Raw genomic sequence first — 72,089 nt, 5'->3', positions numbered from 1 at the left:
ATATTTTGTGCCTTGGGAACAGCGTGAACACTTTAATAATTACTATTGTCAAACATCTCTCTGATCTAATGTCAGCATATAGCATGTAGCAAAATGTGTGATATTGGTCCATACATCTGCAAAAATTATTAGAATGAGACGGTTTCTCAGGTCTCTTTTGTTATTTGTGACTAATTAAAATGATCAGCTAATGAGGGATTATAGAACAGTCTATGCCGCTATTATTCAGAGCTATGAGAATAATGAGTTCTCCGTTACAGTACCAGTGACCGGTGTCATCACTGGTTCACTACAGCCTACAATAGGGAAAGGGGAATTATGATTGAATCGTGTCGCTGTGACTCACAGTGAAAGTAGAAACAGCTGTAGTGATGTTCCACTATTGTAGTAAGACTAGTCACATTGTAACACTCTGCACTAATATATTGTCAAAGAGAAGCCTTATCTGCCGTCGGTGGTTAAAGATAAATAGTGACATTTCAAATGCAAATATATCTGATTTTAGATTCTTGAGAATTATTTCTAAAAGTGGGATGTTACAGTAGTATTATGTATTATTGGAAGTAAATTCCCAATAACATTGTGGATTCTTCTTCCTCACAGCTCCTAGATATATCATCAGTTCAGATCACCAGTTGCAGATGGAGAGGTCACTGAATTTTGAAGCTCTTGTGCACTCACTTTCGGCCTGATTTGGAGTTATTAAAATTTGCACCTTGGCAAAGCCATGTTGCATTGGAGGGGTTGGTAAATTTAAAATGTGGGGACAGATTTATAGTTGGGATACGGCATGTCATAGATCAATTTTAATTTCAGTGTTAAAATAAAGCTATTTTCCTTGCATGCAAAAAAATAAGTCAATTTGTACCCCTTGAATTGTAACATGGTTTGTTCAGGTGCAAAGTTGCTCCTTTTCTTTGCTTTGCACCTAACTCAACATCAGGCCCTTTGGATGCTTCTGACACTACTGAGATTCGCCGTTTCTAATTTCCATCCTTTCTGTTGTGTTGATTCCAGGTACATAGAGAAATGTTGAAAATTTATGAAGAGATTACCCCTTCATCTGTGTGCAGCCTTCAGTTCCCTGTACTGTGCGCACTGATTGCCTTTTACGTCTGTAAGTGGCTCCAGCTCTGGATCTTATTCAGCTTGTTAGGAGAGCATCACCCACCTGGTCCTTTTCCATGGCTCCTAATTGGGAATGCTATGCAAATAGGTAGCTCTCCTCATCTGGCTTTCGTATCCTTGCCCAAAAAGAATGGAGAGAGTCAGATAGATGTGATGCTGAATGGAGACAGGATCAAGTCCAGACCGGGGAGTGAAATGCAGGAACAATATTATGAATTGAATGGGGATAATAGTTCCTATACTACCATGAGAGATTATTAGCTGTCAGTTTCGAATGCAACTTCTTTGTTATACTACTGTGATAGGATACCTACTGACAGCCGTGCATATAACCGTCTTTGTTAACATTTTTAAAATCTATCGTAACAGCTGCACAAACAAATTAATAAGGGTAATTAATATAATAAAAAATACTTCTGGCTCCTAGTGTGTTCTTTCCACCACATATACATTTACAGTGACATTCTCTAAAGACTACACTGCTCTTGGACCAGATGATGAGCACAGATCTGAAGGTAAATCCAGTAGATTGTGTACACATGAATCGGCATGCTGATCGGGACTATTGTTTCACCTGTCCTTGATAAATTACTAATAGAATTTTCCTGTAGTGTGTACCTAGCCTAATGCCATCTCAGGATGGTGTTTCTGGTCTTTTTAATTGGGATCCACCTGAAGCCCATGCGCATAGCACTCTCTCCATTCGCTGCAGTGTTAGGCTACCAGTGAATAGGGGAAATACGAAGGGGGCCCAGGCATACTAAATTGCAGCGCTGCTTCATTATGTACAGCTGTGATTTGCAGGGATAAATATTGATGGCTACAGTGCTGTAGTCATATATAAACCCCTTGGTAACTAAGCAGCTTCATATTGATCGTCATATCATTATTGATTCAGATCTATCAGTTTTATTTATCTTGCAGGCAATTACATAAAAATGATAGACCTAGTTGAGTGTTTAGCTAGCTTAGGAATCATCTGACAATTATTAGCTTTAGAAACCTAAATACTTTTGCAACAGCAGAAGGGAATATGTGAATTATATGTGGTTGTGAATTCAGATTAGGAAGCTGTGTACCTCAAAGCTGACAAAGAAAATTTCCATATCAAGATAAGATAACATTTATTATGCATACAAAGCATCACATTATATAGGTATTAATAAAAAAATAAATCTAAAATTGTAGCAATAGGATCCACAACCGCTTGGATATAAAAAAATTTTTTTTCACAACAACAGCATCTCCATATAATGTTGAAAAATACATATAATAACATTATCCCTGTGGCCATCATAATTATTAGACTGCAACTGCTCTGTGCTTTTCACTATCCTCATGACACTTACCTGTGAACCTTTAGAAGACACAGGAGCTGAATTATTATTATTATTATTATTATTAATAATATTGTTTATTTGTAGGGCGCCACAAGGTTTCCGCAGCGCTGCACACAGTACAAACACTAGACTATACAGTAGACTAAACAGGGTAGAACAGTACAGAACAATAAACACAAAGTACCAGTACTTCAGAAACGCCGGACGGGCAAATACAGTAGAGATGGAGCAGAAGAATAGGTATGGAGACTGGAGGGAAGAGGGCCCTGCTCATTCGAGCTTACATCCTAAGGGAGGGTAAGTCAGGCACAAAAGGGAGCCAGTGAAGCAAAGGGGAGAGAAAAGAGGGGTCAGAGGAGGATAGCAGAAGAGATGAGAGGTTAAGTGGATGGTTGGTAGGCCTTAAGGAACAGGTGAGTTTTAAGTGCCCATTTGAAGGAGCACAGATTGGGAGGGAGACGGATGGAGCGATGGAGGTCATTCCAGTGAAGGGGGGCAGCACGGGAGAAGTCTTGGATTCGAAAGTGGGGAGAGGTGATTAGTGTGGAGGAGAGGCGGCGGTCATTGGCCGAGCGCAGGGAGTGGGCAGGAGTGTGAATGGAAAGGAGGTTAGAGATATAAGGGGCAGTGGACTGGGAGAGAGCCTTGTAAGTGGTGGTAAGGAGTTTAAAAAGGATTCTGTAGGGGAAGGGGAGCCAGTGTAAGCTGAGACAGAGAGTTGAGGCGGAGGAGGAGCGGCGTGAGAGGAAGATAAGTCTTGCAGCCGCATTGAGTATAGAGGGTAGGGGGGCAAGGTGGGAGTGGGGAAGGCCAGTAAGGAGAAGGTTGCAGTAATCGAGGCGGGAGATGATGAGAGCATGGATGATAGTTTTGATGGCATCTTGAGATAGGAAGGGACGGATGCGAGCAATGTTACGGAGTTGGAAGCGACAGGCTTCGGCGAGGGATTGAATGTGGGGGGCAAAAGAGAGAGAGGAGTCAAGAGTGACACCCAGGCAGCGGAGTTGGTTGACAGAGGAGATAGTGGAGTTATTAACAACGATAGAGAGGTCGTGGTGGGATGGGAGTCTGGGTGGGGGAAAATCAAGGAGTTCAGTTTTTGAGATGTTAATTTTAAGAAAGCGTGAGGACATCCAAGAGGAGATGGCTAAGAGGCAGTCAGTTACATGAGAGAGGAGGGAGGAGGAAAGATCAGAAGAGGAGATGTAGAGTTGAATATCATCAGCATAAAGGTGATACTGAAGATCGAATGAGGAGATGAGAGCACCAAGGGAGGAAGTATAGAGCGAGAAGAGTAGAGGGCTGAGAACAGAGCCCTGAGGGACTCCTACAGAGAGAGGGGAGGGAGTAGAGGAAGAACCAGACGTGGATACAGAGAAGGAGCGGTTAGCAAGGTATATGGTGAACTAGGCATGGACAGAACCAGAGAGGCCAAGAGAGAGAAGAGTTTGCAGCAGGAGGGGGAGGTCCACAGAGTTGAAGGCCGTGGAGAGGTCGAGGAGGATGAATATGGAGAAGTGACCTTTAGATTTGGCTGAAAGGAGGTCATTAGTGACTTTAGCCAGGGCAGTTTCGGTGGAGTGGAGGGGGCGGTAGCCAGATTGGAGAGGGTCAAGGAGGGAGTTGTCAGAGAGGTGACTGGTGAGGCTGCTGCAGACAATCTGCTCAAGGAGTTTGGAGGCATAGAAGAGAAGAGAGATAGGGCGGTAGTTCGCAAGAGAGGTGGGGTCAAGATTGGGTTTCTTGAGGATAGGGGAGATAAGAGCGTGCTTGAATGAGGATGGGACTATGCCAGAGGAGAGTGATAGGTTAAAGAGGTGTGCGAGGTAAAAGCAGGCAGTAGGAGAGAGAGAGAGCGAAGGAGGTGAGAGGGGATGGGATCAAGAGGACAGGTAGAGGGTGGAGAGGAAAGAATAAGGGAGCGAACTTCTTCACCTGATGTAGGGGTGAAGGAGCACCACAGCTGGTTAATGGAGGGAGGTGAAGCAATGAGGGTGGCGGGAGAGGGATAGGAGGAGAAGATGTTCCATCTAATGGCTTCAATTTTGGAAGAGAAAAAGGTGGCGAAGTCAGAAGCAGAGAGGGAAGGCGGAACAGTGGGAGGGGGGGGAGAGGAGGGAGTTGAATGTGGCAAAGAGGCGGTGGGGATTGGAGGACTGAGAAGAGATAAGGGACTTAAAGAAGGATTGTTTAGCGAGGGACAGGGCAGAGCAGAAAGAGGAGAGGATAAATTTAAAGTGATGGAAGTCCGCCAGGGAACAAGATTTCCTCCAGAGGCGTTTGGCTGTGCGAGAGCACTTTTGGAGGGAACGGGTAAGTTTGGAGTGCCAGGGTTGGGGAATAAGGCGACAACGGAGAATAGAAGAGGCCGGGGCAACAGTGTCCAGGGCAGTAGTGAGGGACTGGTTGTAGAGAGAGGACGCTTGATCAGGGCAAGCCAGAGAGGGAAGGGGTAATAGGAGAGTTTCAAGAGAGGAGGAGAAGGAGATGGGGTCGATGGCATCAAAGTTGCACCTGGTGAGGGTGGCTTTAGGCGAGGAGGGAGAGGGAATAAGCTTATAGCTCTATGGGGCCGATTCAATTCGGCCCCGTTAGTTTTAGGAATAACGAGGCATTAGTACTATTACCTTTAATACGGTAATTTTAACCCAAATTTTTACTCTCAACCCTGAGAAGTGCAAGCAAAAATCAGTGTTAAAATGACTGTACTAACGGTAATACTGCGCACTTTTACCATACTAACGGTGTTGATTCCTACTGTCAAATTGATGGCCTATTGGCATTGAGGTGTGCTTGTGAGCTCCTGACTTCCATACCGTTGTTTGCTGTCTAACCTCCTGGAGATCCTTCCTGGGAGAGTCCCCTGGCTGTTGGGCCTAGTCCAGGCCTACTCACAGAAACACCAGTGAGTACCAGCAGCCAGGGAGTAAGGCCTGGAGAGGAACCTGATCCTGGTAGGAAAAAGGGAGCTGAAAGTGCTTCAGGGATTTCCAAGAAGCCCCCCAAATCTGGGGAGGTAAAACCTGGAGGAAGAACTCAGCCTGTGCAAACAAAGAAAAAGGGGGTTAAGGCCCCAGAAGATTTTGCGGTTGCTAAAGGTACTGATGTAATAATGGGGGAGACAGTGTAGTGTAAAGAAAAAGATAACATCACAACAGAGTCCACAATTTCAGCAGAGGATGCCTCTGTAATGGATACTGACTATGAAAATAATAAGTAGAAGAATGGTGCTTCTGGTGACTGGGGTGATACCATGGAATTGGAAGAAGTGAAAAGTAAACTAGAAGTAGCCAAAAGTGAGGTGGAGAAGTTAAAGGAGCATATTCTCTTGCTTAAAAAGAAAAGAAACAAAGCATTTAGCTCAAATAGAGCAGTTTTTTCACAAGAAATAAAAGAACTGGAGAGTGTGCAAAAAGATAAAGAAGCAACAGTGCGTTTACTAAGTGCTTGGATAAATGCAGAGGAAGCTGAATCTACAAGTGCAGAGGAAGAATCAGTGACAAGCATGCAAAGCTCTCAGAGTACACAGAGATCACAAATTCCACCTAATTTGCCTGTTCATTCAGACTATGTACAAAATACAGACAATGTGACTTTAGAACAAATTCATTTATTGGAAAACAGTATACAAACAGTTATGCAGTCAGGGTTAGCTGTGGAAGATTCTGGCAGCATGAAAACTGGATCTGGCAACATGGATACAGCAGGAAGAGCAGTTCTAGGACGTGACCTCATCCTGTCTGGGACTGAGCCTAGCAGTGTGTCAGCATGTGATTCACAGAACATCCAGCAGAGGGAGAGAGAGAAAATCCCTGCAGTAATTTCATCCCAAGAAGTCTCAGAGACCATAGTAAAGCTGCCATTGAATAAAGGGATTCCCAGGCTGATAACATCCACAGAGAAATCTTCAAGGGGCGATCTGCAGCCGCAGTACAGAAATATTCAGGGGGTGTCTGCAGAAATGTCGCTGGCTGTGGTAGACTTTCCTGCAGCTGTTACAAAAATATGTGAGAAGGTTGGCATCTCCCTTCCTGGACATGACAGAGATGAGGCAGATGCACTAGGCATAGATGTGCAAGCAGCAGGGGACTCAGACAGTCTTGTGCAAATGGAGACTGCTTCAGATGAGAATGTTACAAAAAGTGATATCATGCCTGTTGCAAGTGATGCTAATTTGTCTAAGCTCAGTTTAAGAAGTAATTTAATTTGTATGGTGACCAAGGACTGCCTAGCAGCCAGAGACAAGTTAAAAGCAGACTGGGATGTGCCAATGAGAGTAAAGAAAGTGACTGATAGCCTGTTGGAAATGGGAGTTTCTGTTATGGAATCTGAAATTACTTATTGGCTTTTTTCTTTAGAAAACGAGCAGGAAACAAAGGCTAGGGAGGGGAATAGGAGTATGAGTAGAGAAGTGAGGAGTGAAGGGGTTAACGGTTTGGTAGGCGGAGGTCAGGAAAAACAGCCATACATTTCATATGCCAGAATTCTCGGGGAGCAAAAATCAGCCCCAGCACAGCCAAATTTGGAAAGATCACCAAAGAGAAGGAATGTAGTCCAACTGAAATGGAAAGGGGAGGGTTCCCCACCAGATAGGGGTACTTTTGGGATTGGGATTTGTGGCCAAGGATCTCTTTGCCTGTATTCACTCAGTGGGGACAGCTGAGTATGGCCTATGGCCTCCAGAATTTCTGGGCACGGTGGAGGAGTGTCAAGAATGTGTCCCCCTGGGTGGATTATGAGGCTTCAGCCATCACCAAGCAGAATAACATCAGAATGACTATATTGGTACGCAACAAATCCTTAATAGTGGAAGACCTTTCCTATTGGGTAAAACAGTATGCAGTAATGGAATCCCCTTTAGTTAAAGTTCCGGAGATAACGGTGGACGAGGTCAGGAGGGCGATTGATAGTTTATCAAATAAGAAACCCCCTGGCCCGGATGTATAACCTCCGAGTTTTATAAAGCCTTTGTGGACCTCCTGGCCCAAAACCTAGTGGCGGTGTTTAACGAGAGCTTGGGTAGAGGGTTACTCCCTCCCTCTATGAGACAGTCCGCCCTTATTTTGCTATCCAAGGGGAAAGACCCATCCAGGATTGAGAATTGGTGCCCCATCGCTCTTCTCAATTCAGATAGAAATATTCTGGCAAAGGTCATTTTTTTAATAGGATTATGGAAGTATCAGGCCTGTTGCTTTCCACTTCTCAGCACTGTACGGTGAAGGGTCAAAGCATCTTTAATGCTGTCCTTGGCGTCCGGGAGGCCGTGGAGCGGTGCAGCGCTGGATCATTCTAAGGCGTTTGGTCGTGTCAATCATGAATATCTGTGGGCACTTCTTCAGAGGTATGGTCTGCCAGTGAGGTTGGTTGATTGGCTACGTACCATTTATAGGCAGGCCGAGAGCTTTCCTCTTGTAAATGGTTGGGTGGGTCCTACTTTTGCGTTGTCATCTGGAGTCAGACAAGGTTGTCCCTTGAGCTCTCTCCTCTATGTATTTGCGATTGATCCTTTTATCAGGAGGATTGAGAACGGTGCAGTGAGGGGAGTGCAGCTGGCTGTGGATGTTCCCTTGAAGGTAGCGGCCTACGCTGATGATGTCACAGTCGTCTTGTCAGACATGGCCGAGGCGCCTGGCATTGAAAATCTAATCTGCGACTATTCTGAGGCTTCGGTTTAGAGATAAACCAAGAAAAGAGTGAAGTTCTCTGGTTAGTGGAGGTAGGATGCCAGTTTGTCCTATCGGATGCGCTCCCTCAGGTCAGTCAAGAGGTTAAAATCTTAGGCATTCTATTTGGTTCGGGTGATTATGCCCAGCGAAATTGTGAATTGAAACTGGCAGATGCCGCCTCTAAGGTGGATAACTGGAAGAAGTGGAAGCTGCCCTACAGAGAACGGATTGATTTGATCAAGACTTACTTGATCCCAATTTTTTTGTACGTCAGTTACATATGTCTGTTGCCAGAGTCATTAAGGGTCAAGGTCAGTTCCTTGTTCTTTCAGTTGTTATGGGGGAACAAGTTGAACTTCATCAAGAGGAATGTGACCTACAAACCGAAGGATGAAGGTGGCCTGGGAATGGCAAACCCAGTGCTGTTCTTTAGTACTGCCTTCTTGAAGCTTCATCTCAGGAGTCTCTTTTTGGAGTCTCCCCCTCGGTGGGGAGCTGGCTTTCGTGTTTGGGTGCACCACTTTCTCAATGCATGGTTGGATGGGGGTCCCGTAAAAAGTCTTCGAGTTAAGCATGGATACCTCCCAGCCTATGTGGTTCAGGGTTTAAAGGTGACAAGGAAATGGCAGATTGAGGTGGGTGAGGCAAAAAACTCCTCTAGAAGGGTGTTGGAGAGGAGGATTTTGCGTACTCACTTTGATGTGCCTCTGTTACTATTGGATTGCCCAGGTGATATGAGCTCGAAGGGTCTGTCTTTGGTGAATTCCATGCGGATTCCTCCGAAGTTTGGAGATCTCACTTGGCTTGCATTTCACGGGAGGCTCTTTGCTAAGGAGAACCTGAAGCATAGGGGTGTCGATGATTGTGGTTGTCCATGGGAGGAATGTCACGGGGAGGTGGAGACAATGGACCACTTCTTGCTTCGGTGTCCGTTTAATATAGAAGTTTACAAGGGAGTGTCCCTCGCCTTAGGCCTTCTGTGTCTTTCGGGGCTTAGTTACCCTGAGTGGGTGTATGGAGCGCTCAAAAGGTGTGGGGATTTTGATTTAAGCATTCGTTTTTTAGTTAGCGTAGTTGTTAGGTTTTACACATGGAGCGCATGGTGTTCAGTGTCCATTAGGGACAAAATCCTTCCCTGTAGTGAGGTGGTGGATAGTATTCTGCACGAGGTGGAAAATAAGGGAAATGGAGAGGGGCCGGATGGATGCTGTGAGCTGGGGTAGACTTTGGCGGGGGCTGAGACCTCCCTAAGCGGTAGCTAACACCTGGCAGTCTCTCCATTCTTGGCTATCTATCCTGTTTTATCACTATTAGATTTTGTGGAAACCCTTTTTTTAGTAAGGTTTATATACATCTAAAGTTTGCTTTCATTACCTGACAGTAATGGATGTGTGGGTCGTATTATAGATTGGTGGCGGGGTTGTGGTAATGCTGAGTATTGTGCTAAGGGTTGGCATGTTTCTCTCGTGGAAAGTTTTTGATTTGTGAAGTGGTGCATTAGTTGTTTTGTGGTGGGATTGTAGTAGAATTGGGTGTGTGGAGATTTGTTCATATTGGTCCTTTTTACCCTTTGGATAATGTATATAGTCTATTTTATCTTGGACAAAGAGATATTGGATTTATTTTTGTTGCAATTTTTAATAAAAACATCAGCCCTTGCAAAACTGCAACTACTTATTCAAAATGATAAAATATGGTGCCTTTGCCCACTTTGCCCCCTGATTTCATGTCCAAAACCTTGTTTGGTCAGGCTAAATACTATTGCAGTTTGTATAAGGAACCCTCTTTAGTGTTAATCTGATGTGAAATCAGTGATCCAACCTGATTTTATCATTTAAAACTAAGCTTTTCTGAATAAGAAGCTGGAGCATGAATAAGAAGTGAATAAGAAACTGGCCGAAAAAGAAGCTAACTTCAGCCTCGTATCAGACGATAAGTTGATTGCAACTGATTGCATCACGGTATGGATGTCAGTAGGTAACTATACTAGAGTACAGTGATATTAGGTGTGGCAGAACAGTTTGTTCAGCTCTTCCTAATTTGTAACAATACTATCAGTGCTACTTTCGTTTCGTAGGATCCTTTAATATCAGCAGAGAGAAACAAAAGTAGCATTCATTGCAAGTCAGGGAGAGTTGAACACTAATTTCTTCTGCTGGTGGCTGCTGTCTGATCATCACCCGAAGTATTGCGCTTATAGCGGACACCATGGGTCTCGGTGGCCGGGAGAGACATGGCTGCAAGCGAGTGCTAAGGTTCCTGGATGTTAAAGTTTTACGTTGTTTGGCTAAAACTGTTACATCCAAAAAAATGACCCGTCAAAAAGAAGGTGAGATGCTGAGCTCTGCTCCACAATGATTTCTATATTATACACATTATGTATATACTAACATATACTACACTATCATCAGTATATGCATTTGTCATGGATAACATTAATGATATCTTCTGTACATCTCTTCTTAGTCTAAAGCATTTAGCGGGGACTTAAAAAAAAAGCTAAATTTACTATAGTGCATCATAAAATCATAACTAGTTATACACACAATAATAATAAATTACCTTATGTTGTATTATTTTATATCTAGCACTTATTAAGGCCATATTAAACCACAGTCAGAGCGCTGAAGAACTCTTGAAACGGAGAAAGGTTCATTATCACTGTATTTATAAGTATCTAATCAGTGAGGATCTTCATGTGCCTGAAAGAAGCTCAAAGCCTGATATTATAAAGATAGCCATCAGACACTGGGGAGGAACAGTAAGTAACAGAATGTCTTGACAAGTTGTGTCTGTGTGTTTTAAAATACATTTCAGTTTTTGTATCTGAATATTCTACAGGAGTACAGAGTACATGTCCCTGTGCTCTACTGAACTGAATTCATTTGGAAACCAATAAAGAATTAGTTTATATGATATTTTCTTAAGCTACAGAAATTGTTATCCTCTTTGAATACTACAAGACAAAAAGTCTCTGACACTGATTCCTCTGGGCTACTATCCTTTCATGTTTCTGAATTGTTCATATATAACCCTCAGGAGGATAACAGCAGAGTATGGAGAGTGACAACACTGTCATTTGGTTCCCAGGTGATTCCTAGTTCCAAACTTAAAGATTTCCCCAGTTTGGTCTACACCAGATCTAGAAAGTATTTTTTTTTACTCAATTACAATTTATTGTAACGTTATGTGTGTGTTATTTTTTTTATCCTTTCGGATTAATAAGCAGGGATCTTAGGAACCCCGGTTCATAATACTGGGAAACTTTGGGGGTCACAAGCAGCACTAGCACAGACCAGACTGAGGTTAATTTTCACTATAGCACAGGAACCCCTGCTGTAATGGAAACCAGCTCATGCTATCTAGTGTTGGGGCTGATTAAGGATGCTGTCTTTTTTTTCTCTTCAGCATCTGTCATCTAAACTGGTGTAACTGACACTCATTTGAGTAGTGAGTGTATGCTTGGGGAACCAAAGAGTACAGTACCCCTATCCCGCTCGCTCAATTGTCAGTGGTCCGGCTCACGTGGAGTTTGTGTTTTAATTTTGTTTTACTGGGATATAATCTCCTCCCTTCCAATTCCCTTTTCCTTCTTGATTCTGAAGAATTTTAAGTTAGAGGTCACAACTTGTAATTTGTAATGATTTGAGAGACTACGAGTCTAGACATTTAGTGATATTTTTAAAGTCTTCAGCTAGTCTGATTTTGAATTTGCAGCCAGTCCTGCATACATATTAGAGGTCACATGGAAAATATAGCCATGATGTCACAAGTGATCATTTCCTGTAGGCTGAATGATTCGCTAGTGATGTTGAATTGAAACTGATTTTGTGCCAACATTTGCGAATATTTTGCAGTCCTTACATTTCCTGCAATAATAGAAGCCAGGGCCATGGAATTTGTGACTAGTTGCAATTTGTGGCAGTTCCAGATTTGGCTTATGGGTTAACGCTTTTTATAAATTACCTTCGGTTCAGAGAGGAAGATGTGGAATAGTGTAACATCTTTCAGATGTATGTGCCAATGTGCATGTGATTAATTAAATTTTTTTGTGAGGAATTGTAATACTGGGTTACAAGAACTATTGAATTGTTTAATATGGTGGATTTCCTGGTGTTTTCGCAGGTGAGTAACGCACTCAGTTCACGTAATGACCGGTCTGGACAAATCCCCAGCATTAGCTTGGGAGAAGGGAGCCAAACAGTGGAAAGCAGCCGACAGACTGTGACACTAGAGGTAGCTACATCAAGTCCTACCAAGGTGCTTTCAGTAAATCTGGTTCATCCAGACTTACTGCATACTGTGGTTCATCCCCCACAGTATGCAGGGCCAGCACAAGGAAATCCCAGCCAGGGAGAACAAGGGCTGGGATGGGAAGATAACACAGCCAGCCTGCCACACAGCAGCTTATCAGCGCCCAGAGAGGATCAGCAGTTAGTTAATTGCAGTAGCCCTCCAAGATCTGTGGGGCAGAGCTACACGCAGCGTCTATCCTCTAGCACGCTGAATGACGTCAGGACTGGTGAGTATACCATGAATATATAAATATATATATATATATATAACAATAAAACTGCAAGGCGCCTCATAGTGTATTATTTAAGATATTATGATATATAAAAATGTTATTTGTGCATACCATATATTTGCTTGCCAATAGACGTATCAGGTTATAACTCCTTGTGGCAAAATATTCCTTGTTGCAGAATATTCCGGTCTCACCATATAGAAAACAAAAATATATGTAGGAGAGCCAATATAGTGTAGTAACTCAAATACAAACAGTATCACACCCGGTGACAAAGAGAGAGGGTAGGTGAAACAAGTCAGCTCACAACCACCAAAAACAGTGAAAACAGATTTTTCACAGAGAATTGTGCGTTTCCTATCTCCCAATGGTATTGAGCATACCAAATATGGAAATAAATGAAGCTTATCTGTCACTGTTCCAGAGGTGTTCTCATAAGCACAGTTTCCTCACTTAGCTCAATATTCATGGTTTGAAAAGTCCTTTCTCACAGCAAACAGACAGGGTGTGTCGTGTCAGTGCTTTTTGCACTGACACAGACACACCTACCCTCTCGCTTTGTCACAGTGTGTGATACTGTTTGTATTTGAGTTACTACACTATATTGGCTCTCCTACATATAGTTTTGTTTTCTATATGGTGAGACCGGAATATTCTGCAACAAGGAATATTTTGCCACAAGGAGTTGTAACCTGATACGTCTATTGGCAAGCAAATATATGGTACGCATAAATAACATTTTTATATATCCTAATATCTTAAATAATACACTGTGAGGCACCTTGCTGTTTTGTTGTTATAGATCATCATCCTGTGTTGCACAATTTTGGCTGCCGCTTGGAAATAAGTCTGTGTATTGGACATTTGGGAAGTTTATCCTCTTTTTGTGCTTATATATCATTTCTTTTTTGGAATATATATTTTGTTGTGTTTGTACATCAATTGAACTTGATTGTATAACTAGCGCCAATTGTACTATTTTGCATATATATATATATATATATATATATATATATATATATATATATATATGCTGTTTCAATACTTTTCTCACATTTCTCGACCCCATATGAAAGCAGATGCTAAAAATCAGCTTATCTGGTATCACATATACCTTAGGCAAATTGTCCTTCCCTTTTTGGTATCATGCCTGTACTTTCTTCAGACACCTCTCCACTTTATTCCTGGAGTAGCCTCTTTAAAGGAAGCAAACCATTACTTCTTTAAGATGTGCTTCAGCCAACATTGTATCTGAATTACTGCATGTAAACCACAAGAATGACAGGATTGTTAATCCACCCTTAAGGGTTGACAGGTGATGACTGGACAGATGTAGTGTTGTTTTACAATCTGTTGCTTTACAAAATAGTGTTGTACTCATTCTCCCATCTGTATGGAAAACTGTAACATCAAGAAAGTTCAGCCTGGATGTGTCCACCTGTTATGTATATTGTATGAGGCAGTCCAAGTCACTAAATCCCCCCTCAATCCCTGTCTAATTAGAAATATATTGTCAATAAACATTTTACATGTATTAAGGAACTATGTTCTTACTCTCATACCCATCCATATAGATGTTTGCATAAGATGGGGCACTATGAGATACCATTGCGGTGCCAACAACCTGCTTGTAGTATCCTTCCACATATTGAAAATCGTTACATTCCATTATCAATGCCATGAGTTCTATCAGAAATGCTTCTGGCGGGCCATCATGTGACATTTGGAGAAGTGCATCCCTATCGGCCCAATACACCCTTTATGGGGGATTATAGTATATAATAAACACACGCCCATCATAATAATAATGCATCCTCTGATATCACCACCAGTTTGGTTAAACTATCCAAAAATTTGGTAGTGTCCCTCAAGTAGCTAGGGATCTTCTTTACACAGTGGTTGTAAATAATGATCCAAATATTGGGCTATTGGTTGTCATACTGAGCCACATGCCAAAATGATCGGGCAACCCGGAGGATTTTCTAAGGACTTATGTGTTTTCAGTAAAGTATATAAAATCGGACACATTGGTTTTTTTTTCATAATTGATTCACCTATCCCCTCATTAATTCAACCATTCTGTACAGAAAAATGTATCACTCTATCAACCTTATTTTTAACATTAGTTGTTGGACCAGAATCAACTCTCATAAAATAAATAATAAATAATAAATAATATGGTCTGCTTGTTGTCTATGAATCTCAGCATCAAAGTCTTATAGGACTATTGTTACACCTAAATCAGCAGTGTTTTATTCTCCCTCAGTGTCTTATACTCTTGTCTCTCCTGTTTAGTAATATTATCATACACCAGCTTATTATGTATTACTCCATCCCGTACACCCAAGTCAACCCACCGTAAAAAATGTTATTGTCGGATTTGTGGAGGGGGCATCAAAAGTACCTGTTTTTTAAATCTTTGGACACAGCCTGGGTCAGATTCATTTCTCTTATCATTCACAGAAGAAAACCGAAGAAATGTGAGCTACAATGAAGCACCCCGGCAAAGTAATCGACATACGTGAGTGCAAACCTATTGGAACATATTTATAAATATACATATACATATCTACATACACATATATATATATACACACACACATATGTACACACAAATATATATAGATACACACACGCACACACACACACACACATATATATATATATATATATATATATATATATATATATATATATATATATATAGAGCATAGCAATGTCAATAACAGTAGTGAGGTTGAGGAGAGTTCAGAGCAGATAGTTCCACAGATTCCAAAGGGGTGTTGCAAATAATGAAGGCCAAGAGGAAAGGAAAGGGGGGTAGTGGCCCTAGGGCAGCTAGAATGCAGACTGTGTCCTGTATTAGGGCACATACCTAGACATATTAGGAAAATTGTGGCAAAGGGCAAATTCATTAACATCTGCAAACTAACAGAGGCGGAGTTGAGAGACAAGGATAAGTTGTAGGATGCTCACTGACCCCTGTGTTTTGGTTTTGGTTTTGGATCAGGATTACCGGCGTGTTTTGGTTTTGCCAAACCGCCCTTGTGTGTTTTGGTTTTGGCTTTGGTTTTGTTTGGTTTTGTTTTGCAATTTGTTAATAAAATTACATTTTTTTGGGCTAAGATAACATAATTTAGATATTATTTTGTACCTACATTATTATTAACCTCACTAACACTAATTTCCAGTCATTTCCATTCAATTTTGACCACCTCATAGGTCACAATATGATTTTCATACACCTTCAAAGAAAAATTGCTGCAGTTCTTGCCAGTGATAAGAAAAAGGCCATTGTCATGCCTGGGCATAAGACCAAAAATCCATGTCTTACGTGTGGAATTATTTTTACACAAATCCTGACAACAGCTGTCTAGCCATTTGTAGCATTTTTAAAGCCACACTCAGTAGAGGTAGGGACCTTAACCATCTGGGATCCTCATCCATGTTACATCATTTTTCAGCGAGTTCTTGGAAAGCTGTTGGGAAAATCAGAAACTTAGGTTAAAAAAAATATCAACAAGCATTCCAGCATCATCTGCCTCCCTTCTCTCAGCTAGATCCCAGCACCTGCAATCTATCCCCACCCAACACCTTCATCATCAATATCCCCAGAACCAATAATTTACAGTTAAACAATCCTTTACAATAGGAAGCAAGTATGAAACCTGTCACCTGGTATCAAAGCGGATCACAGACGCCATAAGGACTATGCTAGTATTAGATCTGCGTCCAATGTCCATTATTAATGCAGCTGGTTTTAGACGGTTACCTGAGGTCTTCTGTCCCTATTACCAAATTCCATCACGACACCATCTTACTAGAAAAGCTATTCCTCACCTCTACCAGAAAGTTAATAAAAATGTAATTATTGGGCTACAAAATGCCATTCTACCTCCTGTACACTTAACCACAGATAGGTGGGCAAGTGGAACTGGGCAAAGTATATGGCTATATATATGACTCTGTCAGTCCACTGGGTTGGTCATTCGCCTTCACCAGCAGGGACAGCACCAGCATGTACCCAAGTACGTCACATTTTTCAGAAGTAGGCTACTCTGTGTATCAGCCGCTTCACTAAGAGGCATACAGCTGACAATCTGTTCCAAAAACTAAGGGATGTCATTGAAAGATGGCTAATCCTACTTGGACTCTCCTGAGGATATGTCATTTCTGATTACGATCCCAATATTGTTCAAGCATTACAGCGGGGTTGAATTCCATCACATTTCCTGTTTTGCACACACAATCAACTTGGTGTTACAGAACTTTTTAAAAATGACATGCAGGAGATACTGTTTGTGTCCAGAAAAATGTAGGGTCAATTTCTGGTTTCTGCAACAGCATGTAGGAAAATGCAGCAGCTGCAAGAAGACTAGCATTTGAGGGGAATGTACTTTAGTCCAGCGAAGTAGTCCCCTGTGAAGAGAGTGCAGACTCGGTTAGCTTGAGTCAAGTGATTGCCTTAATAATACATTTTGACAAGGAGCTACAGAAATTTAACGTGTGAAATAAAACAAAGTAAATGTGCTAACTATATTTTAATTGTAGATTAAATACTTAATTTGCTTCGCAAGGATCCAAGAGTTATCAACATCTTGTTTGGACGTCTTCTCCTTCAGTTTCTCTGGCAACTGCTTGTTGTAAAAAAATTGCTTTCCCAAGACACCCAGTGGTGATGCAAATGAGTCCGCACAACATTTTGATATTTGCTCTGCTGTAAAAAAATTGGTCAAAAATCGTGACACATTATCCTCTAATGCCTTACTGTTTTCTTGCAGCTCGGCTTTGACGCGTAACAGTAGTTGTGCACCACTTTTAGACTCCAAATTACTTGGTCTTGCTTGTTCCTAGTGACCGTACAAGAAGAAGGCTTAGTAACATTTTTTGAGAATGCCGAAGGCCTCATTCTTTCTTTGCCACTGCGCATGTAGAATGGCATGTTGGCATTTTTTTTTTATAGGCAGTTAACTTTTCCTCAGTTACACTTCTTTTTCGCTTCAACACGTTCAATTTTTTTTTGGTGTGTGTTTTTTTTCCCTGATTTAAAAAGACTATGTACTTTTACATAGGCTTTACCAGATGATGTATTGGGAACACTACCATCAGGACTGGTGCCAGCACCTGCTTGCTGATTATACTCATATGTGGACTGCTTTGAATCCATTTGAATGAGCCCAAAGCACTTGTAGTGAAAATTATTGTATTAGATAGATACTGCTGACAAATATGACTTTTTGTGACAGCCAGAAAAATTAGTGTTTCACACTGGGGAATATGGGACACCCCAAAGCACTTGTAGTGCAAAATATTGTATTAGATAGATACTGCTGACAAATATGACTTTTTGTGACAGCTGGAAAAATTAGTGTTTCACACTGGGGAATATGGGACACCCAAAGCACTTGTAGTGCAAAATATTGTATTAGATAGATACTGCTGACAAATATGACTTTTTTTGACAGCCAGAAAAATTAGTGTAAAACACTGGGGAATATGGGACTTGTAGTGCACAAAATTTAAAAATAAACCTCCTCTATCCTCCTCTCTTCCTGCTCTAACAATTTCTAATAGAATTTGAATTAATAATAGAATTGAATAGCTTAGAAATGAAAGACTAATACAAAGAATAAGGTGTACAATTATTGCTCTGTCCCTGCTCTAATACAGCCTGTGACCTAACCCTGCTCTCTCCCTCTGTCAAATGGCGATGGATTGCTGTGGAGTCGAGTATTTATGCTTTTCAAATCTCGCGAGAACGGAGCTCAGAAATACAAATACGTCACGATGACGTTTTGCCTCAATTTCGATTCCGAATGGGCGGGAGAGTACCAAGCCTGCTCGGCTCGGTACTCGGATAGGCGAAATTCGGATGGATTCGGATCACGGGGAACCGAGCCCGCCCATCTCTAGTGCACACAGAAGCATACAAAACTTAAAAATTGCTTGTTTGGAATGCTCGTTTACACTGGTTGTTATATACAAGTGCTCCTGAATCAAGGAGTGAGCATGATAAAATGTATGTATTTCACTTATGTCAACCTGTGGTTCGAGGCGCAAAATTGTATAAACACAAATAGGTTCGTTATTTCACAGAGGGGCTTAGCAGGGAGCAGGGCCGGATTAACCATAGGGCTAACTGGGCTACAGCCCAGGGGCCTTTGGCATCCACAGGGGCCTTGAAAGTGCTCAGCAGCAGTATTGATCGGTCGGGGCGCCCCCGGCGTGATCAGTGCTGATGAGCACTTTCACTGTGGTCCTCCTCTGGTGCGCTGTAGTCTCCTTACTGAGGAGATCTCGTGAGTCTCACTCCCATGAGATCTTCTCAGTAAAGAGCGTACAGCGCACCGGAGAAGGAGGTAAGTGCCGGGGGGGCTCGGATCATGGAGGGGGGGGCTCACGGGGGAATGGAGGCCCCCTTAGCCCAGGGGCCTCCATTCCCTTAATCCAGCCCTGGCGGGGAGGCACACATAAGCAAGAGGAAGCCAAAGGTTGGGCCTGTAATGAGAGAGAGTGGGCATGAGAAGTTCTGCAGTGCTCATCACCTGGGTAAATAGTGTATCACTAGGAAATGAGAGCAGCTTAACAGGTTACATATTGTGGGCGCAGCTAAAAAAACAAAGCAGCTAGCCAAGTAAATTTAGGTAGTAGTCTAGGATTTCGGATTTCTACACAGGTACCCCAAATAAAAAGAAGTAGCATTCGTGAAGAAAGGTTAAAATACCATTAATAAAGGACACTGCTAGCGTCAGCAAACATAATAATCAAAAATCCATCAAAACACAATCACATATTATCAGGGTAAAATCATAAAGTAATTGAGATTAGATTGCATGGTATATTCCTGGTCAACCACTCCATACAGGTCTTAATCATTTCACCTTTGCACCTAGTAAAAAGGTCACAGGGAAATTTACGCTCATACATCATGTGTATTTTAACGAAGGTGGGGTGAAGGGTGTTTAGTCAGTGGTGCCCTTTGTGGAGAGCAATGTCCTTATGGTGTAGATCAACACAGAATTGTTTGTTTTTTGCCTCCTGCCATTACACCTGGAAAGTTTTAGATTTATGGGCTTCATGTATGATAAGTATTGCTCTTCTTGCTAGTAGGTCCTGTGCAATTTTCACAATTTAACAGCCTGCTAGAGGAGCTTTGGAGAATTTTGGCGGAACTTAATATCTTATGTATTCATAGAAATAGATACAAATGTAGACTTCCAGCAGGCAAGGTAAAAAAGCTTGAAGGTTTGTTTAGCGTTTATGCGCAGGCAGAGAAAGTGACACCAGCCCGCAAGCAATCCCTCCTGGGTTTATTATGGATGCAATGTAATTCTCATGGGTCAAAATATTTAGTACAGAAGTCAAAAGAATAATATCAGGGAGTAAAATGTGTTATCATTTCATGTGCATAAGCAAGAGTTGAGAAAATAGTTATTGGTATTATCATCATCAACATTTATTTATATAGCGCCAGCAAATTCCGTAGCGCTTTACAATTGGGAACAAACATTAATAAGACAATACTGGGTAATACAGACAGACAGAGAGGCAAGAGAACCCTGCTCCCAAGCTTACAATCTATAGGACAATGGGAGTTAGAAACACAAGGGCATGTGCTACATCATATTGCACATTGGACCAGCTAGAACGCAAAGGTAAAAGTATTGAGTGGGCTGTGTGTGTTGCAGTGTTGGTCAGAGGGATGTTGTCTTGTGTTAGCTGTGTAGAGGATGGTAATAGGGTAATCTAGGAAATGAAGATGGTGGTTGAGGAATATCATAACCTTGTCTGAAGAGGTGGGGTTTCAGTGAACGCTTGAAGACTAGAGGAAAGTCTTATTGTGCGTGGGAGGGAATTCCACAAAGTGGGTGCAGCCCGGAAAAAATCCTGTAACCGAGAATGGGAGGAGGTGATGAGAGTGGAGGAGAGACGTAGATCTTGTGCAGAACGGAGGTGTCGAGTAGGGAGATATTTCGAGACTAGTGAGGAAATGCATGTCGGTGCAATTTTGTTGATGGCCTTGTATGTTAGTAGAAGAATTTTATATTGGATTCGTTGAAATACAGGCAGCCAATGTAGAGACTGACAGAGTGGCTCAGCAAAGGAATAACGGTTAGTAAGGAAAATCAGTATAGCCGCTACGTGCAAAATAGATTGTAGGGATTCAAGTCTGACTTTGGGAAGTCCAGTAAGGAGGGAATTGCAATAGTCGATGCGGGAGATGATGAGTGCATGAATTAATGTTTTTGCGGTGTCTTGTGTCAGATATGTGCATATTCTGGAAATGTTCTTTAGGTGTATGTAACATGATTTAGATATAGAGTTGATGTGGGGAATAAACGACAGTTGTGAATCAAGGACTACACCTAGGCAACCAGCTTGCGGGGTGGGATTTATGGTCATGTTATCAACATATATATGGGAGCATTTCACTGATCAGTTTAGCAGAGCTCACTTACTGCCTTTTTAAGTGCAGCCCAATCAAGTTGTTCACAGAGGCAGCCGGGTCTATAAGGTTATGGTACTACCTGGACGGGGATGAGTGCACTCAACCAAGGAATATGATGCTATTGGAATTATTCCCCTTTGTAGTCTCTCTCAAAATTTTGAGACACAATCTGTTCAGCGGTTAAACTTTTGGTGGGATAGCATGGAGGTCATGCAGGCTATAAAAAACAGTCCACATCATCCCACCCAGTATGGAGGCTTTCGTGGAGGCTGATAGAGAAAAAGTGCATTGTAACATCATGTTCAGAGCAAAACATTTGCCAGAATGTGGCAACTGACGCTTTATCATGCTGGAAGTTGGACACACAGCAGTGACACCACAAGCCAAAATTAGGGATTGTGGGGCTGGTAGAAGGAAGTACAGGAAATCCACATCCACCCAAACACTTAAAACTTATAAGTGCAAGCAGCAAGCATTGGCATTGCTAAAGTTGTTTGGTTTTATATTCATTTGACTAGCCCTTTTTATTCCTTATCTAGAAATGGGATCAATAGAGACAGTCTGCCAGGCACATCGGGGGAACCTACACCGTTGTGCGCATTGACCCCGAGAGAAAGGATGTTACGACGTAATGCTTTCATGATTTAACACCAGGTGGGCGAAGTGGGGAGTTGCACTAATGCTGGCCCAAGGGGTGTCCTAGCAGTGTCTATATGGAAAGAACAACATGCTCCACAAATTAGTTGGTCTCCAGTTTAAGTAAAGTCACTGACATGCACCTGTTTTCCTGTTATGTTAGTTATTTGTAAATAAATATGAATGTTCTTTACATAAATAAAGTGTGCTTATTACACATGCTAAAGATGGAATTTAGAACTGTATGAGTGAATATTAATATCAAACAGAATATCCCCATGGCCCATCAATGTATTTTTATATTCATTACCTTGCATATGTTAGCATTTCAGTTTTATTTTAATGTGTAGCAAAAAAAAATGTTTTTATTTTTATTGTCGTACCGTGTTAACCAGCAAATATAATATTTTTTGGGTTAGAAATAAAGGTATCACTTCTATAATACTTTTGTCTTTTTTGACACAAAAGTATTTAATATCACATAGTTTTATTCTTAAAATGCTATGCTCCTTTATACATAGTTGCTTACATTAGCATTGCAGTTTTGTTTTTTATTTGGAATTGTTGAAATAAAAAAAATAACATTACTTACTTTATTGCATTGATTTTGTTTTTTTCTAAAAAAAAAATTAGTACAGAGCCTTAAAACATTAAAATATTACCATGGAACACGCTTTGTGAGCTTTAAGTATGTTTGCTCTATAATGTGTAATTTCAAAGGGGACCCAAAAATCTACAAAGTCTAAGCTCCCCTCCTCCTTTTTTCTCACACATAGCCGCCAATCATGGCAGAAGCATTTTATTTGGAGGACGACAGGCGTCGTTCCCTCCAAGACCAGCAGCTGGTACACTGTTGCCGGCCAATGGAGCGTGTCTTCAGGCCACATGTCAGATGCTGAGGTGTTCCATCATCATTGGCTTCCACCTCATGTCAGAGTGATCTAGAAGCCCTGCTCAACATCCCTACAACAATACCACCACTGGCTAAGCTATTGGCAGTGTTGCCCCTCCTTCCAGACCACAATGGGTGTCATGGCAGGATTGTCCCAGCCCACATTTAGTTGTGTGCCCAATGTGGTGCTGCTAGCTTTCCTGTCACGCATCTATCAATTTATACATCTACTACTTGATGAGGTGTCCCTTGTGCCCATAAAGCCTCAGTTTGCCACCATAGCCGGCTTTTCGCACATTGTAGGGGTAGTTGAAGGTACACAGATCCCTTGCCCATTGGGTGGAAATGCATCTATTTTTTTGATACAGAAAGCATTTCCACTTTATCAATGTCCAGGCTACATGTGATGCATCTCTCCAGATTCAAGGCAAGGAGGCTCAAGGCCACATGGATACGCGTGGCTAATTTTTTACTTTTGTCATTCACTTAATATTTTATTGTTAGGTCTATTTTGCTGTAAATAGATTTGTATACATTGGACAAATAAAAGGCTAGTTTTGCATATTTGTAAAATGTTAACACTCTTGCATTATGGTGTAAAAAAGTGTTAATAAAAAAGCGTGGAATACTGTCGGATTAGAATAGCGCCACATCATGTCAAAATATGTCCCTCATTCTTTCTATCATTGATTCAACTATTATTTTTTCTCTTCAAATGAGACAATGCTTACTCTTTCCACCCTTATCTCCTCAGTCCCAGTTTACATCCACACTCAGAGCATATCTCAACACAAGCGAAAAACACAAAAATAGATTTGCACCCATGCTTGTCCCCTGGACTAACTATTCCCTGTGTTGCTTGATGGTAGCTGCCTCCTGGTCACTTGATCCATATGGGCAGGGGGGGCAAACAGGTGTCACGGGGCAGAAGGGGCAATTGGTGCCACAGGGGCAGGTGGGGAAACAGGTGGACTCCCAATATAATGAACAATGGCATCAGTCAATTTCTCAAGTGTCATACGAATCATTGTAGCGTTGTTTGCAATGCGATCCATTTTTGCATGTAAAGCGTTGGTGGATTCAAACATTTTTTGGAACAAGTGCCCCGTCACAGGTGTCCTCATCTGTGACCTCACTTGGCTCTTTGGCATCTGCATCTAATATAATGGAAGGAAAATATAATATCTTAATCATCTATCTTTTTGTCAATAACTTTCAACTTTAACATATGCATCCATTTATAACTTAGTTATTCTCCAAGGGAAAATACACAGCAATCTTGCCAGCATGGGTAGAGTATCCAATAGGCTGACTAGGTTGCAGTCTAGAGCGCTAGGCTTTAGTAAGGTTTCTGATGCAAAATTGCCAAGCTCATTTGCAAAACGGCAAGTGACGATCACTTTAGAAAACACGGGCATATTTACATTGTTGGTGGGGATGTTAAAATGTATTTAGTCATACAGTCTTTTAAATAGTTAATGCGTGTATTCGGATATGAAATTTACTTGGATGGGATTGTTGTGTGGTTGGGGGAGGGCTCTCACCAGTATCGATCTTCCACACACCCTACACCAGTTCGTCGCCAATGCAGGCCAATGCTGTGCGTTTCAGAGGACTGTGGTCTAAGGACACAATGGAACCACCCACTATCCCCCTGACATATCGGCAATGGTCTCTAACTCTTAAAGTCCGGCCACTTGTATGAAATATGAAAAGTGAAGAATGTTGCAAAAGCAAGTTCAAAAGACTAGAGTAGACATACAACTAGGTAGGTTACTCAATAATCACAGACTACTACACAGCCATAAACAATTTGCAATGTGGTATTGCAAACATTTTTTTTATCTTTTAACAATAAAATATTTTTATTGAAGTTTTCAATTTTTACAAGGTAAACAACAAAAAGAGAAGTCAAACAAATAGGAAAGGAGGGACGGAAGATAATTGGGAGGGAGGATTTTGTCTAGAGACCAGCAGGGGACCTTCTGTGGAAGCACAGCTCATCTCCACTCCCCCTCCAACCCCCTGATACAGCACCCACCAATTGTTAAGAAGGATAGACCCAGGGGTTTGCCCAGGAAGGGGAAACACTGTGGAAATTAGACCCTAAATATAAGGAGCCACTCCAGGGGGGGAGGACATATTTATTCTGGGACTGGAATGTGCAGGGTGGCTTGGTTTAGAGTTGCCGTTCTCTACCAGTGAAAATACATCGGCAGATCCACGGGTCGTTAACTCCTTAAGCTAGTGGGGTAAGGGACAGATAATGTCATAAACCTGCCTGGCATTTATTTACTGTGTGTAAGTAATATTCTAGTGTTGTTTTTATTACAATAAATGTACTGTTGTACTTTTCTAACTGCATTTGCCTGAGTGACTAATGAAAACCTTATAAGGTACTGGTTAGGCTTCCCTGGCTTAGGAAGGCACCCATGGGTGGCCAGCCAGAGCAAAGTGGTTAGAATTGGGCCAGAAAACCAGGTATCTTCACAATAACAATACAAATGTTTCAATCATTAGGTGGATAGAGGAGAAAGGTGGAGAAGCTAAGTGCTCCATGTACTAATTGCTTCAGTCGAGCCATTCGATTAGGACAGATGAAAGAGAGGCTCAGTATGTGTAGTTTCCATATGAAAGCTTTTTTGGGGGGATTTTATTATCACAAAAGCAACAGGGGGGGGGGGGATTGTTAGATTTTCAGTGCTGAGCAATTGCAGCTCTAGTAGCAATAAGAATATGACCCAGAACATATATGTTATTGTTTTGGATTTGGGGAGGGTAGTGGTGCAAAAGAGACACCTCAGGCAAAGGGTTTAAACCAACATGCATAACCTTACGTATCAATAAAAAAATCCAGCATCTGTCCCAAATGAAGCAATCCAACAATTCAGTGAGGTATAGGCTAATTTGGTGGCATTCCATAAGGACTCTATGACAAGAATCCAACGGCAGCCTACTAAAGAGTTCAGATATTTTGCACACAACACAGGATGTGTACATCATTTGAAAGGATTGATGTAACCTTAATTCAAATGAACACTGGACTAAACAGTCTGACTGGGGTTATAAAAGAAAATCTTGGCAATTTAGTGGCTGTCTTTTGGCAATTAATGACACTTCTACTGGTACCGTTATCTTCACTTGGCAGCACTACCCCAAACATGTTATTGCCTGCTACTCCCCAGCATGGCAGTGGGCAGATTAGCTGTGGAAGATGGGCATCCCCAAGCCGGGGCAAGGCACCTGAGCCTGCATCAAAAAAGAAAAAAATAAACACTTTAAAGTTGTTGAAATTGTATGGCAAAATGCCTTTTTGTGTTTGTTTTGTTGCAGAAAGTAAAAAAATGCACGTAATCATTGTTTTTTTATGTTGTCAGAAATTTAGGTTAAAACATTTTCTTACTTTATGCACACTGGGATTAGCAATGGTGAATGATCTAAAGATGCTTAGATGATCAACCTGGGTGAACATTTGAAAATATTTTTAACATAGAAATTTGCTTAAATCTTTATTTCCAGACACATACACATACCCTTTAATTGGTGACACATGTTTTTTTCTCACATATTCCTGTCCTTATGATGATGAATGTACAAGAATAAATACAAATAAAAATAATAAAAAACAGGTTACTGGTAGTTACTAAACAATTACACTTACTTAAAACCATACCTGTAATAAAATTCTGAATGATCCTTTCTCTGACCTGCTCCCCCCTCTTGTATTCTCCCCATAAGCTGATGTAATGAGTCCCCCTGCTTCTTCACTGTTTACTGCTGGTAGTAGGGGTATACTTGGTTTTGGGCCAAATTATGCAGCAGACAGCTCGACAACACACTATCAGCCACCTTAGCTGGGGCATAGAGAAGCACACCGCCAGCTGTATCAAGGCAGCAGAATTTGGTCTTCAAAAGGCCAAAGGTACATTCTATCATCCCTCTAGTGGCTGTGTGCGCCTATTATATCTGTGTTGGGCAGGAGTCTACTGATTCAACAGAGGTGTCATTAACCAGGATTGACACCCATATCCCGAGTCACCTAGAATGACACAAAAATATCAATACTTACTTAAAGCATCACCAAACAATAAAATAATCAATAATAATTATAAAATAACAATATTATTATTTCAACTACCTATTAGCTATCCCTCTGGCATTTCACCACTCTGAAGTTTATGATAAAGGGCAGACTGGCAAAGGGATGTAGGCATCAAGGCAAGAGTCAGGATAGCCTTCAACAACACTCATGATGTTTATGTTTGCATCACAGACCACCCGAACATTCTTAGAGTATGAATAGTGTCTGTTCATAGAGACCTCAGCCCTTTGACAAGGTGGTCACAGCCCAATGTGTGTGCAATCTATGGCCCCCAGACATTAGGTAATCCTGAGAGCCTGTAGAAAGCTCCCTTCATCTCATGCCAATCAGAATCCTGGTGGGGGAAGCAAATATAGGTAGGGAACAGTTTATTAAGAAGACTTAACACTAATATTATTATAAATAATAATAATAATAATAATAATAATAATAATAATAACCTGTGAGCACACAGACTGAAATGAGCCACTTGCAAACAAATGAAGACAACACTTACATTTTTGTAGACCACTTAAAGCATGGGAGCTACAGGTTAATGCCTCTAAATCAGGGCGCAAATGCTCATACAGCTGCAGGAGGTTTGCTCTGTTGGGTCTAAACATTTTAATAACCTCCTTCCCAGAGAGGGAGTCCAGAGTCAAACGTGCTCTAAATTCATGTAGCCTGCATAGTCTAAGAGGAGCCTGGTGCTGGGGATGTTCCTCTCTGCTTCTCTGTGCTGTCTACAAAATCTCATTTTGCTACAAAAGACCCAACAACAACTTCCCAATGAACTTCATTTCATCCACCCTCAGATTACTTACATTTGTAAGCCCTTTTAATAGACATCATTAGCCTGCATAGACCAATGCTTGACGTGTTTGCTAATCATGCCTAAAAAAAGTAGCGTGTTGATTGTGGCAATTTTTTTGTCAAAATCATAGGGATTTTGAAAATCACAGCTTATACATATCATAGCTTATATTGTTAGAGTGTCAAATAGAATGGTGACTTGTCGCGATTTCTAGAATGGTGATTTGGGTAAACTCACTTTACTGACAATTTACTTTCAACTAACAGCTTTTATATAATACATCGATAGGTTCAAACTCGCTCTAGAAAATCGCTAAACAAGGCAAATCGCAGCATCAGACATTTTGTCCTTAGTATCTTTAGTCAACTTCTTAAAAGAGCCCCCGATCAGATCACACACCCAATAAACTTTACACTTAATTAAATTAAATATGTAGATGACATTCTTATAGCCTTAGACACACTTGAACAATGCTAATAAGAGACAATCCGCCTACTCTGCCAGCTTACTGTGAAGGGTTATAAAGTTTTTAGATATAAATCGCAATTCTTAAGGAAAAACTATAACTTATTTGGGTAATACCATTTTCCAGGGGCAAAACTTCTCAGTGAAGAAAGAATATAAGTTATTTTACCGCAGTCGCAAAGCCTAAAACAAAGTCACAACTTAGATCTTCCTTCGGGATAATGGGCTGTTGCAGACAGTGGGTTCCAAACTATTCACTGTAAACTAGGGGCCTGATTCAAGTCTGGATATGCGCATTGTGTCCACTGTACGTATTGAAGAATTATTTATTTAGTTAGTTATATTAAAATAATACATGAAATTTAAAAAATATTCTCAAACATTGTATTGATAAAAAAAATTATAAATTTTTCTATTGCCTTTGCCTTTTTAGTTGTTTTTGTTATTATATTGCTACCAGTTGTTTTTTTTTTTACCTTATAATCATATAAAGGTTCTGTGTGTTCTGATGTGAATTCATTGTAAATATACATTTAATGAACATAGTGCAAGTACTAAAACATACTTCATCCTTTATGTGTTTCTACGCTTATGGAAAGTACACACTGTTTATACAGAGCATATTTCACCCCTATTCAAAGTGTAACATATCTTAAGGAACAGTTTGATTTGAGTCCTGGCAGAACTACGCAACAGTTAAATTCTCTTTTAAAACATGGAAATTATGCCCAATGGCGTTCCGATTTGAATCAGGCCCTAAAAGTCTCCAGAGCATGATTTTTGCTGCTCACCCTGAACCTTTGCAGTGGTTTATCCAGGTAGATCAAGATTTTACACTACTAAAACAAAACCTTGCTGCTGCTTCTGCATTAAGTCTACCTAACTGTGCACAACCATTCACACCATTCATAAGAAGCAGGGCCATGCTTTGGGGTTCCATAGACAGTTACATGGAGATAGACAAAAACCTATTTCTTATTAAAGGATCAAACTGAGCAGTAGTTCAAGGGCTTCCTGTTCGCATTAAAGTATATCCGGCAAAACTGAATATGAAGTTTTCCGGATATACTCTGTGCCTGTGTTCTGGTAAGTCTGTGTTCTATACATGTCCGACTTGTCACCATCGTAATTGTTTTGTAGACATATTTGCTGTAGTTCTTATTGTAGTTGGGAAAATGACTACCACCGGATAAGACATAACTTTGTTAAATAACAACACCACTATCTTGTGGTGCAATATGTGCGACATGCATCTTATGATTGTGAAGCAGTCGAGGATTGAATTTAAAACCGTTGGTGTTGTGTGGATTTTTGAAAACAACAAAACCGCGAAGGTTTCATCAAAACTGTCAGAAAACCACGAGGAAACTGATAGATAAATGTCAGCTTTTTTTTGTACCTGCTTCTGATAGATTAGTTAGCTCAAATATGTTGTTTGACATGTAAGGTCATTTCTAAGAAGTATAAAACCAGTTTAAAACTATTTATTTGTATGTTTAAAATAATAAGTAAAAATGTTACAGCATGTATTACCATTTATAGAAGTTGTATTGCTTTTACACATACTATTGGTCAAATTATCTGTTTGAATTTGATTGGCCATCAAAGATGCTGCAGTGTTAATTTTGTCTGCAAAATACAGATTAGGGCTGCGCCCTGGGCTGAAATTCTTATTGATGCTCTGACATACAGATGTGTATTTTTGTACTCTATAATAAAGATATGCATGTCCTATATACACCTTTGTGTCGTCAGTTATATTGTTGAGCACTGAGGTGTATAGACACATGTTTCGCATCTCTTAAGTAACGCTTTAAATTTAAAAAAAAACATTATTAATCTTGCAGTATTTGTATGTTCTATGCACACAAGTATACACTCATGTCAGCAATTGTATTTTCATAACTGTGGTGGGTATACTCCTATGTCACATCTCCTTAATAGTGATTTACATCTAAACATTTATTACACAGCTTGTGATGTTCACATGCTCCATGCACACAGTATGTTTCAAATTCAAACATTTATCATTCAGCTGACAGAATTTGCATGCTTTTATCTACATTTTGTGACACAGACACCCAGCAGATGACAGACAAAACAACTGCTTTCTTTAATAAACAGTGCTTTTATTGTACATGTCCCCAGTAATCCACAGCACACTCTTGTCAGAATAACAGCAAGGGCTAGATTTACTAAGCTGCGAGTTTGAAAAAGTGGGGATGTTGCCTATAGCAACTAATCAGATTCTAGCTGTCATTCTGTAGAAGGTACTAAATAAATGAAAGCTAGAATCTGTTTGGTTGCTATAGGCAACATCCCCAGTTTTTCAAACCCGCAGCTTAGTAAATCTAGCCCCAAGTGACTTTAGTTCTGGCTAAACACAGACCTCCTGCCTAGTCACCGGCCAAGTAACTCGGCCTATGCTCAACCACCAATTTGAAAAACTGCAATGCGCTAACCTCTTTATTGCTTTACATCCATTGCAATGGTGCATGGTCTGTTATGAGGGAAAATTCTCCCTTCAACTCATGCCAATCAGAATCCTGGTGAGGGAAGCAAATATAGGTAGGCAACAGTTTATTAAGAAGACTTAACACTAATGTTAAGTGCCTTGAGAATGTGGCCTGGATGAGCCCTATAACCTGTGAGCACACAGACTGAAATGAGCCACTTGCAAACAAATGAAGATAACACTTACATTTTTGTAGACCACTTAAAGCATGGGAGCGACAGGTTAATGGCTCTAAATCAGGGCGCAAATGATCATACAGCTGCAGGAGGTTTGCTCTGTTGGGTCTATCTAAACATTTTAATAACCTCCTTCCAAGAGAGGGAGTCCAGAGTCAAGCGTGCTTTAAATTCATGTAGCCAGCATAGTCTAAGAGGAGCCTGGTGCTGGGGATGTTCCTCTCTCTTTCTCTGTACTGTCTAAAAAATCTCATTTTGCTCCAAAAGACCCAACAACAACTTCCCAATGAACTTCATTTCATCCACCCTCAGATTAATTACATTTGGAGGCCCTTATTTAGAAACATTATTAGCCTGCATAGACCAATGCTTGACGTGTTTGCTAATCATGCCTATACAAAGCAGCGTGTTGATTCTGGTCAAAATCACAGTGATTTTGAAAATCACAGCTTATACATATCACAACTTATATTGTTAGAGTGTCAAATGGAATGGTGATTTGTCGCAATTTCTAGAATGGTGATTTGGGTAAACTCACTTTACTGGCAATTTACTATCAACTAACAGCTTTTATATAATACATCGATGGGTTCAAATTCGACCAAGAAAATCGCTAAACAAGGCAAATCGCGTTTTCAGACATTTTGTCCTTAGTATCTTTAATCAACTTCTTAAAAGAGCCCCCGGTCAGATCACACACCCAATAAACTTTACACTTATTAAATAAATAGATGACATTCTTGTAGCCTCAGATACACTTGAACAATGCCAATAAGAGACAATCCACCTACTCTGCCAGCTTACTGTGAAGGGTTATAAAGTTTTAAGATATAAATTGCAATTCTTAAGGGAAACTATACCTTATTTGGGTAATACCATTTTCCAGGGGCAAAACTTCTCAGTGAAGAAAGAATATAAGTTATTTTACCCCAGTCACAAAGCCTAAAACAAAGTCACAACTTAGATCTTCCTTCGGGATAATGGGATGTTACAGACAGTGGATTCCAAACTATTCACTGCAAATTAAGGGCCTGATCAAGTCCGGATATGCGCATTGTGTCCACTGTACGTATTGAAGAATTATTTATTTAGTTAATTATTTTAAAATAATACATGAAATTTAAAAAATATTCTCAAATTATATTGAATTGAAACTATATTGAAAAAAAATATATACATTTTTGTATTGTCTTTTTAGTTGTTTTTGTTATTATATTGCTACCAGTTGTTTTTTTTTACTTATAATCATATAAAGGTTCTGTGTGTTCTTATGTGAATTCATTGTAAATAAACATTTAATAAACATAGTGCAAGTACTAAAACATACTTCAGCCTGTATGTGTTTCTACGGTAATGGAAAGTACACACTGTTTATACAGAGTATATTTCACCCCTATTCAAGGTGTAACATATCTTAAGGAACACTTTGATTTGAGTCCGGGCAGAACTACGCAACAGTTAAATTCTCTTTTTAAACATGGAAATTCGGGTCAGTCTCCCGGGCTCCCGGGCGAGTTGGCATTTCTCCTGCATCCTGGATTTCACAGAGAATCGCGTGATTTGACGCGGTGATTGACGCCATTTTGGAGGGCGGGAGGGGGCGGGAGGGGGCGGGCGGGGCGAGGCCAATCGCGTCATTTTGGCCCCGCCCCCGTGACGGAAATTACGGTTTTCGCGGGGGGGGGGGGGGGTGAGGGGGGGGTTGTGGCAAAATGACGCGATTGGCCTCGCCCCCTCCTGCCCCCACTTGTTGGCAAGTATGATTTAAATCAGGCCCTAAAAGTCTCCAGAGCATGATTTTTGCTGCTCACCCTGAACCTTTGCAGTGGTTTATCCAGGTAGATCAAGATTTTACACTACTAAAACAAAACCTTGCTGCTGCTTCTGCATTAAATCTACCTAACTGTGCACAACCATTCACACCATTCATAAGAAGCAGGGCCATGCTTTGGGGGTCCATAGACAGTTACATGGAGATAGACAAACACCTATTTCTTATTATAGCAACAAACTGAGCAGTAGTTCAAGGGCTTCCTGTTTGCATTAAAGTTTATCTGGCAATACTGAATATGAAGCTTGCCGGATATACTCTGTGCCTGTGTTCTGGTAAGTCTGTGTTCTATACATGTCTGACTTGTCACCATCGTAATTGTTTTGTAGACATATTTGCTGTAGTTCTTATTGTAGTTGAGAAAATGACTACACCCGGATAAGACATAACTTTTGCTAAATAACAACACCAATATCTTGTGGTGCAATATGTACAACATGCATCTTATGATTGTGAAGCAGTCACAGATTTATCTATCTATCAGATATACCTATTAATAATACTGAAATCACACTATGGGTAGATTTACTAAAAATCGTGAATTGACAGTGGTTTTAAACAAAGTTCTTTCAGATTAGTGCTGAAAACTAGGTCTCGAGGATTGAATTTAAAACCGTTGGTGTTGTGTGGATTTTTGAAAATAACAAAACCGCGAAGGTTTCGTCAAAACTGTCAGAAAACCACGAGGAAACTGATGGATAAATGTCAGCTTTTTTTTGTACCTGCTTCTGATAGATTAGTTAGCTCAAATATGTTGTTTGACATGTAAGGTCATTTCTAAGAACTATAAAACCGGTTTAAAACTAATTATTTGTATGCTTAAAATAGAAAGTAAAAATGTTACAGCATGTATTACCATTTATAGAAGTTGTATTGCTTTTACACATACTATTGGTCAAATTATCTGTTTGAATTTGATTGGCCATCAAAGATGCTGCAGTGTTAATTTTGTCTACAAAAAACAGATTAGGGCTGCGTCCTGGGCTGAAATTCTTATTGATGCTCTGACATACGTGTATTTTTGTAGTCAATAATAAACATATGTATGTCCTATATACACCTTTGTGTCGTCAGTTATATTGTTGAGCACTGAGGTTTATAGACACATGTATTGCATCTCTTAAGTAACGCTTTAAATTTTTAAAAAATCATTATTAATCTTGCGGTATTTGTATGTTCTATGCACACAAGTATACACTCATGTCAGCAATTGTATTTTTCACAACTGTGGTGGGTATACTCCTATGTCGCATCTCCTTAACAGTGATTTATATCTAAACATTCATTACACAGCTTGTGATGTTCACATGCTCCATGCACACAGTATGTTTCAAAAACATTTATCATTCAGCTCACAGAATTTGCATGCTTTTTATCTACAATTTGTGACATGGACACACGAATTCTAGTGTTTCTCTGCTGCCACCTAGCGTTCACTTGCTGATACTACACCCTATGTAAAATTCTCATTACCTGCCAGGACCTCTTGGTTGCACTGATGCGTGCTCTCACTGCCTCCCTGGCACCTACCACTTCAAATAACTCCTGGCCGCTTGGGGTCACGATTGGAGGCAACCAACTTCGCAACCTAACCCCTCTGGCCGAATTCATCGCTTACCGGCATCCCTTGAAAGCCAACCTGTCTCCTGTGGCACTGGGCTGCCCTGTCCATCTCCTCTGCCCACTGGACCAGGGCCACAGAGGAGTGCACTCCTGACTGTCGGTGAAGACTGGAAGTCCCCAACACGACACTACATTCGCACTTCTGGCTCCTTGCTCTTTATTGCATGCCAGCTCCGGCTCTCAGGGATCCACCCAGTCTGAACTCTGACCTGTGCTGTTGTCCTGCCTCACGTCCTGAGGTCTACCAGCCCCCTGTTTCCAGTAGTACTAGAACTCATCTAACTGGCACCTCTCTCTAGGTCAGTACATTGGGATGTGTTTACTATTCATTAGAAAATTACTCGCCGGGACTTCTTGTACCTCCTCAAAGAGGTGAGGGATGTTAAAGCCTCTGTCCAGGCCCTCCACGCACTACAGGCGGACAATGCTGACATAGGAAATAGAACTGATCACCTGGAACACAGAGTGGAGGAAGTGGTGACCTACCAACAGTCATTCGGAACGGACCTCCATCAAATCTGCCAAGACATTGCCCAACTCCAAGAAGGTCAGGAAGACGAAGACAATAGGGCATGATGCAACAATCTGAGAATTTGCGGGATATAGGAACATATCGAATCCGCCCACCTGGAACTTTTTCTCAAGAAACTCTTCTCCCAACTCTCCCCGTCAACACCTGAAGAACATCTTCTCCTGGATAGAGCCCACCGGGCACTGAGACCCCGTTCCCAGGATCCGTCCCAACCCAGAGATGTCATCATTTCGGAATACACTACTTCTCGGCAAAAGAAAACATCATGAAGGAGGTCCGCCGCCTCCAAAAGATCACCTTTGTCAACACCAACCTTCAAATATTCCAGGATCTCTCCCCACTCACCATAACTAAATGGAGAGACTTCATGCCTATCACCACACTCCTTCGTCAACAAGAAATCAAATATCGTTGGGGATTCCCCTTTCATATTCTGATTTGACACCAGGGGGTAAATGTATGAACCTCCGGATTCTTCAACTCCGGCGAGTTCAGCGTCTTCAGCGCTTAAATTTAAAGCAGCGCTGCCTTGTATAGGGAAGTTTCCCTTTACAAGGCAGCGCAGCTATAAATTTAAGCGCTGAAGACGCTGAACTCGCCGGAGTTGAAGAATCCAGAGGTTCATACATTTACCCCCAGGGCTCGTTGCTTATGGCCAAAACGCTTTCCGAAGCCCAAGCCCTCCTCCCTAAACTTGGAATCACTACTGGACTTCCACCTCCTCCTGAATCATCCCCTCTTTCTCAGATGACATCAAGACCACCGTCAAGTCAAGCTCCCAGCACTGAATGGACCACAATCCCAGCTTCATCATCTCTACCTCAGAAATGTACCCCAATACTCACCATGCATGCGACCACTCAAGCAAAAAACGCGGAGTGGCGATTATGTTTGCACTTCACCTTAGATTTTAACCTATTGATTCGCTCTCTGATAAGGAAGGTCGTTCTGTTAGGTAAACTTAACAGTAAGCTCTGTACCCTGGTTAACATTTATGCCCCCAACCAACACCAAAACCGTTTTGTCTTAAAATTGAATTTTCTGATAAAACGTCTCTGCCAGGAGGACCTCGTCGTAGCGGGAGACTTCAACACCGTTCTAAACAGCTCTCTTGATCGCTCTTCCCCTGTGGCTGCAGCCTCATCCAGTACAGATTCACTCTCCTCCAAATCCCTGCTCAGTCTCATGAAGTCCTAGCTTCTCTACGATTCTTGGAGAGTGAAGGATCCGACCGTCCGTGACTACACGTTTTACTCCTCACCCCACCACTCATATTCCCACATTAACATGATCCTGCTAAGCCATGATCTTGCATTAAACCTCCCGGAGGCTCGGATCCATCCTATGATTTGGTCTGACCATTCCCCCATTTCTGTTGACCTTTCCGACCTCGCACCTCGTCCTCACACCATGACTTGGCGCGATAGGTGATAGATAACACCAGAAGAGCCATTGACAACATCCACATTGTTAACTCCAGGAGCTCTCCAACTATCATGCTTTCTCTCTATGCTGAAAAAGCATTTGATAGGATCTCCTTGGACTTTATGAGGGCCGCTCTTGAGACTTTTGGATTTGCTGGCAATTTCCTCACTGGCATCCTAGCATTGTATACTACCCCTTCGGGCCAAATTTTGATTAATGGTACACCCTCGAGCTCGTTCCTCATCCAAATCGGTACAAGACAAGGTTTCCCTTTGTCACCCCTTATATTCGCGCTGGTGATTGAGCCCCTAGTCTCTCAGATTAGGACCAATCCCAATATTCAGGGAGTGCAGGTGGGTAGCATCAACTCTAAGATTTCTCTCTTTGCAGACGATGTTCTCCTCCCTCTATCCCAATCAACGATCTCCCTCCCTAATGTCTATGAAAGAGCCTACGGGACCTACGGGACCATAGCTGGTTATAAAACAAACTATGCGAACTCAGATGCCATGCTGCTTCATGTCTCCCCTGCGGAGTCTGATCTCCTCCGATCCACCTTTAGTTTCAAGTGGCAAACCAGAAAGATCAAATATTTGGGAGTTTTTCTCACCTCTTGCTATGACCTCCTCTTCCATGAAACCTTCCCTCCACTTCTTACTCAGATGCACTCCGACCTGACCTCCTGGAAACACCTCATTATCCTCTGGCTGGGCAGGATCATAGTGGTCAAAATGACTATTTTACCCAAAAGGCTATAACTCTTTCAAACATTACCGGTTGTAGTCCCGGCTTCCCTTCATCATCATGATCATCATTTATTTATATAGTGCCACTAATTTCGCAGCGCTGTACAGAGAACTCATTCACATCAGTCCCTGCCCCATTGGAGCTTACAGTCTAAATTCCCTAATATAGACACACACTCACACACAGACAGAAGCCAATTAACCTACTAGTATGTTTTTTTGAAGTGTGGGAGGAAACAGGAGCACCCGGAGGAAACCCACGCAAACACAGGGAGAACATACAAACTCCACACAGATAAGGCCATGGTCGGGAATCGAACTTATCACCCCAGTGCTGTGAGGCAGAAGTGCTAACCACTAGGCCACTGTGCTGCCTTCTTGCCAACATTCAAAAATCCCTCATTCGTTTCATATGGAATCAAAGACCTCCCCGGATCTCAGCCAACATTCTTAAAAGAACAATCTCCTATGGCGGCAGAGGCCTTCCTGATATTAAACTTTATTACTTGGCATCCCACTTTTCCAATATCGTTACTTCCTATGCCCCCTCAGGCTCTAACTCCTGGCTTTACATAGAGTCGGCCTATACTACCTTGCCTCATCTTACTTTCCTCTGGGGTCTTTCACCTGCACACCGCCCTCCCACTTCAAAATTACTCCCAAACATTAAATTTGACATTAACTTGTGGGACTCTCATTCCTTTAAGCTGAACCTCACCACAGCATTGTCCCCATTTGGCACAATCCTGTATTTTCCCCTGGACTTTCCACCATGAGAGCTCGCTCCTGGATACGGGCTGGTCTCAAATTCCCAAAAGACTTTTCTAATTTGGGCCGCTGGCTCCCACTAGCAGACCTCCAGCTTCACTCCTAATCCCGGATACTTAGTCCTTTTGAATTATTCCAAATCAGTAATTTCCTATGATCCTTCCCACCTACCTATGTTTTGAGAGACCTGACTCCCTTTGAAAACCTTTGTAAAAATCATCCTAAAGACAAAGGTATGATTTCCCAACTTTATAGTATATTTCTTGCTGCTACCTGCCCCTCCCTGAGGTCCCATGAAGTTGAATGGGAGAGAGACCTTGGTCCTCCCCCAGATAGCGAGGTCTGGGATGACATGAGACTGGGGATAGCCAAAAGCTCCATATCCACCAAACTTAAAGAAACCTCCTATAAAATCTACGACCGCTGGTATTATACTCCTACACGACTTCATAGCATGTTTCCTTCTTCTTTACCTGACTGTTGGAGGGGGTGTGGCCACAGGGGAACTATGCTTCATATTTGGTGGACCTGTCCAATTATCTCCTCTTTCTGGGATAAGGTACATGACCTCCTGAACTCTCTATTTGAGGCTCCCGTTTTGAAGGACCCCTGGGTATTCCTACTATGTTACCCTCCTCCGGAGCTTGATAAATTCTCTAAAAAATTAACTGCATACATTCTCACAGCTGCTAAATCCCTTATTGCACTAAACTGGAAAAATACTTCACCCCCCTCTCTATCTGTTTTTAAAAAACAAATCTGACACATCGCAGCCATGGAACAGATCACTTATTATCGTCATGATAGGCACCACGTCTTTAACCAAGTATGGGCCCCATAGCAATTCGTGGAACGTTCGCTTTCGTCCGACCCTTAACCATCCCGGGATGATCCATGTGTGGTGAACATACTCCCCTCTTACGCTACATTCGCTTACCTCTTTGAGTTCCCTATATACCCTATGTTCTCTGAGTTCTTACACCTTTCTGATTTGTGGTCCCTCCCCCCCCCCACAATTTCCCACCTGTCCCCTCCCCCTATACTTCCCACTTCCTCTACAGTTAAAAAAATGTCTAATGTTCTTTTCTCTCTCTTGATATTGAATTTGAAGCTGATAAAATCGGACACTTTTTTGTTATAAACCTCTTCACGATGTAATATGTTAATTCTATTGTACCATACCTGCTATTTTTCTATGTTTGTACAAAAACATTACAGTCATGTTTCTTCTATTTCCTTCTCTGACCAACCAAAGAATTATAAAAAAAACAGCAATTTCTTGCTCTTTCTCTGCTGCAATGTCTTTTACAGCTTTTTTAAGAGCTTTTGCTTATCTAGAATCAAAAAACTTTTTCTCCAAGCAATCAAACTCTTCTATGGCCACATAATCTGCTCCAGGTACTAACAGGTTTTTGGAAAGAGCAAAAGGGCTTTCATCTTTAGTTCTCAGCTGCAAACTCCAAGCAGATTTTCCAAATCTCCCTGCTCGGACTGAGCTTCAGAGACCTGTGTGCAAACTCTCCTTTTGGCACACTTTATTCTTTTTCCTGCCCATCTTAGTCAACGTAAAGACAATTGCACTGGAAACAACTACTTTTTGTTCTACTGAAGCTTTTAAACAACAATCTTGAAGTTTACATACATCCAGGACTTTCTCCAGGAAAAAGATGGCTTTATTTTGCTGCGAAAAGCAAAGCTTTTCAAAGCTTAATGAATTGAAGAACTTTCAAGATTCCATATTAATAGATGGGGTCTGCTTTAAGAAATGCTGACTGGGTTGCAGCAGGAAAAATCTATGATCTCTCCTGCATTAAACCTTTAATAAATGTGATGGCCATATTACAGTGAAAAATGTTTTTTTCTCAGTGTTTTTGGCTGATCGCATCTTAATTAATAGACCCCATAGTGTGCACACCGTTGTGTTGCCATTTGTATTATTAGGATCTGTAATGTATGGGCACTGTTGAGGAATCTTTCCTATGATATGTTTCTCAAGCCATTTCATGCATTGTTCAAAGTATCTCCCATCCTCCCAGACACTTGGCAACATTAGCTATTTTGCATGTGTTTGTAAAACCCCACACACAACTCAGGTTTCAAAGCTGTTATCTAAAACTGACCATAGACAAAGAAGGGTGTTGGGACACTGGGAGGGTCACTGGCTTTTTACTGTTGGACACATACACAGTGGGGAGAACAGACAGGGGTGATGACATCATCACCCCTGGACACAAGAAGCTGCACATGTTTGTGGTGAATATCCACACACGCTGCTGCTGGGAGTTACCAGGTCTGGACTATAAAAGTCCAGACCGGGATTCCCCTTTCTCTCTGGATGCCTGCTGCCCCTTGACAAAGAGCGCTACATTACACTAGGAACATTACACTAGGAACATTACACTAGGAACATTACACAAATAGGGATACACTACACTGCAGAAAAGATCTATAGGATTACAACACACTACAATATATATATATATATATATATATATATATATATATATATATATATATATATATTACACTAAGCTACAAGAAAGGATTCCATGCTACAGGAACGTTCCCTACACTGCAGATAAGAATCGGACCGAGGATACAAGGACTTGAAAAGTATCAATAATATATATATGCAAAGAGCTATATGTGCATTTGAAATGTGGATTTAACTATCTATATACATATAATTGAGTAGCTATTGTCTGATATCTGTGATAGCTAAATCAATATTATAAATACAGATTCTCATTAAGGATACATATGTAAAGCTAGGATAGTGTAAGGAATAACGGTGGTGAACCTAGGGTTAATGTTATATTGATATACTACGTTATGTTGAACAACGTTATGATATATGTGTGAATTGTGAATACAAGCTTTTCTGTGTTAACAGTAAAATACTTTGATTTAAATACATACATATGTTGTGAGTATTGATTATTTATAACGAATATATACTGTGAAGTACTGCTGAGATACAGTGAATATTGGATAAATAGTTCTGTAAAATTGTGTTATTTAGTGTGGTCAAAAGACTGAGTAAGGCAACACTGTGTAAGGGAAAGTGCATAAAAGTGCGAGTTTTATAGCGAGTGTATCTAAGAACAGAATAAGAGGATAGCGTGCACATGTAAGGCGCTACCACAGGTCCTTTAACAGGCACAATATTTTATCTACTGATCTGTGTTGTAAGTTTCAAAATACTTTATTATTTCAATTTTCGGTGTTCAACTACCCATGTCGGCATTTATTTTGGTAAGTATTGCAGTGTATAGATGCATATATTGTATCTCTTAGTCAGCCCTTAGGATTAAACACTTATTAATTTGGTTAATTGAGTTACTATGTGCACTACTAAATTTAATTTAGATACCCTGACCTCAAAGGGCCTTAATATCGATTTTGACTTAGGCACCTTCCTAGAAACTTAGGTTTTCTACACATTAGTTCCAACTGTCTGTTTGTCCTCAGTAGAATATTTCCTTTCTTTTCTCCTTGTGTACACACTAGTGTAAATATACTGTTGAATAGGTGTCCCTTTGAAATAGTGAAGGATTACTGTTGATGTTTTACCTCTGCTCTTTCTTCTATCTTCTGACTCTACCCGTATATGAGTTTACCATTACATTCAATATTCCCTATATTAGAACACATGTTTCTTTATACTTACTCATTTATTGAGATCTATGTGGAGATGAGTTCTCCCTTTATTTATATACATCTACATAAGGGTATGGATTAATTGCATTTACTTAGGAAATTTTAGGTCTATTAAGCCTTTAGGGTAGAACACCAATATAGTAGTATTTATCCTATTGTGTTATTTATTACTAGCACCAATGTTATTACACTTTCACTTTGTTAAGAACCAATGAGACCATCAGCGGATGTGATTATGGTATTTAAATGGATCCCGCTGGTAGGTGTCTCCTTATTGCATATTTACTACTCCCTGAGGAAGCTGAATTGTGAGAGGGGAGAAACGCGTTGAGAATTTATTGCTTTCAGACCACCACCATTATTACCAGCATTTACCATTACAGGCGGAGGAGGAAAGATCGTACCACTCCTGGTTACCACGCTGTATATCAGCGTGTACAGGTTGTCGGGTAAGAAAGAGAGATGCACATCCAAAAACTAGTGAGGACTTCTGTCCTGTTCAGCGCATGTGCTTTTACAAAGGAGACTTGGAAGCTTTCTTCCTATACAGCACCTTCGGAGACTACCGCCCCCGCTCCAGGGCTGTTAAGGAATAATGCTTCCTGGAACCTAACCTTTGGCGCCTGGAGTTTCTTTCAATATTTGGACTTATACAGCCATGTAAGTTTTTGCTTTTTGTATTTCATTACCTATATTACATGGCATTCCAACACTGATCGCTTTTATGGTCTTTGAGACACCGTTTGACCATACCATCTGGGAATTTGTTGAATATTGCAGATATAGTATACCTACACTTGTATACTTGAACTTTAATCTGGCATGAACTGGAGTATACTTAGTGATGTCTCTTATTCATAAGGATTGATGATTTTCTTAAGTTATCAGATTGTGTTGATCACCAATATGTCCCACTCTATATCTGGCTGTATGTGTTTCATATGAGACAAAGATATTGACACCAGATCTTGATCTAATTGAGGTGTCACCTGTTAGTGGAACACATGCACCTATGCTGCCCTATCCAGGATATCCTTGTGCTTACTGCACCACTAAAGTTGGAAAGCCCAAGGGGGCTTATGTTTTCATTCAAAACATCCCTATGTTCACTCTGCTATTCCAGTTGGAATGCTTTAATGGATATATGAGAACCTTTCCTAGGGGTTCATCTAGGACTCTGCCAGTTGGTTTTAATATAGTCATTTTGGAGTTGTTTCCATGGAGATTGCAATTTTTGGATTTTTGATAGTTGTTTTTTTGTCTTTGGTTCTGGCCAGACCTATAGTATCCATTTATTCATTTTCATCATTACTGTATCACTGTTTGTATAATGACATTCTATAAAGGTTTTATTGCATTTATACATTTCTCATATTTTGTGCCTTGGGAACAGCGTGAACACTTTAATAATCACTATTGTCAAACATCTCTCTGATCTAATGTCAGCATATAGCATGTAGCAAAGTGTGCGATATTGGTCCATACATCTGCAAAAATTATTAGAATGAGACGGTTTCTCAGGTCTCTTTTGTTATTTGTGACTAATTAAAATGATCAGCTAATGAGGGATTATAGAACAGTCTATGCCGCTATTATTCAAAGAGCTATGAGAATAATGAGTTCTCCGTTACAGTACCAGTGACCGGTGTCATCACTGGTTCACTACAGCCTACAATAGGGAAAGGGGAATTATGATTGAATCGTGTCGCTGTGACTCACAGTGAAAGTAGAAACAGCTGTAGTGAAGTTCCACTATTGTAGTAAGACCAGTCACATTGTTACACTCTGCACTAATATGTTGTCAAAGAGAAGCCTTATCTGCCGTCGGTGGTTAAAGATAAATAGTGACATTTCAAATGCAAATATATCTGATTTTAGATTCTTGAGAATTATTTCTAAAAGTGGGATGTTACAGTAGTATTAGGTATTATTGGAAGTAAATTCCCAATAACATTGTGGATTCTTCTTCCTCACAGCTCCTAGATATATCATCAGTTCAGATCACCAGTTGCAGATGGAGAGGTCACTGAATTTTGAAGCTTTTGTGCACTCACTTTCGGCCTGATTTGGAGTTATTAAAGTTTGCACCTTGGCAATGCCATGTTGCATTGGAGGGTTGGTAAATTTAAAATGTGGGGACAGATTTATAGTTGGGATACGGCATGTCATAGATCAATTTTAATTTCAGTGTAAAAATAAAGCTATTTTCCTTGCATGCAAAAAAATAAGTCAATTTGTACCTTTTGAATTGTAACATGGTTTGTTCAGGTGCAAAGTTGCTCCTTTTCTTTGCTTTGCACCTAACTCAACATCAGGCCCTTTGGATGCTTCTGACACTACTGAGATTCGCCGTTTCTAATTTCCATCCTTTCTGTTGTGTTGATTCCAGGTACATAGAGAAATGTTGAAAATTTATGAAGAGATTACCCCTTCATCTGTGTGCAGCCTTCTGCTCCCTGTACTGTGCGCACTGATTGCCTTTTACGTCTGTAAGTGGCTCCAGCTCTGGATCTTATTCAGCTTGTTAGGAGAGCTCCCACCCACCTGGTCCTTTTCCATGGCTCCTAACTGGGAATGCTATGCAAATAGGTAGCTCTCCTCATCTGGCTTTCGTATCCTTGCCCAAAAAGAATGGAGAGAGTCAGATAGATGTGATGCTGAATGGAGACAGGATCAAGTCCAGACCGGGGAGTGAAATGCAGGAACAATATTATGAATTAAATGGGGATAATAGTTCCTATACTACCATGAGAGATTATTAGCTGTCAGTTTCGAATGCAACTTCTTTGTTATACTACTGTGATAGGATACCTACTGACAGCCGTGCATATAACCGTCTTTGTTAACATTTTTAAAATCTATAGTAACAGCTGCACAAACGAATTAATAAGGGTAATTATTATAATAAAAAATACTTCTGGCTCCTAGTGTGTTCTTTCCACCACATATACATTTACACTGACATTCTCTAAAGACTACACTGCTCTTGGACCAGATGATGAGCACAGATCTGAAGGTAAATCAAGTAGATTGTGTACACATGAATCGGCATGCTGATCGGGACTATTGTTTCCCCTGTCCTTGATAAATCACTAATAGAATTTTCCTGTAGTGTGTACCTAGCCTAATGCCATCTCAGGATGGTGTTTCTGGTCTTTTTAATTGGGATCCACCTGAAGCCCATGCGCATAGCACTCTCTCCATTCGCTGCAGTGTTAGGCTACCAGTGAATAGGGGAAATACGAAGGGGGCCCCGGCATACTAAATTGCAGCGCTGCTTCATTATGTACAGCTGTGATTTGCAGGGATAAATATTGATGGCTACAGTGCTGTAGTCATATATAAACCCCTTGGTAACTAAGCAGCTTCATATTGATCGTCATATCATTATTGATTCAGATCTATCAGTTTTATTTATCTTGCAGGCAATTACATAAAAATGATAGACCTAGTTGAGTGTTTAGCTGGCTTAGGAATCATCTGACAATTATTAGCTTTAGAAACCTAAATACTTTTTCAACAGCAGAAGGGAATATGTGAATTATATGTGGTTGTGAATTCAGATTAGGAAGCTGTGTACCTCAAAGCTGACAAAGAAAATTTCCATATCAAGATAAGATAACATTTATTATGCATACAAAGCATCACATTATATAGGTATTAATTAAAAACTAAAACTAAAATTGTAGCAATAGGATCCACAACCGCTTGGATATAAAAAAAAATTGTTTTCCCAACAACAGCATCTCCATATAATGTTGCAAAATACATATAATAACATTATCCCTTTGTCCATCATAATTATTGGACTGCAACTGCTCTGTGCTTTTCACTATCCTCATGACACCTGTGGACCTTTAGAAGACACAGGAGCTGAATAAGCTTATAGTTCTATGAGGCCGATTCAATTCGGCCCCGTTAGTCTAAGAATAACGCGGCATTAGTACTATTACCTTTAATACGTTACTTTTAACCCAAATTTTTACTCGCAGCCCTGAGAAGTGCGAGCAAAAATCAGTGTTAAAATGACTGTACTACCGGTAATACTGCGCACTTTTACCATACTAACGGTGTTGATTCCCACTGTCAAATTGGTGACCCAACATCATTTAACCCTTGCAAAACTGCAGCTACTTATTCAAAATGCTATCTGTGCCCAATTTGCCACCTGATTGCATGCCCAAGACTGTTCGGCCAGGCAAAAGACAGGTGTTTTATATGTAACTGACCACCCTGTGTTGATTCCCACTGTCAAATTGGTGGCCCAATGCTATTTAACCCTTGCAAAACTGCAGCTACTTATTCAAAATGATAAAATATGGTGACTTTCCCACTTTGCCCCCTGATTTCATGCCGAAAACCTTAGGCTAAATACTATTGCAGTCTGTATAAGGGACCCCCTTTAGTGTTAATCTGATGTGAAATCAGTGATCCAACTTGATTTAATCCTTTAAAAATAAACTTTTCTGAATAAGAAGCTGGAGCATGAATAAGAAGTGAATAAGAAGCTAACTTCAGCCTCGTATCAGACGATAAGTTGATTGCAATATGGTATGGAGATCAGTAAGTAAGTAAACAGCATCACAGTATGGATGTCAGTAGATAACCATACTATAGTACAGTCATTGGGTGTGGCAGAACAGTTTGTTCAGCTCTTCCTAATTTGTAACAAACCAATCATTGCTAGTTTCGTTTCCAAGGATCCTTTAATATCAGCAAAGAGAAACGAAAGTAGCATTCATTACAAGCCAGGGAGAGTTAAACACAAAATTCTTCTGCTGGTGGCTGCTGTCTGATTATCACCCGAAGTATTGCGCTTATAGCGGACACCATGGGTCTCAGTGGCCGGGAGAGAGAAGGTTGCAATCGAGTGCTGAGCTTCCTGGACGATACAGTTTTACGTTCTTTGGCTAAAACTGTTAAATCCGGTAAAATGACATGTAAAAAAGAAGGTGAGAGGCTGAGCTCTGCTCCAGAATGATTTATATATTATACACATTATGTATATACTATACTATCATCAGTATATGCATTTGTCACGGATAGCATGACTGATACCTTCTGTACATGTCTTCTTAGTCTAAAGCATTTAGCGGGGACTTAAAAAAAAGCTAAAATAAAAATAATTATTATAGTGCATCATAAAATCATAAATAGTTATACACACGATCACAATAAATGACCTTATGTTGTATTATTTTATATCTAGGAATTATTGAGGCCATATTAGACCACAGTCAGAGCGCTGAAGAACTCTTGAAACGGAGAAAGGTTTATTATGACTCTATTTCTAAGTATCTAAGCAGTGAGGATCTTGATGTTCTGCCAAGAAGCTCAAAGTCTGATGTTATCCAGATAGCCATCAGACACTGGGCAGGAACAGTAAGTAACCGCATGTCTTGACAAGTTGTGTCTGTGTGTTTTAAGAAACATTTCAGTTTTTGTATCTGAATATTCTACAGAAGTACAGAGTACATGTCCCTGTGCTCTACTGAACTGAATTAATTTGGAAACCAATAAAGAATTGGTTTATATGATATTTTCTTAAGCTACAGAACTTTTCTTCCTCTTTGAATACTACAAGACAAAAAGTCTCGGACACTGATTCCTCTGACCTACTATCCTTTCATGTTTCTGAATTGTTAATATATAAACCTCAGAGGATAACAGCAAAGTATGGAGAGTAACAACAGTGTAATTTGGTTCCCATGTGATTCCTAGTTCCAAACTTAAAGAATTCCCAGTTTGGTCTAGAAAAATCTAAGTATTTTTTTTTTGCTAAATTACAATTTATTGTAACGTTATGTGTGTTATTTTTTCATCCTTTCGGTTTAATAAGCAGGGATCTTAGGAACCCCGGTCCATTATAATAGGACAACTTTGGGGGTCACAAGCAGGACTAGCACAGACCAGACTGAGGTTAATATAGCACAGGAACCCCTGTTGAAATGGAAACCAGCTCATTCTATCTAGTGCTGGGGCTGATTAAGGATGCTGCTTTTTTCTTTCTTCAGCATTTGTTGTCTGAACTGGTATAACTGACAGTCACTTGAGTAGTGAGTGTATGCTTGGGGAACCTAAGAGTACAGTCCCCCTATCCCGCTCGCTTAATCGTCAGTGGTCCCGCACACGTGGGGTTTGTTTTTTAATTTTTTTCATTGGGATATAATCTCCTCCCTTCCAAATCCTATTTCCTTCTTGACTCTGAAGAATTTTAAGTTAGAGGGGTCACAACTTGTAATTTGTAATGAATTGAGAGACTACGAGTCTAGACATTTAGTGATATTTTTAAAGTCTTCAGCTAGTCTGATGTTGAATTTGCAGCCAGTCCTGCATACATATTAGAGGTCACATGGAGAATATAGCCATGATGTAACAAGAGATCATTTCCTGTAGGCTGAATGTTTTGCTAGTGATGTTGAATTGAAACTGATTTTGTGCCAACATTTGCTAATATTTTGCAGTCCTTACATCTCCTGCAATAATAGAAGTCAGGGCCATGGAATTTGTGACTAGTTGCAATTTGTGGCAGTTCCAGATTTGGCTTATGGGTTAATGCTTTTTATAAATTACCTTTGGTTCAGAGGGGAAGATGTGGAATAAGTGTAACATCTTTCAGATGTATGTGCCAATGTGCATGTGATTAATTACATTTTTTGTGAGTAATTGTAATACTGGGTTACAAGAACTATTGAATTGTTTTATATGGTGAATTTCTTGGTGTTTTCGCAGGTGAGTAGCACACGCAGTTCACATAATAACCGGTCTGGACAAAGAGTGGAAATCAGCGAACAGACCGTGACACTAAAGATAGCTACATCAAGTCCTACCGAGTTTCTTTCAGTAAATCTGGTTCATCCCCCACAGTATAAATGGCCAGGACATGGAAATTCCAGCCAGGGACAACAAGGACAGGTATGGGAATATCACACAGGCAGCCTGCCACACAACAGCTTATCAGCACCCAGAGAGGATCAGCAGTTAGCTGATGGCAGTATCCCTTCAAGATCTGTGGCCCGCTCGCTTAATTGTCAGTGGTCCCGCTCACGTGTGGTTTATGTTTTAATTTTTTTAATTCCTTTTTCCTTCTTGATTCTGAAGAATTTTAAGTTAGAGGGGTCACAACTTGTAATTTGCAATAATTTGAGAGACTACGAATCTAGAGATTTAGTGATATTTTTAAAGTCTTCAGCTAGTCTGATGTTGAATTTGCAGCCAGTCCTGCATACATATTAGAGGTCACATGGAAAATATAACCATGATGTCACAAGTGATCATTTCCTGTAGGCTGAATGTTTTGCTTGTGATGTTGAATTGAAACTGATTTTGTGCCAACATTTGCTAATATTTTGCAGTCCTTACATTTCCTGCAATAATAGAAGTCAGGGCCATGGAATTTGTGACTAGTTGCAATTTGTGGCAGTTCCAGATTTGGCTTATGGGTTAACGCTTTTTATAAATTACCTTCGGTTCAGAGGGGAAGATGTGGAATAAGTGTAACATCTGTTAGGAACCCCTCCAGCCGGCACAACACAACCCGGAATCTACTCTGCCAGTCAGGTGTTCACTGGAGCCCCTGATGGTGGGGACAGACTGGGCCGCAGACTGACAGAGGGTCGTGAAGTGCGTACCAGCTGGGGAGAACCCAGGCAAGAGGAGTCAGGTCCACGCAGAGGTTAAGGGCCGGCAGCAGACAACAGTATCGATGAACAAGCTGAGGTCAGGGGTCACAGGCAAATAGCAGAACGGGTAAACAGGCCAAAGATCAGGGTCACAGGAAACACGAGCAAGGTCCAAATCAAAGCCAAGGGTCATACACGGGGAGTCAAATAGAGATATCAGGATACAGGACAGGAACTAGCAGGTTAGCAGACTGGAACACAGGAGCTATAACCGGCAATGAGGCAACAGACCTCATTGCCTTAAATACCAGTGGCCACCAATCAGAGCCTAGCTCTGAATTAGACACAGCCCCCAGCATAATTAATAGGCTGCATTAATTAGCCCACAGTCTAGAACATATGGTGAGCGCTGCGCCCGGCTTCCTCTCATTGCCGGGACGCAGCGCTGAAGCGTCTTCTCGTTGCCCCGGCAACGGCCGGGTCAGGGCCGGAAGTGACGTCCCGGTCGCCATAGCGATGGCCGGGACGCAGGTGAGTGAGTCGCGGCGGCTGGGCACCGCCGCGGCTCGTAACAGTACCCCCCCTTGAGGAGGGGTCGAGGGACCCCGACATTCAGGTTTTCTTGGGAACCTCCTGAAGAATTCCTTCAATTGTTTAGGGGCATGGAGTTGTCTTCGCGGAACCCAAGATCGCTCTTCTAACCCGCGGTTCCTCCACTGCACCAGGAAGTGCACCTGTCCTTGCACTTTTTTGGAATCTAAAATCCTTTGAACCACATACCGGCTTCAACAATGAACAATGAAATGTGTTCGGAATTTTTAGTGAACTAGAAATCTTTAATCTAAAAGCTACCGGATTGATCTGTTTGGTAATCATGAACGGCCCAATAAATTTAGGCCCTAGTTTTTTACAAGGCTGTCTGAGCCTAAGATTTCTAGTTGATAGCCATACTTTCTGGCCCACTTTGAATGGGCAGGTGGTACGGTGGCGATTCGAAAAATTTTTGGCCGACAATGAGGATTTTTTCAAGGAGGACTGAACTTTCCCCCAAATTACTTTCAGATCAGCAGCTGTGGAATGAATCTCCGGAATACCAGCAGATTTGAGAGAGTACAGAGAATTAGACCTGGGATGGAAACCGAAGTTACAGTAGAACGGGGAAGTTTGAGTAGATGAGTGAGATGAGTTATTGTAGGCAAACTCTGCCCAAGGCAGCAAAGATGACCAGTTGTCATGGAATTCTGAGGAATAACATCGGAGGAACTGTTCAAGTGCTTGGTTAACCCTTTCAGTTTGCCCGTTAGACTGAGGGTGGTATGCAGATGACAGACTGATCCGGATTCCAAGGAGGGTGCAGAAGGATTTCCAGAATTGTGCTATGAATTGTGAACCACGATCAGAAACAATATCGGAAGGAAGTCCATGGAGCCGGAAAACATGTTGTATGAAGAGAATGGCCAGATCTCGAGCTGTAGGAAGCCTGGTTAATGGGATGAAATGTGCCATTTTACTGAAACGGTCCACCACAACCCAAATAGTATTATGTCCTGCAGAAGGTGGCAAATCAACAATAAAATCCATGGACAAATGTGTCCAAGGTTTTGCAGGAATGGGCAATGGAAGCAATTGACCCACCGGGCGAGTCCTGGGGACTTTGTTCCTGGCACAAATTTCACACGAGAGGACATGACTCTTGACGTCAGCGGACAAGGATGGCAACCAGACCGTACGGGAAAGGATCTCCAGCGTCTTATAAACTCCAGGGTGTCCAGCAGACCTACTATTATGCGCCTCTGCAAGAACCGCCTTCCTTAGATGGACTGGAACAAAAAGACGTTGTTCCGGAGTAGTATCAGGGGCTAATTTCTGGAATCTCTGAAGTGTGATACTCAGATCTTGGGTTAATCCAACATGGATTATGGAAGGAGGAATAATAGGCTCTGGGTTCGAAACTGGAACGTGGTGTGCCAAGAAACTTCTGGACAGAGCATCTGCCCGGACATTTTTGGAACCCGGTCGATAGGTGATCAGGAAATTGAACCGGGTAAAGAATAACGACCAACGGGCCTGTCTGGGATTTAGACGTTTGGCCGATTGTATATATTGCAAGTTCTTGTGGTCGGTAATGACAGAGATCTGATGTGGAGCACCCTCCAGCCAATGTCGCCACTCCTCGAAGGCCCATTTGATTGCCAACAGTTCTCTATTCCCGACATCATAGTTGGCTTCTGCTGAAGAGAACTGGCGGGAGAAATAGGCACACGGGTGTAGACGATTAGTATGAGGGTCCTTCTGTGATAGTATAGCCCCAGCACCGACATCAGAGGCGTCGACCTCAAGAACAAATGATTTAGCTGGATCCGGGTGTCTAAGGACCTGAGCGGAGACAAAGGCTTTTTTCAGGCTTTCGAATGAGGCTACTGCTTGAGGCGACCAATTAGTTGGATCCATTCCTTTACGGGTTAGGGCGACAATGGGAGCCATGATGTCCGCAAAACCTGGAATGAACCTTCTATAATAATTGGAGAAGCCCAGAAACCTCTGCACCGCCTTAAGGTTGTTTGGTTGCACCCAATCTAGAATAGCCTGAACCTTAGTTGGATCCATGGAGAATCCCTCAGAAGAGATTATGTAACCTAAAAAGGATACTTTCTGCACCTCGAACTCACACTTTTCTAGTTTGGCGTAAAGGTGGTTCTCTCTCAGTCTTCGTAGAACTTGTTTAACATGATTCTGATGTACAGACAGAGATCTGGAATAGATGAGGATATCATCTAAATAGACGACCACGAAACTACCAAGAAAGTCCCGAAGAACTCATTGATTAAGTCCTGGAATACTGCAGGTGCATTGCTAAGACCGAACGGCATAACCAAGTATTCATAATGGCCAGAGTGCGTATTGAATGCCGTCTTCCACTCGTCTCCCTCCTTGATACGGATGAGGTTATACGCTCCACGAAGATCGATTTTTGAGAAGACAGTAGCACCTCTCAGCTGATCAAATAATACGGAGATGAGCGGAAGGGGATAGGTATTCTTGATTGTAATAAGATTCAATCCCCGGTAATCAATACAGGGTCTTAGTCCTCCGTCCTTTTTGGATACAAAGAAGCATCCTGCTCCTACGGGAGATTTAGATGGCCTGATGAAGCCCTTCTCCAGATTTTCTTCAATGTATTCCTGCATGGACTTGGTCTCCGGACCAGAGAGAGAGTACAGGCGACACTTAGGCAACTTGGAACCAGGAATAAGCTCGATGGCACAGTCAAAGTCACGGTGAGGTGGTAAGGTGTCAGCAGCTTTCTTGGAGAACACATCCCAGAACTCATGATATTGTGAGGGAAGCTGCTCCGGAATAGACTGAATCACCCGCAGGGGCAGTGACAAGCAGGACTGTGTACAGTAAGAGCTCCACTGGACAATTTCTCCTTTTACCCAGTCCATGACAGGGTTATGACGGGAAAGCCATGGGTGGCCCAAGATCAAGGGAACTGATGAACAATCGATAAGAAGGAAGGTTATTGACTCTGAATGGAGAGCTCCGATTTTTAATTGTAGTGGCGAGGTCTCCCAGGAAATCTTGCCACCAGGCAACGGACCTCCATCTAATCCACAGACAGTAATAGCGGACTTGAGTTTTACCATCGGAATTTTAGCAGCGCGGGCGAACCCGATGTCCAGGAAGTTGACTGCAGCTCCACTATCAACGAAGGCGGACAGGTCCATTGAACGAGCACTAAACATGAGCTGTGCAGGGATCAATACGGCGTTTTTCGGGGAGACAATCTGCAGACCTAGGTGAACTTTCCCCTCGTTCCCTAGGCATGCTCTTTTCCCGGCTTATTCGGGCAGGAACGGGAGAAGTGGCCTTTTGTGCCGCAATAGAGACATAGTCCCTGTGATCTTCTCTTGTCTCTTTCCTCAGGGGAGAGACGATACGCCCCCAATTGCATGGGTTCCTCACCATCCGTGGGAACAGGAATGAAGCCGGATAGAGGTGATGATGTCTCCTTTTCGATTTTCCGCTCTTTAAATCTCCTGTCGATTTTAATGGAGAGGTGCATCAGATCCTCCAGAGAGGTAGGAGATGGGTACTGCACCAAAGAGTCTTTGACCTGTTCCGACAGGCCAAGACGGAACTGACTCCGCAAGGCAGGATCATTCCATCCACTATCAGGTGACCATCTACGGAATTCAGTGCAGTATTCCTCTGCCGAGCGCCGGCCTTGTTTCAAGGCCCGTAGATGAGTTTCAGCGGAGGCAGTACGGTCCGGGTCGTCATATAGTAGACCTAACGCCTCGAAGAAAGCGTCTACTGACTGCATGGCGGGACTGGTCTGCGGCAAGGAAAACGCCCAGGACTGGGGGTCACCCTGTAGAAGGGAAATGATAATCCCGACTCTTTGATGCTCTGACCCGGAGGAGCGGGGTCTCAATCGGAAATAGAGCTTGCAGCTCTCCCTGAAATTCCGAAACAGGGACCTATTTCCAGAGAAGCAATCCGGCAAGTTCATCTTAGGTTCACAGACGGAACTTGGAGTGGGTTGTGACACTTTTGCGGCTTCTTCTTGAACAGACAGACGCTCAGCCAATCCCTGGATCATCTGATATAAGGACTCAACATGGGCTGCTAGGGCTTGTGCCGGAGACGGTGAGGATCCACTTGCATCCATTCCAACCTCGTCTCCGTGAGTGGGCCGGTTATAATGTTAGGAACCCCTCCAGCCGGCACAACACAACCCGGAATCTACTCTGCCAGTCAGGTGTTCACTGGAGCCCCTGATGGTGGGGACAGACTGGGCCGCAGACTGACAGAGGGTCGTGAAGTGCGTACCAGCTGGGGAGAACTCAGGCAAGAGGAGTCAGGTCCACGCAGAGGTTAAGGGCCGGCAGCAGACAACAGTATCGATGAACAAGCTGAGGTCAGGGGTCACAGGCAAATAGCAGAACGGGTAAACAGGCCAAAGATCAGGGTCACAGGAAACACGAGCAAGGTCCAAATCAAAGCCAAGGGTCATACACGGGGAGTCAAATAGAGATATCAGGATACAGGACAGGAACTAGCAGGTTAGCAGACTGGAACACAGGAGCTATAACCGGCAATGAGGCAGCAGACCTCATTGCCTTAAATACCAATGGCCACCAATCAGAGCCTAGCTCTGAATTAGACACAGCCCCCAGCATAATTAATAGGCTGCATTAATTAGCCCACAGGCTAGAACATATGGTGAGCGCTGCGCCCGGCTTCCTCTCATTGCCAGGACGCAGCGCTGAAGCGTCTTCTCGTTGCCCCGGCAACGGCCGGGTCAGGGCCGGAAGTGACGTCCCGGTCGCCATAGCGATGGCCGGGACGCAGGTGAGTGAGTCGCGGCGGGGCTCGTAACAACATCTTTCAGATGTATGTGCCAATGTGCATGTGATTAATTACATTTTTTGTGAGTAATTGTAATACTCGGTTACAAGAACTATTGAATTGTTTTATATGGTGAATTTCTTAATGTTTTCGCAGGTGAGTAGCACACGCAGTTCACATAATAACCGGTCTGGACAAAGAGTGGAAATCAGCGAACAGACCGTGACACTAAAGATAGCTACATCAAGTCCTACCGAGTTTCTTTCAGTAAATCTGGTTCATCCCCCACAGTATAAATGGCCAGGACATGGAAATTCAAGCCAGGAACAACAAGGACAGGTATGGTAATATCACACAGGCAGCCTGCCACACAACAGCTTATCAGCACCCAGAGAGGATCAGCAGTTAGCTGATGGCAGTATCCCTTCAAGATCTGTGGCCCGCTCGCTTAATTGTCAGTGGTCCCGCTCACGTGTGGTTTATGTTTTAATTTTTTTAATTCCTTTTTCCTTCTTGATTCTGAAGAATTTTAAGTTAGAGGGGTCACAACTTGTAATTTGCAATAATTTGAGAGACTACGAATCTAGAGATTTAGTGATATTTTTAAAGTCTTCAGCTAGTCTGATGTTGAATTTGCAGCCAGTCCTGCATACATATTAGAGGTCACATGGAAAATATAACCATGATGTCACAAGTGATCATTTCCTGTAGGCTGAATGTTTTGCTAGTGATGTTGAATTGAAACTGATTTTGTGCCAACATTTGCTAATATTTTGCAGTCCTTACATTTCCTGCAATAATAGAAGCCAGGGCCATGGAATTTGTGACTAGTTGCAATATGTGGCAGTTCCAGATTTGGCTTATGGGTTAACGCTTTTCATAAATTACCTGCGGTTCAGAGGGGAAGATGTGGAATAGTGTAACATCTTTCAGATGTATGTGCCAATGTGCATGTGATTAATTACATTTTTTGTGAGGAATTGCAATACTGGGTTACAAGAACTATTGAATTGTTTTATATGGTGGATTTTTGGGTGTTTTTGCAGGTGAGTAACGCACTCAGTTCACGTAATGACTGGTCTGGACAAATCCCCAGCATTAGCTTGGGAGAAGGGAGCCAAACAGTGGAAAGCAGCCGACAGATCCTGACAATAGAGGTAGCTACATCAAGTCCTACTGAGATTCTTTCAGCAAAGCTGGTTCATCCCTCACAGTATGAATGGCCAGGACAAGGAAATCCCAGCCAGGGACAACAAGGGCAGGGATGGGAAGACAACACAGCCAGCCTGCCACACAGCAGCTTATCAGCAGCCAGAGAGTATCAGCAGTTAGCTGATGGCAGTACTCCTCCAAGATCAAGATCTGTGGTGCAGAGCTACACGCAGCATCCATCATCTAGCACGCTGAATGACGTCATAACTGGTGAGTATACCATGAAAAAGAGAGAGAGGGAGGGAGGGGGGGGGGGGGGGTAAAGATCTTCTTCCCATCAAATGGCCCAACACTTGCAATTCATCGCCACATAGACTTGCAACATGCTGTATTCCAGCATGGAACACAAGCTAAGTGATTGTTGCTAAGAACGGGTTAGTTACACCAATGAAACACCACAACTAGCTCCAATGAGTGAGTTTCAATCAGCACTATACCTATGCTAGTGGCTGACGGGAACAGTGCAATCACTAACATAAGCAAACATTTAAAACTATTCTGTACTGCTTAGTGTCCTTCAGGATAATGTTTACTATTTGTCAAACATTAATAATATAAATAGAAACTAGTTAGAACAACCAGATATCGCAATATTCATTAGTAAACACATATGCAACAACTGTATATTATCAAGCAAACTATGAATGCAGCACATGTTGAATAATGGATAAAGAGCACGAGTCCATTTATATATACACCTCCCTTAGACAATAAGCAAGGTAAGTACATCTTAATAGATTAAACGCAGCTCTGCTTATGTTGACCACATGCCCAGTTACCATAAACTGGATTCAAACTAACAATTAGGGGCATATTCAATTAGGTTTCCGGTCCGCGGTAACACTCGTTACTGCGGAACCTGCGCAGTATTGATAGTAATGCGGTACTGCAATAATGCAGAATTTCCTACGCAACCCTATGGGGTGCGCACGAAAATCCACGTTATTGCGGTACCGTGGATTGACTTTACGGCCCGTTCCGGCTCGTTCCCGCAGACCGGAAACCTAATTGAATATGCCACCTAGCGTCAGACCTTCATACCACTATGTAATTAGAATATATATTGCCACATTTAATGTTCTCCCTTTTACAAATGGAACAAGTATATCATGGTTTAAAAGTCCATATAGACGTTTAAACCATAAGTTTCTATAACCTCATAGCAACTTATAATAAGTAATATCATCACAGTCATCCATTTATTATATCTTCATCTCTAGACCAAATACCAATCACCTTTTCAATAATAAACAGTGCACATAACAACCACCCACAAAACAATAGAGAATGTACAACATTAATAGCCAATATAATATGTCAATATGCGGATGGATACTACAAATCTAAGAAATCCTATAACTATCTCAGAAAAGTCTCCAAAGGAATGGCTTCATTCAGTCCTACAGACAAATTTTGTTCAACTTATGTATCCAATGAGCTTTTTTCTTTAAGAACATAGTATTTATATCACACCCATATAGGTGGTGGTACCCAGTCTATAATAATACAGAGTAATTAGCTAACGTAACCAGAGCTATAATAATACAGAGTAATGTAGCTGATTGAAGGTTAGTCTCCACATATTGCCTGGCAACAGATTTATCTGTTTTACCACTAGTTATTTCAGACTTATAAACTAACCATATTTCGCCATCTATTCACGAAATTTTCTAGCCATCTTCCCCAAGTACATTAGTCCACAAAGACAAGTCAGCATGTATATCACGTGGTTCATCGTGAACATGAGCCTATAACGGATCTTTACTTTATTGCCATTATGGACATGTGAGAATCTTATCCCTGATATCAACTAGGTTTTGCATGCACTAGCCATATTGAAATACTGTTTGAATCATTTAGTATGTGAGATCGCAGGAGCAATTGTTTAAGATAAGTCCTTCTCTGGTAAGACAGTAATGGCGTTCTGGTGAATGCCTGTTGAAGCACATGATCCAGTGCCAGTTTAGGCCAATGCTGTTTCAATGCTTTTCTCACATTTCTCGACTCCATATGAAAGCAGATGGTGAAAATCAGCTTATCCGGTATCACATATACCTTAGGCAAATTGTCCTTCCCTTTTTGGTATCATGCCCGTACTTCCTTCAGACACCTCTCCACTTTATTCCTGGAGTAGCCTCTTTAAAGGAAGCAAACCATTACTTCTTTAAGATGTGCTTCAGCCAACATTGTATCTGAATTACTGCATGTAAACCACAAGAATTACAGGATTGTTAATCCACCCTTAAGGGTTGACAGGTGATGACTGGACAGATGTAGTGTTGTTTTACAATCTGTTGGTTTACAAAATAGTGTTGTACTCATTCTCCCATCTGTATGGAAAACTGTAACATCAAGAAAGTTCAGCCTGGATGTGTCCACCTGTTATGTATATTGTATGAGGCAGTCCAAGTCACTAAATCCCCCCTCAATCCCTGTCTAATTAGAAAGATATTGTCAATAAACATTTTACAATACATGTATTAAGGAATTATGTTCTTACTCTCATACACATCCATATAGATGTTTGCATAAGATGGGGCACTATGAGATACCATTGCGGTGCCAACAACCTGCTTGTAGTATCCATCCACATATTGAAAATCGTTACATTCCATTATCAATGCCATGAGTTCTATCAGAAATTCTTCTGGTGGGCCATCATGTGATATCGGCCCAAAACACCCTTTATGGGGGATTATAGTATATGATAAACACACGCCCATCATAATAATAATGCATCCTCTGATATCACCACCAGTTTGGTTAAACTATCCAAAAAGTTGGTAGTGTCCCTCAAGTAGTTAGGGATCTTCTTTACACATGGTTGTAAATAATAGTCCAAATATTGGACTATTGGTTGTCATACTGAGCCACATGCCAAAATGATCGAGCAACCCGGAGGATTTTCTAAGGACTTATGTATTTTCAGTAAAGTATATAAAATCAGACACATTGGTGTTTTTTTCATAATTGATTCACCTATCCCCTCATTAATTCAACCATTCTGTACAGAAAAATGTATCACTCTATCAACCTTATTTTAACATAAGTGTTGGACCAGAATCAACTCTCATATAAATAATATGGTCTGCTTGTTGTCTATGAATCTCAGCATCAAAGTCTTATAGGACTATTGTTCCACCTAAATCAGCAGGCCACATTACAGTGTTTTATTCTCCCTCAGTGTCTTATACTCTTGTCTCTCCTGTTTAGCAATATTAACATACACCAGCTTATTATGTATTACTCCATCCCGTACACCCAAGTCAACTCACCGTAAAAAATGTTATTGTCGGATTTTTGGAGAGGGGATCAAAAGTACCTGTTTTTTAAATCCTTGGACACAGCCTGGGTCAGATTCATTTCTCTTATCCTCACAGGAAGAAGAAATGTGAGCTACAATGAAGCACCCCAGCAAAGTAGTCGACATACGTGTGTGCAAACCTAGTGAAACATATATATAAATTTACATATATACATATATATATCTACATACACACACACATATATATATTTTTATATTATATATATCTACATATTGTCGAAGTCGTATAATTGGATGAATGAAAGTATATTGGTTTAAGATTGTTTTGGCGTGCAATTGCGATCCGTACGCCACGTAACACTTGGCGTGATGCGATCGCACGGTAAAATACGCACGCACACACTCGCATTACAACATTTAGTTATTTATATAATTCATATTCATATTGGCTTCGTCACACTGTAATTTATGAGCAGATAATATTTGGTTTATTAGTAGTATATATATAAATATATATATATAATGATTATACGTACACTTCAGCGATATATATGGTTCAGGTTGTGGGAAAGGTGGCATGTCTGGTATCATATTGATCCCCTATTCATCAGCAGCTGTCCGGTGCAGTCGGCAAAGAGATCGCACATTGCATACTTTAGTTATTGATATTAGGGAATAATCCTTTGTATGATGCTGGCTATGAAAGGAGCAGACCCCCTGGAGAGACGATCCCCACCTTTGGATTCCTTAGATTGAATCAGCCTATGACCTGTTTACCCTGGGCCCACCCAACGTCTTGACCTATAGAAACAATCTACGTCATCTCTATTGTTCACTGTGTAACACTGTACTGTATATAATCATCGCAGCACTCCCCATGGCTCTCAGTCAACTCTGACACAGTATTCTAACAGATATACTGTCCACCGGGTCCCGTGGGTGCGCAGCGAGCGCATGCGATAGCATCGGTATGTATTTATCTTTTGGTATTGGCTGTACTGTACTTTATCATAATATAATAATGTATTGAATTGTTGACTATTTACATCTGCTAAAATAAATCAGTTTGTGCTTTGGAAACACATACAATTGATTGGGCAATGCTTATTTTAAAACGGTAAACTTACTTTAATAATATATACACACGAATATATGTATATATACACAAATGTATGTATGTATGTAAATATATATATTAATATAGCATAGAATGGGTGTCCTTCCTGTGCTCCTATAGGATAGGGGAGGGGATGGGGAATGCAGCCCGATTCTCTTGGGAATACCCACTAAAATTCCCAAAGTTACAGACAATAAAACAGAAATTTGGAATAAGGCGCAACTGGGAAGGTAGTGAAATGAACAGGTTTTCTGAGTATCACAACATGAATGGATTTCATCAATGGTAGCATGTAAAATATAATAAATCATCCGTGTGAGCAGGAGCTTAGCCGCGTCTGAATGTATTTTATTGTTATTCACAAATTATTTTTATATTGGAATACTACACTTCACGGGAATCCTGGGAGAAACGGATGGAAGTAGATCGAGTGATTATTTGGAATCACATTTAGATGACCTGAAAAGATTGCACATTGGGACTATATATATATATATATATTCCATATTGTGACTGTGGATGATTTATTATATTTTACATTCTGCCATTGATGAAATCCATTCATGTTGTGATACTCAGAAAACCTGTTCATTTCACTACCTTCCCAGTTGCGCCTTATTCCAAATTTCTGTTTTTATATATATATATATATATATATATATATATATATATATATATACACACACACACATGCTGGCCAGCAACATGCTTCGGGGTGTGGCTACAATTTTAGACAGTGATTGGTTGCTCTCCAACTATTCCTATCCCCATCATATACACGGACAATGCTTTGTGCACTACTGTTAGGGGCACACAGCTCTCCCTTTTCGAGCAGTGCCGTGTGAAGCGATATATACCTCCCAACTGTCCCTACAATCAGGACAAAGTCCTGATTGAGTGTGTCAGAACAGTTGACTGACTGTCCTCTCTCCTACCTGTTCTTGTTGCTTTCAATACTTGTTGGGGAGAGATGGCTGTGAACAGTGCAGACAAAAACGATCTGCACACAAGCTGCAAAGTGGCTGATCTTGGGGCAGGGTCCAACCACCTCAAGCATACAATACCCCAGGCTGGAAGGGGGGTTTCCAGGCACTAGGCACTATACATATACATAAAAATATATTATATGTATATATCTATATTACACTCACCAACTTTTTTCAGTTGGTGTCTGGGAGCTTCTCTGGGGCAGGCTCCGAAATGGCGTTATTTTGGCCCCGCCCCCATGACGCAATGACGCAAAACGTGTCAAAATGACACGATTCTCCGGGAATCGCAGCATTTTGGCCCTAATTCGGGCAGATGCGGGAGATTGCCACACTCTCCCGAGAGTCCGGGAGACCCACCCGAAATGCGGGAGTTTCCCGGAAATTCCGGGAGAGTTGGCAAGTATGATCTATATATATCTATATATACATATATACGCGTATGTGTGTGTGTGTGTGTATATATATATATATATATATATATATCATATCAATGTCAATAACAGTAGTGAGGTTGAGGAGAGTTCAGAGCAGATAGTTCCACGGATTTCAAATGTACCTTTATAAGGTAAGGAAAATGCAGTGTCAATGAAGGCCAAGAGGAAGGGAAAGGGGGGTAGTGGCTCTAGGGCAGCTAGAATGCAAACTGCATCCTGTATTAGGGCACATACCTAGACATATTTGGAAATTGTGGCAAAGGGCAAATTCATTACCATCTGCAAACTAACGGAGGCGGGGTTGAGAGACAAGGATAAGTTGTAGGAAAGGAGTATAGTGCACAGGGAAGCATACAAAACTTGAAAATTGCTTGTTTAGAATGCTCGTTACACTGGTTGTTATATACAAGTGCTCCTGAATCAAGGAGTGAGCATGATAATATGTATGTATTTCACTTATGTCAACCTGTGGTTCGAGGCGCAAAATTGAATAAATACATATAGGTTTGTTATTTCACAGAGGGGCTTAGCGGGGAGGGACACATAAGCAAGAGGGAGCCAAAGGTTGGGCCTGTAATGAGAGAGAGTGGGCATGAGAAGTTCTGCATTGCTCATCACCTGGGTAAATAGTATATCACTAGGAAATGAGAGCAGCTTAACAGGGTACATATTGTGGGTGCAGCTAAAAAATAAAGCATCTAGCCAAGTAAATTTGGGTAATAGTCTAGGATTTCGGATTTCTACACAGGTACCCCAAATAAAAAAAAAAGTAGCATTTGTGAAGGAAGGTTAAAATACCATTAATAAAGGACATTGCTAACGTCAGCAAACATAATAATCACAAATCTGTCAAAAAAACAATCACATATTATCAGGGTAAAATCATAAAGTAATTGAGATTAGATCATACTTGCCTACTTTTGGCAAGTTGTATCCGGGAGAGGGGCATGTCTAGAGGGCAGGAGGGGGCGGGGCGCAGCCAAACGCGACAAATATGCCGTTTTGTCGCGGGGCCGGGGCCAAAATGACGCGATTCAACGTGAATTGCGTCATTTTAGCCCCGCAATTGAGGGATGCGGGAGATTTGCCAGCTCTCCCGGGAGTCCGTGAGACCGACCCGAATTTCGGGAGTCTCCCGGACATTCCGGGAGAGTTGGCAAGTATGGATTAGATTCAGAGATGAGCGGGCTCGGATATCTTAAATCCGAGCCCACCCGAACGTTGCCGATCCGAGCCGGATCCGAGACAGATCCGGGTATTCCCGCCAATTGCAAAACTGAAACCGAGGCTCTGAGTCATAATCCCGCTGTCGGATCTCGCGATACTCGTATTCTATAAATTCCCCGCTAGCCGCCGCCATCTTCACTCGGGCATTGATCAGGGTAGAGGGAGGTTGTGTTAGGTGGTCCTCTGTCCTGCTATATCTTGTGCTGTGCTGTGCTGTGTTCTGCTCAGTCCAGTGGTGCTGTGTCCTGTGCTCTGTCCTTCTGAGTTCAGTGGTGCTGCTGGGTCCTGTGCTGTGTCCTGTTCAGTCCAGTGGTGCTGTGTCCTGTGCTCTGTCCTTCTAAGGGCATTGTTATTTCCCCATTATTCCCAAGTTATAAAAAAAAAAAAAAAGAATTATAAAAAAAAGAAATTAAAAAAAAATATCCAAAAACAATCCTGCAGTATAAGTCCATTGGTACTGCAATATTACAAAGTTCACTGATTCTGCAGTATAAGTCCATTGGTACTGCTATATTACAAAGTTCACTGATTCAGCAGTATAAGTCCAGTGGTACTGCTATATTACAAAGTTCACTAATTCTGCAGTATAAGTCCAGTGGTACTGCAATATTACAAAGTTCACTGATTCTGCAGTATAAGTCCATTGGTACTGCTATATTACAAAGTTCACTGATTCTGCAGTATAAGTCCATTGGTACTGCTATATTACAAAGTTCACTGATTCAGCAGTATAAGTCCAGTGGTACTGCAATATTACAAAGTTCAACCAAGGAACATGATGCTATTGGAATTATTCCCCATAGTCGTCTCTCAAAATTTGGAGAGACAATCTGGTCAGCAGGTAAACTTTTGGTGGGATAGCAGGCAACAAAAAAAAACAGTCAGGATCATCCCACCCAGTAATGAGGCTTTGGTGGTGGCTGGTAGAGGAAAACTTGCATTGTAACATCATGTTCAGAACAAAACATTGACCAGAATGTGGTAACTGACGCTTTAGCATGCGTGAAGTTGGACACACTGCAGCGACACCGCAAGCTCAAAATTAGGGATTGTGGGGCTGGTAGAAGGAAATACAAGAAATCCACATCCACCCAAACACTTAAAACTCACAAGTGCAAGCAGCAAGCATTGGCGTTGCTAAAGTTGTTTGGTTTTATATTCATTTGACTAGCCCTTTTTATTCTTTATCTAGAAATTGGAGCAATAGAGACAGTCTGCCAGGCACATCAGGGAAACCAACCCCGTTGCGCACATTGACCCCAGGAGAAGGGATGCATCAACGGAATGCTCAGAAGAGGTTAATACCAGGTGGGCGACGTGGAGAGTTGCACTAATGCTCGCCCAAGGGGTATCCTAGCAGTGTCTACATGGAAAGCAACCCATGCTCCACAACTTGGTTGGTCTCCAGTTTAAGTAAAGCCACTGACATGCACCTGTTTTCCTGTTATGTTAGTTATTTGTAAATAAATATGAATGTTCTTTACATAAATAAAGTGTGCTTAGTACACATGCTAAAGATGGAATTGAGAACTGTATGAGTGAATATTAATATCAAACAGAATATCCCCATAGCCCAATATCAGCAATGTATTTGCAACTTGCATATGTTAGCATGTCAGTTTTATTGTTATGTGTAGCAAAAAAAATATTTTTTATTATTATTATTACCGTACAGTGTTAGCCAGCAAGTATAATCATTTTTTGGGTTAGCCAATAAAGGTTATCACTCCTATAATACTTTTGTCTTTCTGGACACAAAAGTATTTAACATCACATAGTTTTATTTTTAAAATGTTATACTCCTTTATACATAGTTGCATATATTAGTATTGCGGTTTTGTTTTCTATTTGGAATTTTTGAAATAAAAAAATAACATTACTTACTTTATTGTACTGATTTTGTTTTTTTATAAAAAATTTTTTTAGTACAGAGCCTTAAAACATTAAAATATTACCATGGAACATGCTTTATTAGCTTTAAGTATGTTTGTCTATAATGAGTAGTTTCAAAGGGGACCCAAAAATCTACAAAGTCTAAGCTCCCCTCCTCCTTTTTTCTCACATAGAGCCGCCAATCATGGCAGAAGCATTGTATTTGGAGGACGACAGACGTTGTTCCCTCCAAGACTAGAAGCTGGTACACTGTTGCCGGCCAATGGAGCGTTTCTTCAGGCCACATGTCAGATGCTGAGGTGTTCCATCATCATTGGCTTCCACCTCATGTCATGCTCAACATCCCTACAACAATACCACCACTGGCTAAGCTATTGGCGGTATTGCCCCTTATTGCAGACCATAATGGGTGTCACGGCAGGATTGTTCCAGTCCACATTTAGTTGTGTGCTCAAGGTGGTGCTGCTAGCTTTCCTGTCACGCATCTATCAATTTATACATCTACCACTTGATGAGGTGTCCCTTGTGCCCATAAAGCCTCAGTTTGCTACCATAGACGGCTTTTAGCACATTGTAGGGGAAGTTGAAGGTACACATAGAGCCCTGGCCCATTGCGTGGAAATGTATCTTTTCTTTATAGAGAAAGCATTTCCACTTGATCAATGTCCAGACTACATGTGATGCATCTCTCCAGATTCAATGCCTGATTGCTAAATGACCGGAGAGCACCCATGGCTCTGTTGCCTTCATGCACTCAGGAATGTGGCACAGATTAGCCCAGAGCAAGGAGGCTCAAGGCCACATGGATATGCGGGGCTATTTTTTACTTTTGTCATTCACTTAATATTTTATCGTTAGGCCTATCTTTCCATAAATAGATTTTTTATACATTGGACAAATAGAAGGCTATTTTTGCATCTTTGTAAAATGTTAACACTCTTGCATTATGGTGTACTTAGATAAAAAAGCGTGGAATACTGTTGGATTAGAATAGAACCATAGCATGTCTAAATAGGTCCCTCATTCTTTATAACATTGATTTAACTATTTTTTTTTATCTTTAAAGGAGACAACGCTTACTCTTTCCACCCTAGTGGGGTAAGGGACAGATAATGTGGTAAACCTGCCTGACATTTATTTACTGTGTGTATATAATATTCTAGTGTTGTTTTTATTACAATAAATGTACTGTTGTACTTTTCTAACCACACTTGCCTGAGTGACTAATAAGAACCTTAGAAGGTACTGGGTAGGCTTCCCTGGCTTAGGAAGGCATCTGTGGGTGGCCAGCCAGAGCGAAGTGGTTAGAATTGGGCCAGAAAACCCGGTATCTTTACAACAGCAATACAAATGTTTCAATCATTAGGTGGATGGAAGAGGATGGTGGAGAAGCTAAGTGCTCCATGTACTAATTGCTCCAGTCGAGCCATTTGATTAGGACAGATGAAAGAGAGGCTGTGTATGTGTATTTTCCATATCAAAGCCTTTTTTGTGGGGATTTTATTATCACAAAACCAAGCAGGGGTGGGGGTTGCTAGATTTCCAGTGCTGAGCAATTGCAGCTCTAGTAGCAATAAGAATATGATCCAGAACATATATGTTATTGCTTTGGATTTGAGCAGGGTAGTGGTGCAAAACAGACCCCTCAGGCAAAGGGTTTAAATCAACATGCACAACCTTACGTATCAATAAAAAAATCCAGCATCTGTCCCAAATGAAGCAATCCAATAATTCAGTGAGGTATTTGGTGGCATTCCATAAGGAGTCCATGAGGGGAATCCAACGGCAGCCTACTAAAGAGTTCAGATATTTGCACACAACACAGGATGTGTACATCATTTGAAAGGATTGATGTAACCTTAATTCAATTGAACACTGGACTAAACAGTCTGACTGGGGTTATAAGAGAAAATTTTGCCAATTTAGTGGCTGTCTTTCGGCAATTAATGACACTCCTACTGGTGCCATCATCTTCACTTGCCAGCCACCTCATCACTACCCCAAACACGTAATTGCCTGCTACTCCCCAGCGTGGCAGTGGGCAGATTAGCTGTAGAATACTGGCATCCCCAAGTCGGGGCAAGGCACCTGAGCCTGCATCAAAAAAGCAAAAAATTAACACTTGAAAGTTTTTGAAATTGTATGGCAAAGTGCTTTTTTTTTTGTTTGTTTTGTTGCAGAAAATGAAAAATGCACGTCATCATTGTTTTTTTATATTGTCAGAAATTTAGGTTAAAAAATGTTCTTACTTTATGCACATTGGTATTAGCAATGGTGAATGACCTAAAGATGTTTAGATGATGAACCTGGGAGAACTTTTGAAAATATTTTTTAACTTTATTTCCAGACACATACACATACTCTTTAATTGGTGACACATGTTTTTTTTTTTTCACATAGTCCTGTCCTTATGATGATGAATGTACAAGAATAAATAAAAAAAATAAAAAAAAACAGGTTACTGGTACTTACTAAACAATTACACTTACTTAAAACCATACTCACCTGTAAAAAAATTCTGAATGATCCTTTCTCTGATCTGCTTCCCCCTTGTATTCTCCCCATAAGCTGATGTAATGAGCTTTCCTGCTTCATCACTGTTTACTGCTGGTAGTAGGGGTAAATTTGGTTTTGGGCCAAATTATGCAGCAGACAGCGTGGCGACACAATATCAGCCACCTTAGCTGGGGCATAGGGAAGCACACCGCTAACTGTATCAAGGCAGCAGAATTTGGTCTTCAAATGGCCAAAGGTACATTCTATCTTCCCTCTAATGGCTGTGTGCGCCTATTATATCTGTGTTGGGCAGGAGTCTACTGATTCAACAGAGGTATCATTAACCAGGATTGACACCCATATCCTGAGTCACCTAGAATAGCACAAAAATATCAATACTTAATTAAAGCATCACCAAACAATGAAATAAACATATTATTTTTATTTCATCTACCTATTAGCTATCCCTCTAGCATTTCACCACTCTGAAGTTTACGATAAAGGGCAGACTGGCGCAGAATATAGGCATCAAAGCAAGATAACCCAGGAATACCGAGGCTGTAGAGTAGGAAGTGCAGGAGGGAGTCCGGTGAGACACAGAGTGGATGGTATCAAGACTGATATACCACTCGTGGCCACTGGAATAAATAAGGAACACTTGATAGAGGAGTCCCCTGATCCACAGCGACTTCTGTACCGCTTGTCCGGAAAGGAACGGAAGTTGCAGTGATAGGTAAAGATGATGAAACTGAACGTAGGCAGTAGCCAAGGGTAACTGCAACCTACAGTAAAGGTGAGAGTCCGGAAATTTTAGGGAAATAGTTCTTAGGCGGTTGCCAGGGGTAACTGCAACACACTGTATCAGTGAGAGTCCGGAGATTTAGGGGTAACAGTTCTTAGGCAGTTGCCAGGGCTAACTTCAACCCACAGTACCGGTGAGAGTCCGGAGATTGGAGGGAAACAGTTCCTTGGCGATTGCACACAGTGATATATGTAAACAGTCAATAGTACCTGTGGCAAGGTTGAGTCCGGAGCCAAAGGAAGATTGTTGAAATCTGAGTGCAGAGATGCTGCAGGGGCTGTGTCTCCGTATAAGTTAGGATGAGCAGAGGAGCTGCAGATCACACCGGAGCCATGCCTGAGGGCACGACTTTACCTGGGTCCAGGAGAAAACTGACTGGAACTGGTGAGTAGATAGTAGAATCGTCAGGAACAGAATCAGGTCTGATACACAGGATATCAACACAGGAGAAGAGTCAAAGCAGAGCCGAGTCGGTACACAGGGAAATCTAATGAAGAGTAGTCAGGAACGTAAACGGTCTGGTATACGGGTATACACTAAGCCGGCAGGAAACAACAGGAGCAGGTAACAGGGCAAACACAAGGGAGCAGAACACTAAGGTAAACGTATTACCGGCAATCCTGCAGAGGATTAGCTCGCTATTTAAAGTTAGCAGAACCAATAGGCTGCAGGTGATAATGAGGAAGCCAAGTGAATGAGCTAGGAGAAACAGGCTGGCCAGGTGAGGCATAATATAGAAATGACAACATGAATTGAGGGCAGATTCTGACAGAGAACAGACCTAACTGACCCTATTTAATACCTATTTAATCTAACTAGCTAATCTATCTGCCCATCTGATCTACCTAAACTAATCTATCTAAGAACTAAACTAACTACCTTTCTAAACACCTAATGTGGCTATCTAACTACCTAACTACCTACCTACCTATCCCTATCTATCTATCTATCTATCTATCTATCTATCTATCTATCTATCTATCTATCTAGTTACTCTGACAGAGAGCCCGGCGAGTGATAACACAATTATTCAGGGAAACTATAACTCATTTGGGTAATACCATTTTCCAGGGGCAAAACTTCTTAGTGAAGAAATAATATAGGTTATTTTAACCCAGTTGCAAAGCCTAAAACAAAGTCACAACTTAGATCTTCCTTCGGGATAATGGGCTGTTGCAGACAGTGGATTCCAAACTAAGGGCCTGATTCAAGTCCGGATATGCACATTGGGCCTGATTCATTAAGGATCTTAAATGAACAAGATCCTTATTTCAGTCTCCTGGACAAAACCATGTTACAATGCAAGGGGTGCAAATTAGTATTTTGTTTTGCACATAAGTTAAATACTGACTGTTTTTCATGTAACACGCAAATACTTCATAGCTTATTTGTACACTGAAATTTAAAGTTGATATTTGTGTTGTGTTCGGTTCTTGGGGAACTGAGCCTGAGCATCTCTATTTTAAACTAGTTTTATACTTCTTGGAAATTACCTTACATATCACTTTCTAGTACAATATCCTTCTTGAAGTTTCTTTCTTGCTGCTAAATAGAATAATGCCTAGCTAACATAAAAATCGTTGTCATATATGTAGCAGTTTAACCATTTCAGGCTTTCACTTGATTATCCAACTTTAATCTTCTATATTATTCAAAGTGTCATGGGCACTAGGAGTCTTTACCAGATGATGGACTTACCAGAGCAGTATAGGTGGTAATATGATACTCTGGTAGCGGGGTGATCACGGAACAGGAGACAGCAGATGGTAAGAGAATGCTCGTGGAAAGTCTATGACTAGCAGCACTGGTAATATGTAGATAATTGACACGAGGAACTGGATGGACAAGGAAACGTGAGGGAAGTCAGTGGTCTGCGGATACCAAGTTGTACCACTGCTATAGTGAGGAGGAATGTCCAGAAATAACGAGGAGGTGATGAGAGTCAGCGGTCTGCGTATAGCAAGTGGTACCGCTGTCTAGGTGAGGGAATGGAATCCAGGTGAAGGTATTCGGGAAGTCAGTGGTCTGCGTTAGCAAGTTGTACCACTGCTATGTGAAAGGATACTGGAAACGGGTGACTCAGGAAACAGGGAACAGTGGTCTGCCTCTAGCAAGTTGTACCACTGAATATATATATGTGAAGAAGAGCACGGGGAGATAAATGCAATGCAGAGTATACACGGGCACACTGAACTTGATCCCACGATGATATGCACAAATAGTAATAACTGAACAGCACTGCACAATGATACAAAGTCACAAGAGCTATCCAGGCAAAAGGTTACACAGTCAAATGATGGTAATAGTCTCAACGGATAGGCAACTCCAGAGGAGAACAACTCAGTCCAGCAAGATATGCAATACACCAACACAGTCAATGAGAAGTATGCATACCGTGGTTCAGGAGAGCAGGCTGTCAGACAGAAGTGCAGGGATACCTGAACAGCTGGAGGCCGGCAGGATACGAAGTCCCAGGAGGGTAGAAGCGGTAATCAAGCAGGTGCAGCGCACAGGTAGGTAGACCAGCAGAGATGGAAACAATACTCAGGAAGCAGTAGTATATCGAACTGGACACCTGGAGAACGCTGAAGAGTAGAGATGGTCTAGACGAGATGGAAGCAGCGGAGCGTTGATCCAATGCAGACAGGCGAGTTGACCCAAGCGGAGACACTGTAGAAGCATGGAGAGCGGATCAGCTGGCTGCAGACACGAGGAGTACTGGAGGGTTGCGATGAGCAGGGTACTGCAAAAAACACGGAGGCAGCAGATAGGAATCAGCTGGAGCAGTCACGATGAAACACGGGAGAGTTGAGGTGAGCAGGATACTGTAGATACACGGAGACAGCGGATAGGAATCAGCTGGTGCAGTCACGATGAAACATGGTAGAATTGAGGTGAGCAGGATACTGTAGATACACGGAGACAGCGGATAGGAATTAGCTGGTGCAGTCACGATGAAACACGGGAGAGTTGAGGTGAGCAGGATACTGTAGATACACGGAGGCAGCGGATAGGAATCAGCTGACACAGTCACGATGAAACACAGGAGAGTTGAAGTGGTCTGGAAACTGTAGTAGCACAGAGGCAGCGGATAGGAATCAGATGGCACAGTCACAATGAAACACAGGAGAGTTGAAGTGGTCTGGAAACTGTAGTAGCACAGAGGCAGCGGATAGGAATCAGCTGGCATAGTCACGATGAAACACAGGAGAGTGGAAGTGGTCTGGAAACCACAAACGAACAACAGGAATCAGCAGGAGCTGAACACACGAGGAAACACAGGAACACGTTCAGAGGCTCATGGGGAATGAGACTCCAAGATCAGGCAACGAGGTATGGACCTCAGGTGCTTTAAATAGGGAGAGTTGCCTGATCAGCCAATTAACTAAAAGGAACATGAACTGAAGGTTGAAAAGGGCTGCACATGCGCAGACCCTCAGGATGGTGGACGGCCACGGTTCCTAAACACACGAGAAGTAGCACTCACAGTCCGGTGAGTGACACAAAGCGACTATGCTATATTAATAATATTTTAAAATCCATCAACTCTTTTATTTCATCCTCCAGCTTCAGCCTTAATTGCATTTCAGTAGAAGAAAGCTTTATTTTATTTTCCAAGTCCCTGCCCTTTTTGCATATCCAGCATTTAATCAATGCAAAAGTTACATAAATGAATACTATAGTCAGACTAAAACACATATGCATTGTAACATTGTTGTGCCTATGGATCCCATTACCCATGCATTGCTTACAATCTTCTGTGCTACGTATGTGTATTACCCAGGGCCGGACTGGGACTAAAAATCAGCCCTGGCATTTAAAGCACACAGGCCCACCTGTTGTGGGCTTCATGCACTATATTGTTGCACACTGATGCTGTCGCAGTGTGCGCTGCTGGTGCAGTACAACATGATGTAGTGTGAGTGTGTGTGTGGGGGTATTTATTTCCTAATGACCCGCAAACTTACATTATTAGTACCACTGTTTAAAACACAATCAGAGCAGCCGGGCAGCACACTGTTACTGCTGAACGGCCCTGCACAGTGTGTAGCTGTGGGCAGCAAGCCCCTGCTAGGGGGGGTGATCCATCAGTTTGATTAGATAGGAAACATTTAGATTATTTACCTGGAGATGTCTACCCCATTGACTCACAGACAGGGCCGACAAGAGGAATTTTGGGCCCCGGTACAGCAAATTCTTTGGGCTTCCGTCATATTCCACAATGAGGGACTTGCCTTTGGCAGAAGTTCATATTATGCCACACCGTAGTGCCCCCAGTTCACATTATGTCACATCGTAGTGCCCCCAGGTCATATTATGCCACATTATATTACCCTGAATTCATATTTGGCCATGCAGTAGTGCCCACATATCATATTATGGCATAGTAGTTCCGTCAAAT

At 41.5% G+C, this 72,089-nt stretch overlaps 2 protein-coding genes across 4 annotated transcripts; both read left to right on the top strand.

The window, feature by feature from the left end:
- The first annotated feature begins 10,180 nt into the window (after window positions 1-10,180).
- Window positions 10,181-22,233, top strand: LOC142139446 (uncharacterized). Its single transcript, XM_075197055.1, has 5 exons — window positions 10,181-10,463; window positions 10,723-10,895; window positions 12,260-12,656; window positions 15,126-15,183; window positions 21,651-22,233. Exons 1-5 carry the CDS (start codon window positions 10,343-10,345, stop codon window positions 21,757-21,759), a joined length of 858 nt encoding a protein of 285 aa, XP_075053156.1. The 5' UTR covers window positions 10,181-10,342; the 3' UTR covers window positions 21,760-22,233.
- Window positions 22,234-46,003: 23,770 nt separating this feature from the next.
- Window positions 46,004-65,597, top strand: LOC142139445 (uncharacterized). Of its 3 annotated transcripts, none has more exons than XM_075197053.1 (6): window positions 46,004-46,227; window positions 46,485-46,657; window positions 48,008-48,190; window positions 54,409-54,591; window positions 55,299-55,674; window positions 63,689-65,597. In XM_075197053.1, exons 1-6 carry the CDS (start codon window positions 46,107-46,109, stop codon window positions 63,751-63,753), a joined length of 1,101 nt encoding a protein of 366 aa, XP_075053154.1. In that variant the 5' UTR covers window positions 46,004-46,106; the 3' UTR covers window positions 63,754-65,597. The 3 variants fall into 3 exon arrangements, with proteins under 3 accessions (XP_075053154.1, XP_075053153.1, XP_075053155.1); XM_075197052.1 differs by having other exon boundaries at window positions 58,845-65,597; XM_075197054.1 differs by lacking the exon at window positions 54,409-54,591 and having other exon boundaries at window positions 58,845-65,597.
- The last annotated feature ends 6,492 nt before the right edge of the window (window positions 65,598-72,089 follow it).

The sequence above is a fragment of the Mixophyes fleayi genome, chromosome 2 (genome assembly GCF_038048845.1).
Source record: "Mixophyes fleayi isolate aMixFle1 chromosome 2, aMixFle1.hap1, whole genome shotgun sequence".
NCBI lineage: Eukaryota > Metazoa > Chordata > Amphibia > Anura > Limnodynastidae > Mixophyes > Mixophyes fleayi.
The sequence above is the reverse complement of the archived record's forward strand: the minus strand, read 5'-3'. Positions and strand labels throughout refer to the sequence as shown.

What these genes read in the sequence shown, in the direction of transcription:
- LOC142139446 (XM_075197055.1), top strand. Translation starts at nt 10,343, where the DNA reads ATGGGTCTCGGTGGCCGGGAGAGACATGGCTGCAAGCGAGTGCTAAGG. An exon ending in AATGACCCGTCAAAAAGAAG is followed by an intron (nt 10,464 to 10,722) that starts GTGAGATGCTGA and finishes TTTTATATCTAG; the next exon opens with CACTTATTAAGGCCATATTA. An exon ending in CGGCAAAGTAATCGACATAC is followed by an intron (nt 15,184 to 21,650) that starts GTGAGTGCAAAC and finishes TTCCTTATCTAG; the next exon opens with AAATGGGATCAATAGAGACA.
- LOC142139445 (XM_075197052.1), top strand. Translation starts at nt 46,107, where the DNA reads ATGGGTCTCAGTGGCCGGGAGAGAGAAGGTTGCAATCGAGTGCTGAGC. An exon ending in AATGACATGTAAAAAAGAAG is followed by an intron (nt 46,228 to 46,484) that starts GTGAGAGGCTGA and finishes TTTTATATCTAG; the next exon opens with GAATTATTGAGGCCATATTA. An exon ending in GCCAGGAACAACAAGGACAG is followed by an intron (nt 54,592 to 55,298) that starts GTATGGTAATAT and finishes GTGTTTTTGCAG; the next exon opens with GTGAGTAACGCACTCAGTTC.